The sequence below is a fragment of the Lolium perenne genome, chromosome 2, assembly GCF_019359855.2.
Source record: "Lolium perenne isolate Kyuss_39 chromosome 2, Kyuss_2.0, whole genome shotgun sequence".
Classification (NCBI taxonomy): Eukaryota; Viridiplantae; Streptophyta; class Magnoliopsida; order Poales; family Poaceae; genus Lolium; species Lolium perenne.
In genome coordinates, this window is record NC_067245.2 from 214,817,538 (window position 1) to 214,889,626 (window position 72,089).

At 45.3% G+C, this 72,089-nt stretch overlaps 2 protein-coding genes and 1 long non-coding RNA gene across 3 annotated transcripts; 2 read left to right on the forward strand and 1 right to left on the reverse strand.

The window, feature by feature from the left end:
* Positions 1-227: 227 nt before the first annotated feature.
* LOC139835724 (uncharacterized) lies at positions 228-4,661 on the forward strand. The gene is made up of 5 exons (XM_071825587.1): positions 228-739; positions 818-1,803; positions 2,398-2,810; positions 2,982-3,350; positions 4,023-4,661. The coding sequence occupies exons 1-5, from the start codon at positions 228-230 to the stop codon at positions 4,659-4,661; spliced, it is 2,919 nt and encodes a 972-aa protein (XP_071681688.1).
* Positions 4,662-14,671: 10,010 nt separating this feature from the next.
* LOC127334818 (cysteine synthase-like) lies at positions 14,672-16,521 on the reverse strand. Its single transcript, XM_051361355.2, has 9 exons — positions 16,474-16,521; positions 16,265-16,374; positions 16,110-16,167; positions 15,545-15,946; positions 15,405-15,456; positions 15,258-15,337; positions 15,112-15,171; positions 14,927-15,007; positions 14,672-14,852 (listed from the first exon to the last, which is right to left on the reverse strand). The coding sequence occupies exons 1-9, from the start codon at positions 16,519-16,521 to the stop codon at positions 14,760-14,762; spliced, it is 984 nt and encodes a 327-aa protein (XP_051217315.1). The 3' UTR covers positions 14,672-14,759.
* Positions 16,522-17,973: 1,452 nt separating this feature from the next.
* On the forward strand, positions 17,974-21,755 carry LOC127334819 (uncharacterized). Its single transcript, XR_007872475.1, has 2 exons — positions 17,974-18,442; positions 19,016-21,755. It is a non-coding gene; the product is annotated as an uncharacterized lncRNA (long non-coding RNA).
* Positions 21,756-72,089: the final 50,334 nt, after the last annotated feature.

The window sequence follows — 72,089 nt, forward strand, 5'->3', positions numbered from 1 at the left end:
GTTGTGCCTTCGGCACCCTGCTATGTTATGCTATCGTTTGCCTACTTTACATTTGCGAGTTTCCGTTTTCAAAGTTGCATTTTTAACAAGCCCTCCCCTTTTAAGTGGCTGCCCATCTCCTTGTTTCCCCATTAATATCTGATCCACATCTCTTCAGGATGGTTGAAACCCGTAGTGGAAACGCCAACGGGTCCGACCAAAACCCCCCTCCACCTCCGGACCCAACCATGGCACAACTTCTGCGCCTTATGATGGAAGACCGTGAGGCAGCCCGTGCAGAGCGCCAAGCTAACCTTGCTACCCTTCAACACCTCGCTCAAATTGCTACCGGAAACGCCAACAACAATAATGGCGGGGATGGTAATGCAGACCCCCGCTCCAAGCTGAAGGATTTCCAGAGCACCAATCCACCTGTCTTCTCCAAGTGCACTGAACCCCTCGACGCCGATGACTGGCTTCGCACTATTGAGAACAACCTGGAAGTTGCCGGAGTCGGCGACAATGAGAAGGTTTTGTTCGCCACTCATTATCTTTCTGGACCTGCCCGCGCTTGGTGGGAAAACGTCAAGGCTATTCAAGCTGAGGGACACGTCATCAACTGGGAAGAATTCAAGACCAAGTTCCGCAAGACCCACATTCCATCAGGACTGATTAAGCTCATGAAGGACAAATTAATGAATCTGAAGCAAGGAAGCATGACTATGGTGGAATATATGGACAAGTTCACCACTCTGTCCAGGTATGCTCCAGAAGACACCGACACTGAAGAAAAGAAGAAGGACCGTTTCCTGAATGGTCTGCATGATGAGATGCAGAGTATTTTGGTCGCTGTTCCGTACCCTGACCTTGAGTCCCTTGTTGATGCCTCTATCATGGTGGAGAGCAAGCGCAAGAGTGCGTTTGAGAACCGCAAGCGCAAGGCGATGATGCAGCAAGGCAGCTCCAGCACACAGCGACCCCGCAGTTTCCCTCCACCCAGACCGGCGCCCCAGCAGCAGAGGACACCACCCCCTGCACCTCGCCCCAACAACCCCAACCGCAACTTCAACCCTCAGCGTTCTGGAGGAAACAACTACAATCCCAACTACAACCGCCAGAACAACATTGTCCGCCCCGTCACCAATGGATGCTACACCTGCGGACAGCCGGGTCATTTCTCCAAGGAGTGTCCCAACAAGATGAACACTGCTCAGCGCCCCAATGCGCCCAAGCCAAATCAGGGTCAAGCTCGCACTGCCGCCGGAAGGAACCAGAACCAGAAGAAGCCAGCTGGACCAGCTAGGGGACACCTCAACCACGTCAATGCTGAGGAAGCTCAGGAAGCCCCGGATATCGTTCTGGGTACGTTTCTCGTCAACTCAGTACCCTCCATCGTCTTGTTTGATTCCGGAGCATCGCATTCGTTTGTTACTAAGCCGTTCGCTAGAAAGAGTGGCTTAAGGCCTACCATCATGAGACGGCCTATGCTAGTTCAAATTCCGGGAACTTCCACCAAAACGGACCTATCCTGCAAGGATGTTCCTATAGATATTCAGGGGAAGCGTTTTCACGCCAATCTGGTAGTATTGGGTGAGCAAGGTCTGGAAGTTATTCTTGGCATGGATTGGATGGTCAAGTATAAGGGTCATATCGACTGTGCTCGCCGAGCCATAACCATGACTGCTGAAGACGGCGAGATAATTGAACATATAGCCACCATGCCCTCATCGAAAGCCTTATGCAAGAAGAGTGTCGCCAGTCCAGCCCTGCATGAAGTACCCATAGTTTGTGAGTACCCTGATGTCTTTCCCGATGAGCTACCCGGTATGCCCCCTGATCGGGATATCGAGTTTATCATCGAGCTAGTTCCCGGAACTGCCCCCATCGCTCAGCGACCTTACCGGATGAACCCGCAGGAATTAGTTGAGTTGAAGAAGCAGTTGGCTGACATGTTGAAGAAAGGATTGATTCGCCCGAGCGCATCACCCTGGGGATCTCCCGTTATCTTTGTGGATAAGCGGGACGGTACTATCCGCCTGTGCGTGGATTACCGAAAACTGAATGATGTCACCATCAAAAACAAATACCCCCTCCCGAAGATTGAAGATTTGTTCGACCAGATGAATGGCGCCCGAGTTTTCTCCAAGATTGATCTCCGAACGGGTTATCATCAACTCAAGGTTCGAGAGTCAGACATTCCCAAAACTGCCTTCACCACACGGTATGGACTTTTTGAATATACCGTGATGTCCTTCGGACTGACCAATGCCCCTGCCTATTTCATGAATCTCATGAACAAGGTGTTCATGAAGTACCTCGACAAGTTCGTCATGGTTTTCATCGACGATATTCTGATCTACTCCAAGAATGAAGAAGTGCATGCTGAACATCTGCGGATTGTTTTGGGAACTCTCCGAGACCATCAGCTTTACGCCAAGTTTAGTAAATGTGAATTCTGGCTGAAAGAAGTTGGATTCCTTGGTCATGTCATTTCTGCTGGAGGAGTGTCAGTCGACCCGTCCAAAATTCAGTCCATCATGGAGAAGAAAGCCCCTACCAATCAGACCGAAGTCCGCGCCTTTCTAGGATTGGCGGGTTATTACCGCAAGTTCGTTGAGGGATTCTCCAGCATTGCGAGACCCTTAACGCAGCTGTTGAAGAAGGATAAGAAGTTCGAATGGACCGACAAATGTGAGGCCAGTTTTCAGGAACTCAAGAAGAGATTAGTCACAGCCCCCGTCTTGACCATGCCCGATATCACCAAGGATTTTGATGTCTACTGCGATGCATCAAAACTTGGTTTGGGAAGTGTGTTGATGCAAGAAGGCAAGGTGATAGCCTATTTGTCAAGACAACTTCGACCGCACGAGATGAACTACCCCACGCATGACTTAGAGCTTGCTGCTGTAGTTCACGCCCTGAAGACCTGGCGCCACTATCTAGTGGGAAATCGCTGCGAGATCTATACTGATCACAAAAGTTTGAAGTATATTTTCACTCAGCGGGAGCTGAACATGAGGCAAAGCAGATGGATGGAGCTCATCAAGGATTACGACCTCGGCATTCATTATCACCCCGGTAAAGCCAACATTGTAGCCGATGCCCTTAGTCGAGAGCCGTGTTCGCTGAACGCCCTGATCAAGATTGCTCAACCCAGGCTGTATGAAGAACTTGAGGAGTTCGGCCTCGAGTTGGTTAGCCACGGTTTCCTAGCAAATCTTGAGCTGCAGCCTACTTTGTTTGATCAGATCAAAGAAGCTCAGGTGGGACATGAAAGTATTGAAGGAATCAAACGAAGGATGGATAGGGAAGAAGTTCCTGGCTTCACCATTGATGCCAAAGGAGTTTTGTGGTACAAGGGACGCCTCTGTGTACCTAATATCGAAGACTTGAAGAAACTCATCATGAAGGAAGCTCACGACACCCCCTACTCAATCCACCCCAGAGGAACCAAGATGTATCAAGAACTGAAGAAACAATTTTGGTGGCACGGTATGAAGCGCGAGATAGCGTTTTTCATTGCTCGTTGCGACGTGTGCCAGAAAGTGAAGGCTGAGCATCAACGACCAGCGGGACTACTCCAACCCCTCAAGATCCCCGAATGGAAATGGGAAGAAGTCGGAATGGATTTCATTACAGGATTGCCTAAATCTCAGCGCGGTCACGACTCCATCTGGGTTATTGTCGATCGACTCACCAAGGTCGCCCATTTCATCCCAGTCAAGACCACTTTCCCCGGAACCCGGCTGGCTGACCTTTACATATCCCGTATTGTTAGTCTCCACGGAGTCCCTAAGAGGATAGTGTCAGATCGAGGTACCCAATTCACCTCGAAATTCTGGAAGAGCCTGCATGAAGCCCTCGGAACGAAGCTAACCTTCAGCACCGCTTATCACCCGCAGACCGGTGGCCAAACAGAAAGAGTAAACCAGATTCTTGAAGATATGCTTCGTGCATGTGTCCTCGCCTATGGAGCCAAATGGGAAGATTGCCTACCCTTCGCGGAATTCTCTTACAACAATAGCTACCAAGCTAGTCTGCAGATGGCCCCCTTTGAAGCCCTATATGGTCGCCGTTGCCGAACCCCTCTCAACTGGTCCGAGACTGGAGATAGCCAGGTCTTTGGACCTGACCATCTTCGCGAAGCTGAAGAACAAGTTCAACTGATCCGTGATCGCCTCAAGGCCGCTCAATCCCGCCAGAAGAGTTATGCTGATTCCAAGCGTCGTGAATTGACCTTCAATGTTGGAGATCATGCCTATCTTCGCGTCACCCCACTCAAGGTAATGCAGAGATTTCACGTCAAAGGGAAGCTTGCCCCCAGATATATTGGGCCCTTCAAGGTCCTCGCTCGTCGAGGTGAAGTATCCTATCAACTGGAACTGCCTGCTGAATTAGCAGATTTCCACGATGTGTTCCATATCTCTCTACTTCGACGATGCCTCCAAGTGCCTGACAAGCCTGAGACATTCAAGAACATCGATTATCGCACCCTCGACCTCAACACCGACTTAACTTACCGTGAGGAACCCCTTCGGATTCTGGAAGAAGCTATTCGTCTCACCCGAAGAAGAAAGATTAAATTCTGTAAAGTTCAGTGGACTAACCACTCCGAGGAGGAAGCCACTTGGGAACGAGAAGACCAGCTTCGAAAGGATTTTCCCGCACTCTTCAGTTCTTAGCCACCGAATCTCAAGGACGAGATTCATTTTAAGGGGGGAAGGTTTGTAACAACCCAACTTTTGGTGCATTGATTAAAATTTTGGAATACAAATTTTTGGGCCAATAAAAACTTTTTCTATCTTTAAAAGTGCATGCATATAGTTGCTCTTGCATTGATTGTAGAATGTGTGTGTTCGTTGCTTGTAAAAAAATTACATTTGTGTGTAAACCCCAAAGATCCCTATCTTCATGTGACCCCTTTTTAGTTATAGTTTTAATTAGATTAAGCACGACACAAACCCTTGGAGCATTTCACCCTTCGTTATATTGACTTGTGTGAAATTAAATTCTCTTTACCACTAAAACCCTAGGTTTTGAACTTTCCCTATTCCATAAATGAATTCTCTCTAGATCACAATTTTCTCTTTTTGTTCTATTTCTTTTCCCTCTCTCCACTTAAACAAATATTGTTTGGAAATTCTTTAACCTAGTGATATTGATCTCATGTCACTACTATCCTTGTTTTTCCCAAACAAACCAAAGGAAGCTAGTAGCACCAAATTATTGAAATGGTGTTTAAAATTAGAGATGGTTACATAGACCTTGAATTAATTAATTCCGCCCCTCCCTCTTAGTCTTCCCATTTCTTTTTCAGCCTAACCATCTCACTCTCTCCACTCACTCACTCCACACACGCACACACATGTGCTCTTGCATGCCCATTTCCTCTTTGGGTAAGAGTGAGAGAAGGGAAAAGAAGAATATGGCCGGGGCAGGTTTGGAGGCAATGCTTCACATGAGCTCGATCCAACCAGATGCAGCCAACAAACCTGGAGCACCTACACACCTATCCCTCCCTCCTGTCCCTCCCTAAACAGCCTAGCTCTCTCTCCCGTCACCTCTCCATTTTGGAACAACCGCACGGATGCATCCCGCCTCTCTCTTCCCTCTGCTGCTCAAGGTCACGAGGACAGCAGCCTTCGGCGCCACTGCAACCCTTCCTCTCTCCCTCGACCAACCTCCAGTGCACCATCACCCTTCCTGCAGCGCGCCGACCCCCAACCGTAGATGAACGCGTCACCCCGGACACGGCCACGCTGGCCGCTCCACGCTCCCGTCCTAGTGTCTATGGTTGCCCTGTCGTGGACAAGGAGACCTCCTCCACGACGCCCGCGCACGGACAAGCCCTTGACCGACCCCTACTGTGTGCACGCTACCGAGCCCCGGCGCGGGACTTCCGTCGAACAGCTGGCGGCAGCGACTGGACGCGACCGTGCACGTCTGTCCCTCGCGCCCCCGACGCACTCCTCCTTCCAAAAACCCTACCCGCGCCTCAGACACGTAGCCACGCCGCCCAGCTCGTCCAATCTACGGCTGCCACCCTCCCTCTCGCCCGTGCCCGCGCGCAGTCCACCATGCGCCGGCGTCGCCGTGTATAAAGCGTCGGCCCCCTTCTCTGCGTCCTTTCCTCGCCACCACCTTCCCTCATTCACCACCAGAGCACCTCCCAAGCGGAGAGGAGCTCAGCTCCTCCCTGCTGCCCGTACGTCTGCTCAACGTCAGCGAAACGGTGGAGGTTGCCATCTCGGGAAAACACCGCCGTTCCTTCCCTTCTCTCTGCTCTCTGGATGCTCCCCTCCCTCCACTCTCTAACGCGCCCTCCTGTTTCTCTTAGGATCCTTCGACGCCATCGGGAGCGTGAACAACAGGGAGGCCGCCCGTCGCCGTCAACCGTCGTCGACCACCTCTGTTTCGACTCCGACGACCACCGCTCGGAAGCTCCTGTTCCCCCGCATCCAGCGCACGCCTTCCCGCCGTTTTCTGCGCACCAGGGTGAGCACACGACGCCTCGCCGTTCCGCAGTAGCTAGGTTAGCCGCGGCGCAGACGCTCGCGTCGCGAGCTGGACGAACATGCATGCGCCGTCGGATGAAGATCCGACGCATGCATGCGTCCAGGCAGCTGGCCCGCGCGCCAGCGTGGCCTTCCACCTCGGCCCCGTTTAAATCGGCAGCTCCCGCGCGTCGCGGATGGAGCTGGGCCACCCAGCGCCAAATCTCCTCCGATTTGGGCCGCACCGCCAGTCCCGGCCCATTTTCATTTCCTGTTTAAAACTAGTTCAAATCTGCCAGTACATATGTCTGTAGGTTTTGAAATTCCATAAATTCCTCGAGTGCTCAAATTTGTTGATTCAAATTCCTAGGTGCTCACAAATGAATTATCTACCATATAAAGTAGCATGCATGTGATTTGGTGTTGTTAATATGTGCTGTTAAATGAAAACCTAAAAAGTATCTGATTGTGTATTTTAATTAATGTGTTAAATTTATAAAACATTTCTGCATGAAGTTAATTTGGTAGCAAAGTAGATTTAAGTAGCTTTATTTTGACACTAGCCTCACATGCAGCAGCTTCCTGGATTTAAATTGTTTTAGCAAACAAGATCTGTCCAGAGAGCCAAAAAATGTTTTTTAATTTGGAAAATAATAATGATTTTGAAACAAAACCAAGTGCTACTGGTAGATATATCTATAGGGTAATTTTGTGCCAAAGGAAATATTTTTAAGAGTTATAGTTTAATTCCAAGGATTTAATTACTAAAACAGTATATCTTTTCAGTATTTGATTTTTATAAAATCTTTTATAATCAGAAAAATGTCAAACCAGTGGGGTTAGTTCACATTAGTCTCACCTATCCAGGGGTATGTTTGGTGTTGGTTGATGATGATCTGATACTGGTGTGACTTGCTGTTTGTATGCTCTAGTTTCTGTCCCATTTAAATTGTCTAAATTAATTAAAAGTTTATTTGCATGTGATTCTTGTGCATGTGTACTCTACATGTTATTAGCTTTCAGTAGGTATGCTGCATGCATTTTTATGACATACAGAAAGATTTAGACCATTTAAATGGTTCCTAAGTCAATTCTGGAATTTGCAAAAATCATATCTTTTGTTTTAAAAATCATAAATGGATGAAACCACTTTCAGTAGCTTGCATTAGTAACCCTCTACATACTGTATTTTTCCCAAATTTTTGTGTGAATTATTCTGGTGTGGTTTGTTGATTGGGTATGGCTTGTTGTTTTCTTTTTGCGACGCTAGATTCGAACATCGCCGGAAACGAAGGAGGAGGAGACTTCGGAGGGATTGAAGAGGAAGACCAGGGGCACTTTGCTGATCAAGGCAAGCCACCTCTTGATGCATCTCTGATCCTATATATCTTATTCTTGCATTATTACAGGTTTTATAAAAATGCATGTCTTCTATTTATTTTGTCGGTGGTTAGTGCCACCCGGAGTTTTTATTGATCCACCCTTAGGGTGCAGACCTCTTTGGTACCTACTGATCCCACCTCTATTAGTGATATGGTGATTATCACCTTGTCATCCTTGTCGCCATTTTTCGAAGAAGAATTGGACTATAGGTTGGGAGCCCTTGAAAAATATTGTGAAAAATTGTTTTCAAGCAAAAAGGTTTTTCTGGAAAACCTTGGGATGGGGTTGCCCTGCCCAAGTGTGGCTTTTGTGAAACACAAGAAGGTTTAAGAAAGATATTGCTGGAGGCAAATGGAGATGAAAAGTTGTTTTCGAAAAACCTTTGTGACCATAGTACGAAACCGGACCTAGCCAGTACAACCACATTACCCTTTAGTGGGACGGGGCGTAGTGTAGTAGTTTGTCTCGCCTTAGTTTGGGTCCTGCAACTGTAAGGGGTAGTCCGAGCATGGACACCTATCGACCGGGCCTTCCCGACGTACTGGGGACGCCTTTCCGTCTTTTCAGATGGCAGGGGTACAACCTATGAGCTCCCATTGAATAATGCCCCGCAGTTGGTCGCGGCATTCCGGAGGGTCGAGCTGGTCGGGGAAATTGCTACTCCTGGGTAAACGACCCCTCGGACTCTAGTGTTGGGAGGTACAACTCTAGGCGGCATGTCTTAGGCTAAGGCGAGCAGGCGAAAAACTACGATCGGGTACTTGTCGTGGCATATGTTATTATGCAGGGATGATGCCCACACGATGAGTATTCGGATCTTGTGGGGAAAGTGTACAACCTCTGCAGAGTGTAAATCTATTAGAATAGCCGTGTCCGCGGTTATGGACATGGGAATGGCGGTACGTGGCATTAAAGGAAAGTTTTGTTTTACAAATATGTTTTCCAAAAAGTTTTTGGAAATGAACCTGGGAGGTACGGAAAAATACCAGTGGAACTGGTGGAGATGTACCTGAGAGGTACGGTGGAAAGGTGAAACTGTTTTGGTCATTCCGATGGCCGGAAAAAGAAAATGGATCTCCCTTACCTATTAGTCGGCAAAGTAAAATGGTTTACAAAAAGTTTTTCAACAAAGATATAGAAATGTCAAACTCTTGAGAGGAACCACCTCTTGCTCCTTGTCGCCCTAGTTTAGTGCCTGTTCCTTGCTACTGCCATATTGCATATCCTTTACTTCTCTCTAAGGTGGTTTGCGAGTACATTCACACGTACTCATTGGCATTGTTGTCCTGGCTATTTACTTGGCCAGACTTTGAAGAGGAGTACTACGAAGAAGAGGAGTACGACGCCGAAGACGCGAACTAGGTCGCTCTCCCAGTCAGCCGCCTGTAGGGTAAAGGCCTGACATGGGTTCCACCGCTGTTGAAGTCAAATAAATTCCGCTGCTGTTTCTTGAACTTCGGCCTTGATGGCCTATGATGTAAGACTTCCGTATTAATGTTATTTCGGTACTGTAATGGATGATGTAATCTAGTATCAGTTCGGTTATGTATTCACGATGGAATGATCTTGGGATCGTGAAATTGTATGCATAACAGGTGTTCTGGACTGGTAAGTCCGGGGCCCCACACTGACATCGGGGACCCATGAGCCAGCAGCGTCGTCAACGTTTTAAAGGCGGCAGGGGATGGAAAGAAAAAATAAACCAAAAATATGTTGGTACAAAATCCAAGAAAAGAAACATTTTCGTTCTAAGAGGATGACATGCGGGACCCATGAGGCAGCAGCATCCTCAGCGTTTATTGTTCATAGAGGCTGACATGTGGGTCCCGTGAGCCAGCAGCATCCTCAACGATTCCAAGAAAAAAAACATTTACCATTCTGAGAGGATGACATGCGGGACCCATGAGGCAGCAGCATCCTCAACGATTCCAAGGCGGCAGGGGATCAAAGGAAAAAAAGGAAATATCCCGAAATTAATTAGGGGTTCAAAATAAATCCATCAAAGGAAACTTTTATTGTTCACAGAGGATGACATGTGGGACCGACCTGCCAACAGCGTCCTCATCGTTTCAAAGGGGGCAGGAGATCAAAAGAAAAAGGCAAATAGCCAGAAATTAGGGGTCAAAAATAACTCCAAGAAAGGAAACTTTTATTATTCGTAGAGGATGACATGCGGGACCCATGAGCCAGCAGCTTACTCAACATTTCAAAGGCGGCATGAGATCGAAAGAGAAAGGCAAGTGACAAAATATCAGGAGCCAAAGATAATCCAAGAAAAAAAACTTTATTGTACATAGAGGATGACATGCGGGTCCCAATTAGCAGCAGCGGTCTCAACATTTCAAATGCGGCTTGAGATCAAAAGAAAAACAAAGTTGATTGTACATAGAGGATGACATGCGGGTCCCATGAGTCAGCAGCTTACTCAACGTTTCCAAGGCGGCAGGGGATCAAAAGGAAAAGGAAATAGCCAAAAATCAGAGGGTGAAAAAAAAACCCAAGAAAATAAACTTTTATAGCACATAGAGGATGACTTGCGGGTCCCATGAGCCAGCAGGTTCCTCAACGTTTCAAACGTGACATGAGATCGAAAGAAAAATGCAAGTGACCAAATATCAGGAGCCAAAAATAATTCAAGAAAAGAAACTTGAGTGTACATAGAGGATGACATGCGGGTCCCATTTAGCAGCAGCGGTATCACCGTTTGAGAAGCGGCAGGGGATCGAAAGAAAAAGGCAAGTGACCAAATATGAGGTGCCAAAAAAATCCAAGAAAAGAAAGTTTTATAGTACATAGAGGATGACATGCGGGTCCCATGAGCCTGCAGGGTCCTCAACGTGGCATGAGATCGAAAGAAAATGCAAGTGACCAAATATCAGGAGCCAAAAATAATTCAAGAAAAGAAACTTGATTGTACATAGAGGATGACATGCGGGTCCCATGAGCCAGCAGCTTAGTCAACATTTCAAAGGCGGCATGAGATCGAAAGAAAAAGGCAAGTGACCAAATATGAGGTTCCAAAAAAAATCCAAGAAAAGAAAGTTTTATAGTACATAGAGGATGACATGCGGGTTAGCAGCAGCGGTCTCACCGTTTGAGAGGCGGCAGGGGATCGAAAGAAAAAGTAAGTGACCAAATATGAGGTGCCAAAAAAAATCCAAGAAAAGAAAGTTTTATAGTACATAGAGGATGACATGCGGGTCCCATTTAGCAGCAGCGGTATCACCGTTTGAGAGGCGGCAGGGGATCGAAAGAAAAAGGCAAGTGACCAAATTTGAGGTGCCAAAAAAAACTCCAAGAAAAGAAAGTTGATTGCTCATAGAGGATGACATGCGGGTCCCAATTAGCAGCAGCGGTGTCAACGTTTCCAAGGCGGCAAGGGATCAAAAGAAAAAGGAAGTAGCCAGAAATCAGGGGGTCAAAAAAATCCAAGAATAGAAAGAATTTTGGTTCATAGAGGATGACATGCGGGACCCATGATCCTACATCGTAAACGGCTCGATCGGAGAGCGTTGAACGAGATGGCGCGATCGAGAAAAAAAACAATGCCAGAGAGGCTACCATCTGGGCCCTACATCCCTCGGTGGTGCGGATTAGCGTTGACTCGGCCGGCGAACCCGAGAATTCGAGATGCACCACGTTCCGGGCCACCATACGCAACGTTTTGGCCGGTTTTGTCGGGCTAGGTGGCCTCAAAAACGAGAAAAAAAACGTTTTGACATGCACAACGGACATACCCAAAATCGTCGGCCATGGTACACCAGCAACCACGGCGCGACTTCAACTTCGTCGGCCATGGCAACTTTTCTTGTAGTGTAGGTTTGTTTGCACCTCGGATATCGTTTCGCCCCTTTTATCCCAAACGGTCTGTTTCGCCCAAAAACCTAGGCCATATTTTTTCCGAGATTTATTGAGGCAGAGCGGCGGAGGCGAAAGTCCTCTCCTACTCTGTGAGAGGTCAGATCCTGCTGCACCGGTGCCTCCGGTGAAGGGGAATGCGACGCTATCGACATCCCCACTCCTCCTTGGCTTGGGAGGAGTCATCTCCATCAACATCTCCACCAGCAACATCATCATCACCATCACCATCTACGAGATCAATGTCATCCCCCTCATAGTTTGTGTTGAATTGAACCCTGGATACTCTTATTAGTGATGTTTTATGTTCGTGATTGGTACTTTGTCATTATTTAGTGGGGAGATTATATATTCATATTGTGAACCATTATCCTCTGGTCCATATTATATTTGTCACTTGTGAGTAGTTTCCCACGTTCTTGAGGGCATAGGATGATCTGGTTATGATTCTATATGATGTGCAATGAGTATTTGGTCAAATTTTCTATCTTTTATGATGTTCTATGATGGTTTTATGTGAACGTCGACTGCATATTACTTCACCTATATGGGCTCATAAGGCTGCACTTTGATGTAATGCATTAGTGGTGGAGGGGTCAAAATGACAGAAACCGTCTTCCAACAATATGTGTTGCATTAGAGGGGTTTATGTTGGGGACCCTAAATCTTGTTGCTATAATGGGACATTTATGACTTAATGATTCCTTTATGCACATGAAAATGGCTCTAGGGTCTATCATAAGGGGTGTGTTTGCACATGCTTATGGCTGCACCTAATTAAAACTCCGTCCCTAATGGAATAAAACTTGACAAGATATTTACCATGTTGTTTAGAACTCACATGCTAGTGAATCCATGCCGCTCTCGAGAACATTTGTCTCATATAAGCACACACACTTTAGCTTGTCCTCTTACTTATTTGCTATTTACTTTCGCACTTTATTTTTATTGCAAACTATATACCCAAACCATAAAAACCGTTACTTTACTATTGCTGCTTTCTTGTTATTTTGCTAACCAATACCTTTAGCTCCTCGTGGGTTCGACAACCTTTCTTTATTGAAAATTACTACAATTAATCTCCTGCACTTGGGAGCCATCAATCACCTAACCTTTCATATCGATGGGTGGTAGGTCGTCCTATCATTGGACCAAACCCTTCATAACTGGTCTGAGCATCTTGCAAGGGAAAAGGAGGAAAATGCTAAACACGCTTGTCATGCTCACAACATGGTCCATCTAGCGCGATAGGAATGGAAGAGTATTCAAGAACAACCACAAACCCATTCAGAGGGTCATTGATCAGATCAAGGATGATGATAAGATTTGGGTAGTTTCTACTAAGGGTTAGTTTACCTTGCCGACATGCTAAGGGTGTAAGATTTTTCAGTTATTTCGGTGTAGTTTTTAGCGTCTTGGTAGATGTCGAGCCTCCATCTTGTAATGCATGTATTGTTGCCGACGAGGAGGTGGGAGTGGATGCAATTGTTGGTTGTAGGAATTTTCCTAGAATTCGGCACCGGCACCCGCTAGAAAGGGAGAATGCTAGCTAGCATGCATTCACATGCACGGTCGATGTTTCGACAACACATGGAGTAATTTTGCTGCCGAAAACGGTAGAGGGAAAGAAGAAGATGAGTGACAAGAGAACATAGCCGCTGTCTAATGGAGTGGAGGGAGGAAAGGAGGAACATCGTTGCATCGTCAGGGCACCAGTGCCACCACCTTCATTTCCCCGCCGATGAACCAGTCTCCTCCTCATTTGTGGTTAGAGTTAACGGTGTGGAGCGGAAAGTAACTTAGGGACTAGGACTAATAGAGGTATTTGAACAAGTTATACATTTGCTTGTAAAAACTTAAGTGTTTTTCAGCTTTTTGATATCTAACCCTAAACGCTTTACCATATACCCACCGCTGAAGTGGACTCCTTGTCTAGGGAAAAAAAAGGCATAATGATCCCCCTGGGCTCCTGAACTCGTGTGTTCTCCTCAAACACCAGATAACGAGCTCCACAGTCGAGCGGACAGTGAATAAAGGTGGGTGATGGTGGCTTGGGGGATTGCTCAGGAATATAACATAACCCTAGATCGATTAACCCCTCTCTTTTTCAACTCGTACTGTGGTCTCTACCAAAGGGTTCATTAAGGCCCAATTCGGCCCACTATTGAATAGAAACAATTGCCAGCTCTAATTTTAATGTGATCACCAGGATTATGCCATTTGCATGCGGACGATCGAGACAAAATGGATGTCACCTAGCCAGGGACATCTCACCGTTTTCTTGTCCCCTGCCCTGGCCAGAATCAACAACAGTCACAATTGGGAGGGCACAACCTAAAGCAATTTGGAACCACTCCTATGTATCTCTTTATTTATCAGAATTCACTACAAGATCAATCAGGTCGCTTCCGGCTGCACTAATCTCCTATGGTGATTTGAGCCAGGGTCATCGGCAAACCCACCATGTCAATGAGCCCTCCCTAAACGATGTGGCATCTCCACAAGTTTGGCCTTCCGGTTCTTCTCCATCCTTCCGCCAATGGCATTTTGAGATCGTGAGCACATAGAAGTGCATCACCCATCGTAGTGTGTGGTGGAAGCGAGGTTGGGAAAGGTCTCGAGTTCCCAAAATTGCCATCGAGCCATCCATACTTCTCCTTCTTCGGTTAGGCCTTTTTAACATGGCATGGCACCACGTCGACGTCTTTCCATCATAGATGTTGTAACTTACTTTATTTTTCTTGATACATACCGACTATTTTTTGTTTAAAAAAAGTGATTTTCTGGCTATGTATTGATTGATACACATCAACTATTATTGTTGAATAAACTACACTCCGTTTGTACCTTACAATTAAACGTTCTGACCGTTCAATTTAAGCTGTTAAAATATCTTACTTTTAGAAACTGAGATAGCACAATACAAATCTAGAAAAACAAGACCATTCTCACTGGACTAGGCGAAGTAAAAAAAGGAGATTTGAGCAGCGGGATCCAAAATAAGAGAAGTGCCTAAACTGTTCCATGAACATGAGAAGAGACCACTCATGGCTCAGAGACCATATTTTCCGCCTCCTTTCTGATGGACTCGAAGAGAAACGATGACAGGTAGCGCTCTCCGAAGCTCGCGAACACAACCTTCAACATACCAGAACACAATCAGGGATAACAAATATACTGCAGCAAGTTAACATCTGACAAACGACACTCACGAGGATGAGTTTGCCTCTGTTTTCGGCCCTTCGGGCGACCCTGATAGCAGCAGCCGCGGTAGCGCCGGATGACATCCCGACCTGCAAAACCCACACATCATAACCTTGCCACGATTCATATGATATGAAATTTATGAGAGCAGGGGAGAGATCATCGCTCAGAGTTCCGAGGTTTGTTTGCGCACCAGAAGGCCTTCTTTCAAGGCTATCTGCTTCGCCATGGCCACGGCTTCCTCGTTCGTGATCTGGCAAGAAATTGAAGAATGTCGTGGACAATCATAACAATAAAAATGTTTCAGACGAGGAACATACAGCAGTAGTCGGTTCTTACTTGGAAGACTTCATCGAGGATGCTGACGTCGAGGACGCCAGGAACGAAACCGGCACCGAGACCTTGGATTTTGTGCGGCCCTGAAACCAAAAAGATCAGGAAGATGGAGATAGATCAGGGTCCCTAATTACGGTATGATTATCTCACCAGGCTTCCCTCCGGACAAAACGGCGCACTCTGACGGCTCCACGCCGTAGATCTTCAGTTACAAAATTGTCAATATCATGGATTAAATCACACGATGATGAAGTAACGAGCACAAGCCAGTGCCATGAGCTCAGAGTCACCTTGATTTCGGGGTTCATCTCCTTGAGGTACTTCCCTGCCCCCGTGATCGTGCCGCCGGTTCCTATGCCAGCCACGAGGATGTCCACCGCGCCGGCAGTACCGCTCCATATCTCCGGCCCCGTTGTCTCGTAATGTACCCTGGGATTCGCCGGGTTCTCGAACTGCTGGAGAACGTAGGAGTTGGGCGTCTTGGCGGCGATCTCCTCCGCCCTCCGCACCACGTCGTCCATGGCGAGGAGCGGGTTAGTGAGCACCACCTCCGCACCGAAGGCCTTGAGCACGGTCCTCCTCTCCATGCTCACCGACGCCGGCATGGTGACGATGAGCCTGTAGCCCTTGGCGGCCGCCATGAATGCGAGCCCGATGCCGGTGTTGCCACCAGTAGGCTCGATCAAAACACTCTGAAAACAACATGCTTCCTGCTTATTTTAGACAGAGAGATAATTCCCGAAACTAGTAAAAACCAGAAGGAAACATAGTTCGCGGATATAAAATTGTAAAAGCTTCCGATGAACTATTTTGATGATGATCTTCGTTTGGTGCTTCTCACTATGCGGTGATCACCTTTCCTGGAGTGATCAGACCCTTCTCCTCTGCATCGGCGATCATGCTGTAACCAATCCTGCAAAATCAGCAAAACCATCACAATAACATCACTGATAATTTATTCCCGATAAGTGGAATGATAAAGTACTCACACTTAACATATGGTCTCGTACCTGTCCTTGACACTGGAGCAGGGCCCCATGAGCTCGAGCTTGGCGACGATGCGGGCCTCGCATCCAGTTACCACCTTGTTGAGGTACACGAGAGGGGTTCTGCCAATCAACTGGCATCGACCGAAAAACAGAATCAGCATTGCATGCATAGTTTTGTGCAGGTGAATTGCAAATGTGCATACTATCATTGTGCAGAGTTAGTTACGCACTTCTGTCACATCTTTCGCAATCGTTGGGCCTAGACACCATTTCCCCATTGCTCAGCCTGCGATCTGCAAGAAGGCCAGATCTTGATGAGAGGCATACAAAGCTGATCACTACATATATATAACACTGGAATTAAGGTTAAAGTACTAGGGCAATTTAGCAAGGGTATTTTGGCAGATTATCAAGTAAAATGAAGATTTAAAAATCAGAATCCACTGAATTGTCTAACTAACGAGGCAGATGAGCTGAGCTGCATGGTCCTGTTGATGACTGGCTAGCCTGCCTTATGGCTCCTCTATGCAACTTCTCTGTTCCCTGCCTCGGCCTCCCTCTCTGTAAAACCATCTGAGGTCTGCCCTTTTTTCAATATAGTAAAGGTGCACGTTCCAAGCACGTATTATAATCCATAGTAAAAGATTTTACAAAAAAATATTTATCTTTTTAGCGTTTTTAGCGAGCCACTTAGATGTGTCTTATGTCCAACCATGTGAGGAACCCATGTGTGCGCACATGTCTTCACATAATATTTCTGATCATATAAATGTATGTATTATAATTAGTTACAAAAAACTGAAAATAACTAAGAAACATAGTATTTAATATTTATTCGTTGATGGTAGTTCTTTTTTGAAGGTCCACCTATTTATTTGATCTATAGTGATTCCTTCAGCGGCTAGGATATGGCTCGAAGCTTCATTTTCTTCGTACTTTACAATGGGCACCAAGAAACACTTCCATAGTTGAAAACCGTCCACTTCCACAATTGAAAACCGTTCTACGGATGTATTATACAACATTGTTATTGAAAAATCATGTACAAAGCGTATAAAAATGAACATGGTGTAAATACTAATCCTAGGTAACTGTACTACTCCATCGTCCTATGAATGCATGGAATTAAGAATCAATAACCAAATAGAGCACTACATGTGTATGAAACGTGACATTATGTGTTGAATGAATGACTATAGATTGTAAAGCATTGACAAGGTTCATACCCTTATGAGTTTGTCCGAATAGTGGGAACTTTGCATTCCCGTTTATAGATGTAATCCCTCGATGCATGATTTATAACTTGAAGGGCTCGGTTTAAACTGTCGAGCACTGCTTTAAGTATATTCTTTTCCAAATTAGGTATTGAAAGGGGTCCAAAACAGAGACAACTTTTTTTTATTCAGGACGAACAATAGGAATAGCCCAAGAATATCCCAAGGCAATAAAATCTGCAACGTTATATTTATCAAAACATCAATTATTAAGAATAAATTGTTTTCGTGAATGAATGATTTAAATCTTACCATATCACACTTATTGATATTGGGCTAGCTATCAAACAACTGTGCAAACCTAGCAACATACAGATTTTCACGACAACTTAAATCTCATGTATAGTGGGTCACATACGAAAATAATAATAAAACATTAGTATATGTTTAAGAAAATGTAATATGTTGGATTGGAATATGGTAATAGAAGAAATGGTTGCGAGACAACCCAACTTCTGATGATGTGTTTGAGATGAGCAGCTATAGTGGGTCATCTCAAGCTCACTTCCTGTGACTCCCCACCCCCGGCGACCGGACCCCGCCCATGCCTCTCCGCTGCTGGCCTCGACGGCTGCCTCCTCCTTCAGCTTCGTCCAGGCGAGTGGATACCACGCGGCACTCGCGGAGGGCTAGGTGGCCCAGCGGGATGCGCCAAGGGAGGTGGAGGGGCGGATCTCGTCTCCACTGGATCCGCTGCCGTGGCCGCCACCACCGGCATTCGGTGGCTCTGCGTCGGCCTCCTCTCCGCCACCGACGCCGTCTGCCGCCAGTAAGCTCCCTCCCACATCAGCTGTCTTCAACGTCCCTGACCATGCCGGCATCCCGCTGGCCGGGCTCACTACCGACGGACGGTTATCTCCGGCTTCCTCCCCTGCAAGTGCACCACCCACGGCTTCGTCTACGACTCGCTGCTCGACAAGCGCAGGTCTGTCTCTCTCGGATCTCTCCGTCTATGCGCGACCCCACTTTGGTACAGTACAATCAAAACTTGACTGCTTCGCCTGGAAGAAATACACATCCGTGTGAAGCAAGCTAATTTTCTTGATGGGGCTGTAGAATTTTGCGGGAGAGAATTAGACTGGTATCTCGATTCTGGACAAACCAATTGGATGAAATAATTCCTCTGATTTGGATTTGCAAAGTTGCAATAGGTAAGTGTTATCATCCGAATCATCATGTAGATGAAATAATGCTTGGGTAAAAAATTGCACATGGTGTGCGGTTAGTTATGGAAGATGGTGTTGTGCAAACAGCTGATGAAGAATGTCAAAATCCTACAAAACTTACTTGAATGCATTTTGTAAGAAGTCTACTTCTGTGTAGAACAAGAAAATCTTATGTCCTATAATTTCATTTGTAGGAAAACAAAATGAGTATTGTAAATTTCTCTAGAGCCAGACATCTGGATATCAATACACAGTAACCATATTTAATATATGTGCCTTTTGTATATGCTAACTCCTGGTCTATATGCTGCTTGGAACGTTCTATGTTCCAGGATTATTTTCCAACTGTCTTCGATAATTTCAGTGCTAATGTCATCGCCACTTCAACAGGTCTGCTTTTTTTTTTCAGTTGGCACACACTTGAACATCCTTATTTACCGTGGTGTTGATGCCTTTCTGTTGGCTTTTTTTCGCTTATCACCAAAGCTAGCTATTAGAATGTTTCTTAAAAGGCAAGTGACCAAGTTTTGCTTATTTTTCGTTCTTCCCCTAAGCTACGCCCACTGATGCTCTTCATCTCATACCATTGCATTATATTTTTTATAAACCTCCTCTCCTATTGCACCGTGCTTGTGCAAAATGTCACAATTCTCTGTAATTGACCATGATGTATTATCAGCTTCCACCTTTTGCAATTATTTTAGTGCAGCACTTAATTGAGTTGTGGACTGTTGTTACCGCATGCCATACAGTTGTGTTTCACCATTGGAGTAAATAGCTGCTGACATTAACTTTCTGACTGAAGTATCTGGAGATCTTAAGTACATGTGTCTTTGTTGTCAATAATTTCAGTTGCACTGTTATTCATGGTTGCCATATTCTTATGATATTCCCATACCACCTTTACACTACAATCAAAAGTTGACTGCTTCACATTTCTAGATGAGGCTGTAGAATTTTGATTGTAATCATATTTCTGGCCTGTCTTGATTAGTTTGAAGCAAGTAGCATGGCCTTCTTAAATCTGATGGCTGATACAAAGTTGCATTTAGCCTTTTTTAGTTTACTTGGATGTCTCGGATCTTCTCCCCTGTTATACATGATCTCTGTAGTATGAAAACTATCTTTTTTATTCGGTCCACTTGCTACACTGAGAAGTTCCGTTGATGATATGGTCTCTTCCATTGTGTTAATAAAAAGAGTTATGTTTGCAACTATTATGTTATTATTATGTAGCATAATATGCTTCCTTTGTGTTGTACACTACCTTGTAGATGATTGTTTTTAGTTACTGTTGTGGTTCCGTATATAGCTGCTACTCCTCTCGAGCTAAGGTAAACACACAGTCGACATTGACTATAGTAGTCAAAGTCCAATGTTTGGTTCTCTTATACGATGTTGACATAATATATCAAACTTTCTTTGTAGTCATAGTTGGATTGTCTGAATCTTGTATACCATATGCATATACAAAGCTTTATTTGTAGTTGAAGTTGGGTGTGTACAGTGTAGGGCCGAAAGATACAGGGCTCAACATATTTTGGATGTTTATCTATATAGTGTGGGCTTTAGTTCATCACTGAGAATAACCTGATGTCATGTGTACTGTTAATTTTATTTATTGACTTTTCCCCCATTAACCCCTATATAATTTATTTTATAAGCAAACAAAATTAGTATTGTGAATTTTTCCAGAGGCAACCATATGGATATCAATACGCAGTAACCATGTAGAATACATGTGTCTTTTCTATTTTCTAACTCGTGTGGCCTATATGTTGCTTAGAAAAGTAGTTCTTGGGTTGGTGGTTTTGATGCATTTCAAATACTTGCCCATGCATATGGTTAATTCTTTTATATATGTTTATGCTCCCTAGCAAAAATCTTAGTGAATCATGATTTAGTTTAAAAAATAAAGGTCATTGCTTTCATACACGTTTGAAAACGAAACTGACTTGTGTCCAATTTTTTCATTGCAGCAGGGGCACAGGAAGCAGCCGAACCTGAACCTGAAGAAATTGCAGATGTGTGCATGCGGCAGGACCGCAGAAGCCTGTCTCCACGTTGACAGGCGTTCAGGGCTGGCGCGGGTGCCGGCTGGAGCATGTCCGCGCGTTCAAGGAAGTTCAGTGTAGCCTCCCGTAGAGGCTATGTTGGCGCTCTTGTGGGACGGCAGCGGGCGGCCCGGCCCCGGGAGTGCTACAGAGCGGGCGTGGGTGCCGGCGGGAGCCTGTCCGCGCGTTTAGGGACGTGCAGCGCGGCCTCCCATGGAGGCTATGGCAACGCTCTTGTGGGATGGCAGTGGCAGCGCCGGGAGTGCTGCAGAGCGGGCGTGGGCGGGAGCCTGTCCCCGCGTTCAGGGACATCCAGAGTTGTCTTCCATGGAAGCTATGCTGGAGCTCTCGTGGAACGACAGCGGGCGGCGCCGGGAGTGCTGCAGAGCGAGCGCGGGCGCCGGCGGGAGCCTATCCCTGCGTTCAGGGGCGTCCAGTGCTGTCTTCCATGGAGGCTATGGTGGAGCTCTCGTGGAACGGCAACAGGCGGAGCCGGGAGTGTTGCAGAGTGGGCGTGGGCGCCCACAGGAGCCTGTCCCCGCATTCAAGGGGCATGCCCAGTGGCCTCCCCCTAGAGGCTATGGCGGAGCTCTCGCGGGACGGCTGTGGGCGGGCGGGAGTGCCGCGGCAGCGAGCGGCGGTTCGCTTCTGGATGTTGTCTGCCCCGTTAAACACGGAGAGGCTGTGGAGCGTTGGATTTTCTGGTTGGATGGCCAAGATGGGTTGGATCAGACCCTCTGGGTCTTTTATTAGTAGTGGTGATGGTGATGATATTCAGGTGGGGAGAGAATCCCCCCACCCCCGTGGTGAAAATTTGAAAAAAAAAAACAGATTAATTAGTGAATAAGAAGAGTAAGTTCATTGCGCACTCACCAGGGATCTAGCGAGATGACAAGTGCAGATACCAAAATTAATCTAGGCTGATTTCCGGCGGCTCCAAACCCTTTGGAAGCAAATCATGTACGCATGCAGCGATTTATAGTGCGACTCGAAGCAAATGGTATATGTTGTTGGATTATGCGTGATGCCCTGTCCCATTGTGCCTACCTTGCTTGCCATATGCGCTGTCACTGTTCCTTTGTCTCTGACTTTAGCATATCGATGCAGTTGTGCAAAGCTATGGCCGCCAGTTACAAAATGTGCTGATACTTACAATGTAACTGCATAGAACAAGCTTCTCAGATGCTGCACAAAGGTATATTTTGTGTTAGTTAACCCCTAAATTAATGGAGATCCAGCTTGTTACACTCGCTCAACTACGGGGGTCAGACGACATGGATGACTTCATTACTTACCTAACTTCTGATATGATGATGGTCACATGATTTTCTTGAGAAAGTATATTGAAAACTGAAATTACCATTAAAGATTAAAATCTTTATGTGATTTCTTCATCAAAAGTTGTACTTATAGAAGATTCTGCAGTGCACGTTTTTCCGCCGCTCGTTCTTATTCTCCGGACGCTGTGCTCGTTCCCTCGATGCATGTGCTCCTTGCCAGCGCAGCCGCTCTCCGTTCGCTCAGCCTCGTCATCCATCGGCGTCCTAGACCTGGGCTGAGGTCGTGTGCCGCTTCTCGTCCTGCAACATCGCTGCCAAGGCCATCTCCGAGGTGTTGCCAAGAGTTCAATGTCAACATCAGTTTTGAATCTCGCCTTCAGTGCCTTTTTCGAAGATTGCAAGATTCTTAAACACATTACTTTTTTTGTTATTTCGCCAGTTGTTTTTATGTTTCACCCTATGTGACCTAAACAAATCGGAATATGCCATATGTACTGATCGAGTGTAGATAAAGTAGTTGTCGATCAAGTGGTGATGTTGAGGGAGACGGGGCTCAATCCCGCAAACCACATCGTCGTGGCGAGACGACCGACAGGTGATAGAGGAGGGATGCGTGTATACCAATCATCTTCTCACGCTCTTACCAAATTGTGGAAACCTCCATTCTAAGGTGGTCTAAGGACATCTCTCGTCGCGTCCCCCAAACCATCCACCAAAAGGGTTTTCGGCGTGCCGGACGTTTGACCTTCCCCAGTCGTGCGCCCTAAAGCCTATTTTCGGTGCCCCGAGCACGTCACCGCTACACCGGGGATGTTGTGGGGACGTCGGACAAAACAAAAACGTGCGTCGCGAGTGGCTGGCCAGCATCTTCAGCGACACAGAGTTGCCGCCCACCTGTCGCCTACCTCTGCCAACATAATTTAATTTCCGCGCAGCGACGTTGTAGTTTCCCAGATGCGCATCAAGACATCTTCTCGCGCCTTGTCCTGCGTGCTGGCATTAATGCGAGCCACCGCCCCCTCTTCCGCCTTTGGCGTATAAAACAGGGTGCTCGCTCATCGCCCCTCTAACACAACCCTAGCACCACACATCCACAACCCTAGCCGCCGCCACCCAACTTTCTCCACACACACTCCATGGCGGGTTTGACCAGGGGCGGTCGCGGCTACCGCGGCCGTGGTAGGGGCAGGGGCGGTCGTGATACACGCTCGCCGTCACCCTGAGGAAGAGGCTGCCCCTGCAACAAATACTTCGAGTTCGACGGCTCTATCAACGACAACCCTTTCGACAAGAAGAAGCTCCCGGACACTTTCACCGAATTTCTCGCCGGTCGGGAGCAGGGCGCGGTGACCCTACGGGAAGGAGGCTGCGACTTCTTCCAGTGGACCGTGAAGGTCTTGTTCGACGGGGAAGGAAAGATGTACCTCCACATCGGTTGGAAGAAGTATGCCCGCGACCACAACGTCGATATCGGCTGCTTGGTGAAATTCTTCTATGAAGGCGACGACAAGTTAAGCGTCAAGGTGCATGACAAAGAGTTGCCGTATCCACTAGCACAGCGACGACAACAACGATAGCGACGGCGACATCGGCGTAGAAGACTAGGGCCAACCTCTAGTCTAGGTTTTTATGCTTTATCTTGGTGTTTTCCAATGTTTCTGTATGTTCTTCGTTGCCCGTTTTAATATTTTTTCCATGTAAAAGTGACGAAGCATCTTCAAGATCATAAATAAAACACTAATTTTAAATAAAAATTTGTTTAGGGTCAGGTTTGGGGAACGCAGCTGGAGTGGGACACTCCCAAGCGTGGCACCAAGGTGCGGCGTCCGGCAAAAGACTGATTCGGTGCTTTCACCAGACGCAGTTTGGGGAACTCGGCTGGAGTTGCTCTAACTTACTACTAACTTTTCATGTGGGAATAAATTTGGGCCTCCACGCTTGCCATGCCTTGTGTAAGCTGCCACGAACTTAGTTGCATCTCACATGGGCTATCACGTTGAGCATTACGACTTATAAGAATTTCTGAAATCTAATATGATCCACAGGACTGACTGAGTCTTAGGCCCATATTTCAACAGTCTTACCCCTATTTTGGGGATTTTGTCAAAGCCTCTTACAAAAATGTGGCTGTAGTTTTTCCACAAGTGGCAGATCATACAAAAACCAAATGAACATAATATGAATCACATAAGTAGGATTTCTTTTCAAAGGAAATTCCTAGCAAACTAGGGAATCATCAAGAATTGTAAAAGTCAAGCACAGTGAACATTTGTAACATTTTATATAATATTTTTAATTCACTATAATTTGTTGGTATACAACAATAATTTCACTTCTTGAAATTATGGAACGATCATTTGACTATTGTTTTTTTTTACTTCCCTTTCAATTTGAATTATCAATATGGTTTCAATATTCTATTCTTTACATACTTCCCTAAAACTCTCGTGTAACTTCCCTAATAATATTTAGTATTTTTTTGACAATCAATACCACATATATTTATAATAACAAATAGTACATGGTAGATACACGAGCTGTCCCCAATGATTACAAAATAAAATCTAAAATATAGTACCAAATCTTTAAGGTCTCCAAACTCTTCTTTCTTCTTTCATGATACAATCTTGTAATATTTACCATTTTCTTATTGACTATATCGCATGGCCTTCCACATCTATGAACCTTTTTGCTTGTTTTTTTAACCATATGTTTGTAGTATAGACACCATCAATGACTATTTTAGATGGTCAACATCCTGGTTGTAGCCGGCCCTTTGCCTCTTGTGACACTCGTCTAGATCACCCTAGCAGGCCCATGGTCCGAGGCCAGTACTTTTGTGAAGTTAGTCTCTCATTGCATGGTTTATGTCGAGCCCATGTGTCGTGTCACTTCCCCTAAAAAAATGTGTAGGTGTCACTTTATTTTAGATAATGGAGCAAATAATAGATAGATGGAGCCGCCTTAGAGATGACTATGTGTACTTCCATGTTTGCGCGAGTATTTCAAGTACATGCATATTAGTTTTAACAATACAAAAAAATCGTCAAACCTATCATGAGATTTTGTTTTGAAGATCTAGATGCATGTAACGTAAAGAAAACCGCTTGTAACTAGAAGCTTGGTTCGAAAGACATATCGTTTCAAATTTACATTACTTAAAATAAATGCAAAATTTTGTATTCTTTCATCCTCCGGAATCCCTCTTTCTCAACCTTCCCCCACTTCTTTTCCTTCTTGTAACATGTAATCGAGTTGTGAGATATAGCCCTCACGAGTCACACGGTGCAATGAGAGCGCTCCACACAGAAACCTTTGTGCAGGTCATCATTTTTTCTAGTGAATTCTAATTGTTGGAGATGCTTTTAGAGAAAGACTCAAGTTCCATGGACAAACCGTCCGGCCTGAAGCAGTCTAATCTAACTGTTAGAACATCTTCAGTCGTCTTCCCGGGAAGGCTCCCAGGACCCCTTTTTTCTCATCCGGATGACGAAAACGGCTCAGTCGCGCTCCTAGATCCTTGTTTTCATCTGGATTTAGGCTTTCATCCATCCGGGGAGCCCAGGTCATCCCCGCCTCCCCGGGGAGTGCTCGGGGAGTTCGGAGGAAACGAAAGCGCGAGAAACGTCGAGAAAACTTCCCGCGTGGCTGGTGGCCCCGACTTGTCGGCGACAAAGGCAGATCGCCGTCCTCATCGCATCATCTTCCGCGCGCTGTAAAAGCCTGCTGCCAGTCAGTCTTTGCCGGACACGTAGCTTCCACGCGCCACCCGTGCCACACCCACCGCACCCGTCGCACCCGTGCCGCTGATCAAGCTCGAGGAGAGCAGCGATGATGAGCTGTATCGGCCGACGCCGCCACACGGCGACCCTGGCCAGGGTTCTAGCCGTTGGTACGGAGACGCCGGCCAGATCGAGCAGCCAGCAGGCGCCGCCGCTCGAGGACGACGACAACTCCAGCAACGATTATGACGGCTGCGGCGACTACACGGCGTTCTACCACCATTTCGGCATGTAGATGTTGACCACCAAAACCCACCGGCGAGTAGCGACGGGCAACACGTAGAGCCGGGAGGCTCCCAGGACTGCTGGTGGGCCCTGGTCCCTCGGGCGACGACCCGCAATGCTCCGGCACGCACGTCCGATGCTGGTGCAAGGGCGTGCCACCTGACCTATACCTGGTCAGGAAGGTGATGGATTGCTTCGACTAGTTTCCTGCATGGCATACACGTAAACATTAAATACGAGTCTCGATCGGCTCTCAGGTTGTCCTGTGAATCGGCTCAAGGAGCCGATCCACCCATGATTCGTATGAGATCTACGATAACATGGTGGTCCTGCTTGATCAATATTAAGTTAAAACGATCTACTACGATTTAGGGTTTTCACCACATAACCGGGACGTCCTACACGTGATTGAGCCTGGCAGACACGAAACATGATAACAAACTAACCCTAGACAAGGCCTAAAAACCAATGTGGAGTTGATTCCCGGAACATCCTCTCTAGGATCGGTAAATTACACCTTACGCACTACTGGATCATTCAACCCGTTTGCAAGTCCTAACTATGTAGATATCAAACTAACCCTTGAAGAACAAGGAGCAATCAGAACGGATCGGATCTACTAAACAAAGATCAAGCAAGGTGCTGCCCTTACACCTAAGATAGGTGTAAAAGCAGCTAGATGTCTAGGGATAGCATAGATAAACGCATACATCAAGATAAAACGATGCTAACCCTAACACACCTATGATAACTATGTTGCTCGCCATCAACAAGGCTTCAGCACGAGCAACGCATGAACAAACGAATAAACTCAATACTGCCTAGATCGCAAGATGCGATCTAGGCAGCATGGTGCTTACCCGGAAGAAACCCTCGAAACAAGGGGTGGCGATGCGCCTAGATTGGTTTGTTGTGAACGTGATCATCCTTACTTCTCAATAACCCTAGATACATATTTATAGTCCGTAGACTTTCTAACTTGGGAATAATCCCATCCGTGTACGAGCTAAACTCTATCTCTTATTTCTAACCGACACGTATCCTACTATAATTTACAGATACATGGGCAATTTGGCCCAAACTCTTGTACAAGACCGATTCATGAATATTTTCCTACGCATATTCGCTAAGCCCATCTCAATCACGGCCCACCTCTGATTCGGTTAAAATCTGGTGATAACACATGCCCCCTGGTTTTGGCAATGATAATTCCAAAACCACTCTGTTTTTTCTTCGTCGGGTCATGTCGTGGCAGAGCAGAACCGTCGCAGTATCCTTCATCATGATGCCTTGCCTTCTCAACTTCTCTGCAAGATTTGACAGTTTTTTTGGCACTACTTCCTCGGAAACCGCTGTGGCATTAAATCTCCACTATATCCCCTTTATTTAACCGCGCCGAACAGTTCACTTCTTTATCCCCTTGCTCTGTACTAGCCATCGGCACAAAAAACCCCCTTCCTCTGTAGCAATGTCTTCCTCTTCCTCCTCCTCCGCCTCGTCGGGTCTTTCTTCCCAGTCCTCCTCTTCCTCATCTTCCTCCTCCCGCGAGCCCACGCCGGAGTGGGATTTGATGGCGGCGCACAACCACCGCGCCCCAGAGGAATGGGACCAGGAGGACCACGAATCCTCCGTCTGGTCTGAGGACGACAAGTCCTTGACCAGCGGAAACGATGACCTCCAGTTCCTCGCCGATGGGGAGCTGGAGGCGGAGAGCGAGGATGACTCGTTCTCCTGGGATGACTTCACTTCCTCCGACGAGGAGGAAGAAGAGGAGGACGACGATTCCCTCGAGGACTACCCGCCGGCGAAGCGCTTCCGCGCCGGATCGGATGACGACGACGACGACGACGACGAGGAGGATGAGGCTCCCATTGAGGGCTACGGGAGCAGCGACGAGGAGCCCGCCGGCAGCAGTGCCGACGGCAGCTCCAACGGCGACGACGAGGGCAGCGACGGCCCATAGAGTAGCACCTACTAGTATAGGACTAGTAGTAGTAGCAGATTGGTCAACAGACCTTTCTTTTGTTCTTCCTCCCTCGAGCAATCGGCTCTTTCTCTGTAAGAAATCCCTTCTATTAATGAAGAAAATGTTCCTTTGTCGATTTTGCTTTCACATCAATTTTGCCGATTGTCAAAGTAAGTCAACGCGCAAAGAGCCGATGGCAGCGCATCGGCCTTTACCATAAAACGCGATTAAGGCCAAATCAGTTGCCTATTTACACGGTAATCTGCAACCTTCGTCTGAGAGAATAAAATCAGATCCCCCAAATTGCCGTCCAAACAGGTCCAATTCGCGTCCACGCAAACCTTAGATCTCAAACGCACAGATTCAACTCCTCAGCGAATCCAATGGAAGAATCATTCCAACGCCACGGTCTCTGGCCTGAAAATAATCTGTTAACTGTTCAATTGAGCTTGTTCCTCTAGAGTCGATGGCGGTGCATCGGCTTTTTAGTCTGAAGTCGATGTCTGTGCATCGGCTATACTGGTATCCATATTTCTAAAGTCGATGTCTGTGCATCGGCTGTGACTTGTATATAATTTTTTTTACTGGCCGATTTTATGCATCGGCCCCCATATTTCACTGTCCGTCATCCCACATGCTTGGGAAATATTTCTTGAGATGTTGCCCATTGACAGCTACTGGGAATTTAACACCGTCCAGCTGCTCGAGCATGTATGCATTACCCTTCAAAACCTGGTCAACTCTGTACGGACCGTGCCAATTAGGAGACCATTTACCATATGATTTATCCTTCGTCCCTAATGGCAACACAGCTTCCCATACTAGATCACCAACCTGAAACTCCTTTGGTCTCACCTTCTTATTGTATGCACGGGCTACCTTGGCTTTGTTCTCTTTAATCTTCTCCAACGACCAAAGTCTGAGTTCCGTTGAATCCTCAATAGTATCACTCATCAGGGCTGCATATTCTTCAGCTGTTAGATCATTCTGAAACGTAACACGTCTCGACCCAGCCGTAATTTCCCAAGGCAATACGGCTTCCTGCCCATAGACCAGCTGGTATGGCGAAGTTTTTATAGCTCCATGGCATGACATGCGATAAGCCCACAAAGCTTCCGACAATACCTCATGCCAACGTCTAGGGTACTCGTCAACTTTCCTCTTAATCAGCTTGATAAGGCTCTGGTTGGACGCTTCAGCTTGCCCGTTTGCTTGAGCATAGTACGGAGACGATCGGATCAGCTTAATCCCCATGTCATCGTAGAACTTTCTGAACTCTTTAGACACGAAGACCGAACCTCCATCGGTCGTGATAGTTTGGGGAATCCCGAATCTATGAATGACGTGTTCTCTCACGAAATTGATAACATCTTCCGATTTTACCTTCTTCATAGAGACGGCCTCCACCCATTTAGTGAAGTAATATGTAATGGCCAAAATCCACTCGTGGCCTTTGCTCGATGCAGGATGGATTTTGCCGATCATATCCATGCCCCAACCTCGAAATGGCCAAGGCTTGATGATGGGGTTCATTGCTGATGCGGGCGCCATCTGAATTTTCCCAAACATCTGACACGCTTGACACCCTTTATAGTGCCTAAAGCAGTCCTCAAGCATGGTGGGCCAGTAAAACCCTGATCGCCTGATCAGCCACTTCATTTTATGAGCCGATTGGTGAGTTCCACAGGCGCCTTCGTGCACCTCGTGTAAGAGCCGATTCGACTCGGCTGGTCCCAGGCATTTGAGAAGTAACCCCTCCAACGTCCTGTAGAACATGTCATCTCCTATAAGGACATATTTCATGGCCTTGTACCTTATCCGTTTAGGTGCCCCCCGAGCCGGATCCTTCAAGTAATTGAAGATATCGGCTCTCCAGTCATCCTGTTCCAGGAACTGCACCTGAACTTCTGACCCGTCTGGTATGTCCTTGTAGCCTGACGCCATCTGTGCAAGATCGTTGGCCTCGATATTTTGATATCTTGGGACCCAGTTGAAGTTGATGTACCGAAATTGTGCCATCAGCTCACGGCATTGCATCCATAATGGGAAGAGTGACTCACTCTCGCACTTATATTCCTCCGTGAGCTGGGAAATCACCAATTTAGAGTCTCCAAAGAGTTCCACCGCTTCTGTCCCGGCTTCCAAAAGCAACTCCATTCCCTTGCGTATTGCCTCATACTCAGCGACATTGTTTGTGCACGGGGTAGACAACCTGATGGAGAAGGAGTATGTTGCCCCCCGAGGCGACACGAGTAGAATGCCGATGCCGCAACCATCGTCACAAGCCGATCCATCGAAGAACATGGCCCATGCACGTACAGACAGTGCTGCTATATCAGTATTGATTCGTTCAGCAATGAGATCGGCCAACGCTTGTCCCTTGACTGCTTTCGCAGGCTGATACCGGAGATCAAACTTCGATAACGCAAACATCCATTCACCAAGTCGGCCTTTTAAAACAGGGGCCGACAACATATGTTTGACGACGTCTGATTTGCATATGATGATAATTTCTGCCGTCAGAAAGATGTGACGAAGCTTGGTGCAGGTGAAAAACAGGCAGAGGCACAACTTCTCGATCTCAGGATACCTCGTCTCTGCATCCAACATCCTTCTGCTGAGGTAGAAAGCCACCCTTTCCATCCCATCATAAAGTTGTACCACCACGGAAGCGATGGAAGTGTCAGCTACTGATAAGTAGATATAGAACGGTCTGTCTTGCTGAGGTGAAACCAACACAGACGACGTTGTTAGATACTGTTTAATCTCCTCAAACGCTCGCTGTTGCTCTGCCCCCCCCCAGTGAAACTCGTCGTCAGATTTAATTTTCACCAATGCCATAAACGGCTCAATTCGTCCTGACAGATTAGAGATGAACCGTCGGACGAAGTTGATGTTGCCGATGAGACATTGGAGTTCCTTCTTCGTGGTAGGTGGCTGCATGGTACGTACTGCCTCCTGACTTTTCAGGCCGATCTCAATTCCACGTTCGTGAACCAAGAAACCCAAGAACTGACCGGCCGTTACACCAAAAGCACACTTCTTTGGATTCATTCTTAGCCCAAATTTCCTAGTCCGATCCAGGATGCGTCGCAAATCCTCCAAGTGCCCTTCTACGGAGACAGACTTGACCACCACGTCATCGATGTAAATTTCCACCAATTTGCCGATCAGATCATGAAAGATGTAATTCATGGCTCTTTGGTACGTTGCACCGGCATTCTTCAGTCCAAAAGTCATGACTACATATTCAAACAAGCCCACTGAACCTGGTACTCTGAATGCAGTCTTGTGTATATCTTCTGGAGCCATGAAAATCTGATTGTAGCCGGCGTTGCCATCCATGAAACTTAAGACCTTATGACCAGCAGCTGCATTGACCAATGTCTCTGCTACCGGCATGGGATATTCATCCTTTGGAGTGGCTCTATTGAGATCTCGAAAATCTATGGCAACGCGCCATCGGACATCCTTTTTCTGCACATGCACTATATTGGAAATCCATTCAGCGTACCTGCACGGCCTGATGAACCCGGCGGTCAACATTTTCTCGACCACTTTCTTGACTTCTTCTAGGATATCGGCCTTCATTTGACGTGCACGTTGCTGGAACGGCCGAAATCCTTTCTTGAGAGGGAGCCGATGTTCAATGATGCTCCTGTCTAACCCAGGCATCTCTGTTTAATCCCATGCAAAGCAATCTGGGTATTCTTTTAACAGAGCTATCATCTGGCTCCTGAGATGTGGATCTAGTTTTTTGCTGATAAAAGTTGGTTGTGGCTTATCCCCAGGACCAATGTCAACCTCTTCTAGCTCATCAGCCGATGTAAACCCATACCCTAGCTTTCCGTCGCCTGCTAGATCGATGTTAAACACAGGCAAAACGTATGGCGAGGATAGTATGGGCCGATTGCCGGAATCAGCCCCCATTTTGATTGAATTGCTCCATGAAGGTTTACATCTTGTTCGTGCTTTATTACGACTACGTGACATGCTTGAGACGAGATCATCACTTTTTATTTTTTGGGGCCGATCACAGGGATCGGCCTTGCCACGTATGTCGATTGCATTTTCTCTTGCTATACTGTCAGGCCGGTGGATAAGACCAGCCTCACCCCGTTTGTTGTCACTTCGATGTACTCACAGCCGTCCAAATTAACTCCAGAGAGCGGCTCTTGATCTTCCGCTTCCCAAATGTTCATGCCAGCCGTTGAGATCTCGGCTGAGTCATCTGCATGGACGATCTCCACTTCATCTCCATCCCACTGTATCAAGCATTGGTGCTTCGTGGACGGAATGCAGCAGTTAGCGTGTATCCAATCTCTCCCTAGCAGGACAGCGTAGGTGCTTTTGCTGTCGACGATGAAGAATAATGTAGGGATGGTCTTTCGGCCTACGGTTAAATCCACGTTCAGAACGCCTTGTGCTTCTGATGCTTGGCCGTTGAAGTCGTTCAATGTGACGTTGGTTTTGATCAGATCTGCGCTAGAGCGTCCCAAGCGACGTAGCATGGAGTATGACATTATATTGACTGCCGCTCCCGTGTCAACCAGCATCTTGTTGACAGGCTGCCCGTTGATATAACCTCTTAAGTACAGGGCCTTCAGATGCCTGTAGCTCCTTTCTCGTGGCTTTTCAAAAATGACTGGTAGTGGGCCACAGTCAAGCTGTGCTATAGGTGCCTCTTCTGTTCTTAGAGCACAAAACTCCGGGGGAAGAATGAACACCATGTTTGTGCCAGCCGATGTCTTATCATCGGCTTTCTTTTGTTTGGGGCGCCACTCTTTCTTCTGTGGACGACCCTCCTCGTCCAGAGTTTGCTGAATTTTCGCGGCCAGGTCAGGCCGCGCTTTCCTTAACGCGTGTAGGTATCGTCTCTCGGCTTCCTCCACGCTACGTAGTCGCTGAACCCTACGCTTTTGAGAATGGCTGAGTCCATCAGGGCACCACCTTGGCCGGTGGTATTTATCTTCTTCTTCTTCGTCTTCTAACTCCTCGAGATCTTCCACCCGAGAGGACTCAGCTTGTTTGTTCCGAGATGGGAGAGGCCCTAGACGTTTGAACACTGACACGTCTCCTGTGTCCCCCTTCTTCTGTCTACACTCTGGGCAGTTGCCGATTGTAGGCAATCGGCTCATTCCTGAGTCCCAGCAATGCTTGAAGAAAGGACAATCCCAGTGTCTGTCCACGTCGTCCTGCTCTCTTGACTTTTCCTTAGCACGGCGCTCATATCTTTCGCCATCTCGATCATACCGACGATATTTCCTGTTATCCACACTAGACCGACGATCTTTTTCGTCGTCGTCGTCGTATCGCCGGTGCTGGTCGTACTGACGCTCATATTTGTTGAGGAGATGCTCGGAGAGAGGTCGCTGGTATCGCACATTCCTCACTTGCTCCTCTGTGATGTAGCGCTTGTTATCATGTCGGGGCCGGTCGCGTGGGACGGCCTCCTCTTTTTCCTTGCCACGAGAGCGGCCGCTCTTGTCTTTGTCCTTACCAGGGTGGTACACAGGTCCTACCATGTTGATGCTGAACGAGAAACCTGGCTGGCACCTCCCGGGGTAAGTGCACTCCACCATGTTAACGGCAGGGAAAGGATGCGTGTCCACTTTCATGGCGTAGTGGCTGAAAATTAGACGGCCTTGTTCTATCGCCATTTGGATCTGCTGACGCAACACTTTGCAGTCGCTGGTGGTATGGGTGAACGAGTTATGCCACTTGCAGTATGGCCTTCCGTTCATCTCTTGCGCCGTAGGGATTTTATGGCCTTCGGGTAACTTCAGCTGCTTCTCTTTGAGTAAGAGGTCGAAAATCTGCTCAGCTTTGCTTACGTCGAAGTCAAACCCTTTTGCAGGACCTTGTGGTTTAACCCATTTGCAGGACACGGGGTTTGCCCCCCCGAGTCCATTTAGCCACGGCTACCTCCTGATCCCCTGCAGCGTCTTCATCTTCTTCTGTCTCAACCAGGATTACCGAGCGCTTGAACTTGTCTTGGTACAATTCTGGGTGGCGCTGTTCATATAATGATAGTTTCTGGACCATATGCGCCAGTGAAGTGTACTCTGCCTGGGAAGCCATATCCTTGATCGGCGACGCGAGACCCACCACTGCCAGCTCGACTGCTTCTTTTTCATTCAAACGAGCCGAATAGCATCGGTTCCTGACGGTCCTGAAGCGCTGAATGTATTCCGATACCGTTTCTCCGCGCTTCTGTCGTACTTGTGCCAGATCGGAAATGCCAGCCTCGGAAGCTTCTGAGTGATATTGCATGTGGAACTGCTCTTCCATCTGCTTCCAAGTCCGGATTGAATCTGGTGGCAGCGAGGTGTACCACCCGAAAGCCGATCCTGTGAGAGATTGCGCGAAAAACCTCACACGTAATGGGTCTGATGCTGAGATCATGCCCAGCTGCGCCAAATATCGGCTCACATGCTCAATTGAACTAGAGCCTTCTGTTCCACTAAACTTGGAGAATTCAGGGAGCCGATACTTGGGTGGTAGTGGGATCAAATCATACTCGTTGGGGTATGGCTTGGAATAGCCGATTGCCCTCCTCTTTGGCACCATGCCGAACTGGTCTCTCAAGATTGCACTGATCTGATCCACGGTGTTAGCTGCAGGAGTTGAGCTTTGATGATTCGTGGCAGTGGAATATTTAGCTAGCCACGCCTGCTTCTCGGAATCCGATCCAGAAACCCCTCCTGCTGTTCCAGAAACTCCTGCTGCTGCAACCTGGTTCGTGCGCGCCCAGTTATTGCAGTCTGGCACATATGTGCACATGTATCCGTGCGGGATCTCTTTAGGCGGTTCATACAAGAACTGGTAATCACTAGGATCGCCACCGATCTTGTAGACGACGTATGCCGGTGAACTCGGCAGTTCTGGTGCTGCTAGCGCGAATGGCAGCTGTGGTCTGGTCTGGAATGGTATCTCTCCTTGGTGAGTCCCTAGGGTAGGTCCTGACGGAGAGTACTGATGCTTCATGATTTCCTGGACCACGCGAAGCGCGACGCGCTCGAAAGCGTTCACCAGGCTCTCAGAATGGCGGTGTAGCGAATGAGCTACCATGTGATTAATCTCATGACGTAGAGACCTGGTGCGTTCTTCTGAAGGAGTAGACAGATCTACTCCATCGAGAGCGCCTTCAGCTGAGAACCCTTTCCACCTGATGCCATGTGTGCGGATCCTCTGGAAAGAGCCGATGAGGTCGGCTTCGAAGAGAGCTTTGATCTCGTCATACTTCTTCTTGTACTCCTCAGTCAGATCTTCGTACGTGACTGGATCTTCCGCCATCTCTGATGCGGATGTTGATGCAGTTGATGTAGAAGAAGGTCCCACCGGGCGTGCCAGAATGTGTTGACCACCAAAACCTACCGGCGAGTAGCGACGGGCAACACGTAGAGCCGGGAGGCTCCCAGGACTGCTGGTGGGCCCTGGTCCCTCGGGCGACGGCCCGTAATGCTCCGGCACGCACGTCCGATGCTGGTGCAAGGGCGTGCCACCTGACCTATACCTGGTCAGGAAGGTGATGGATTGCTTCGACTAGTTTCCTGCATGGCATACACGTAAACATTAAATACGAGCCTCGATCGACTCTCAGGTTGTCCTGTGAATCGGCTCAAGGAGCCGATCCACCCATGATTCGTATGAGATCTACGATAACATGGTGGTCCTGCTTGATCAATATTAAGTTAAAACGATCTACTACGATTTAGGGTTTTCACCACATAACAAACTAACCCTAGACAAGGCCTAAAAACCAATGTGGAGTTGATTCCCGGAACATCCTCTCTAGGATCGGTAAATTACACCTTACGCACTACTGGATCATTCAACCCGTTTGCAAGGCCTAACTATGTAGATATCAAACTAATCCTTGAAAAACAAGGAGCAATCATAACGGATCGGATCTACTAAACAAAGATCAAGCAAGGTGCTGCCCTTACACCTAAGATAGGTGTAAAAGCAGCTATATGTCTAGGGATAGCATAGATAAACGCATACATCAAGATAAAACGATGCTAACCCTAACACACCTATGATAACTACGTTGCTCGCCATCAACAAGGCTTCAGCACGAGCAACGCATGAACAAACGAATAAACTCAATACTGCCTAGATCGCGAGATGCGATCTAGGCAGCATGGTGCTTACCCGGAAGAAACCCTCGAAACAAGGGGTGGCGATGCGCCTAGATTGGTTTGTTGTGAACGTGATCGTCCTTACTTCTCAATAACCCTAGATACATATTTATAGTCCGTAGACTTTCTAACTTGGGAATAATCCCATCCGTGTACGAGCTAAACTCTATCTCTTATTTCTAACCGACACGTATCCTACTATAATTTACAGATACACGGGCAATTTGGCCCAAACTCTTGTACAAGGCCGATTCATGAATATTTTCCTACGCATATTCGCTAAGCCCATCTCAATCACGGCCCACCTCTGATTCGGTTAAAATCTGGTGATAACAGTAGATCACCTGTTTAGCTTTAGTTTATGTTTCCCTCTGGCATAATTCAAATATATTACGAATTCGGCCTATATATGTACAAACTCTCTTATATATGTTAAATATATCTAAATTACGACTATGTTTGAACATATTTCGTATGGTTTTATCTGAATTCGCCTATATTTGTTCAAATTTTACATCCATTGTGGGCTCGCTGCTGGGAATATGGATCTCCCCAGACAAAATTTTACATCCATCTGGCGCTAAATAGCGCCGGATTTCGGCCTGGGTAGCCCCAAGGGCTGGAGATGCTCTTATGGCCCAGTCTAGCGGGACTCTCACCACTCCCAAAATACAAAAACAATATTGCTTTCATGTGGGAGGAGCCCAAGCGCTTGTCAACTGTAGTACCCAGAAAAATATTGGAGGGTGGGGAAACTCCAAAATTAAAATCGGAATACCCATGTGCGATAAAAACTGCCAAATGAATAACGTGAATATTATGTCCATTCTCATAACATTGTAGCTCCGTATATATATGTTTCAAATATGCACAATCCCCAAATACAAATAGTTAAAAACATGAAGATATGCTTACATGAACTGCAGATTATAGCATGAATCGAAAATTACATGCTTGACAGTCAAATGTCAAGGAGTCCAAGGAGGTACTGATTGGGACAATGCTTTGTAAATAATTCTTGATTTATGACGCTTTACAAATTCTTTCATGTTTTCTATAATATTCTTAGCGGCTACCATGTTATAGATTCATCACATCACACTTTTCATAATTTGTGAATTTTATTTCTGATTTATTATTGTCCTGGACATTGTACGTCGCATCAATGAGTTATATAGTATAAGTTTTCTACTTTTATTTAAGTTTATACGTGTTAGAAATGGATTATGTCTCCAGCCAGCTGTTTCCGTATTCTCTAGAAATACAAGGGTGCTTATTTTTTAACCGTCATGCGGTAGCTCTCTAGTCTGTCACTTGAAAGTTTATTTTTCTTGTTGTTTGCACTGCATCTTCCATATCGATCCATTTTGCAAACCTGAAGGGAAATAGTGCAGGTGTGCATATATTCGAGCTGATGTATGTACCATCATTTAAGGAGTAAAACAGAAGAGTACAGCTGTGTATGCGTAGCAAGGTTTTGCACTATCCAGGTGTAATTAATGCGCGAGAGATCTAAACAAAATAATTTGAAGCATTAACTCTAAAGATTTGGGTTATCAATCCGGGTGAAATGAAGAACAAGAAACAAATAAATGTGAGCCGCCCAACCACTAATTCATCCAAGGCCCCTTCTCCTATTTAAGTGCAAGCATACCGCAGCCTCCGGTTCACAATAGTGCAACCTCAGTTCCCATAACAATATGATGACTCCCAGCGCCACGGATCCAGCGAGACCCGTCCTCGACATTGCCGGCAAGCGACTGGAGAGCGACCTTGACAAGCTGCACGACTGCGCGTGCAAGAACAGGGCGGCGCGTCGGGCGCAACAGAGCACCGACAACGGCAAGGAAGCCAACACCGAAGACCACGGTAAGGAAACCAACGCTACCAAGAAGCTAAAGCGATACAATGGTTTCGCCATCGACATCAACAAGGAGCCCCACCACGACGACAGCTACATCGAAAGCCCTCCCGCCACCGCCGGTGGTAAGCGCTCGGTGCCACACCGGGCGGTTTCATCGTTGGAGATCCAGAAAAAGGAGCTTGAACTCGACGCCAGGAGGCTGAGGCTGGAGCAGAAGCGCGCGAAGTGGGCCATTGCAAGCTGGAGGAAGGACATGGAGCTGGAGAAGATGCGGCTAGAGAACGAAAGGATGAAACTGGCGAACAAGCAGCTGCAGGTGAAGATCAAGCACAGGGCACTAGAGCTCGGCATGGAACTGGAGATGATTTAGGATGTTTTCTGATGCTGAGATTTCATTAGGATTGGAATTTGGAAACAAATAATGTAAGGGTCGTAAGCATCAGCATGAATAATGGGTTTCAGAAGACCATGTCTTATTTCTGCCACACATGGAGTTCGCTTAATTTTTTTTTGTTTTTTGCATGCCTTCTTGTGTGCAATTATTTCGTTTTCTATCTACAAGAAAGTTGAGCTGTTTCGCGGAGCTCGTTGCGCCATTGTAAGGCATATCATCCTACTTTGGCCACTATTGCAATTACTTTTGCCGGAAAACAGTAACATTATACTGCATGTTTTTATGATTTCAACTTTTCTGAGTTACATGTGTACAAAAGATTTGTACAAATTGCCAAATTCACCCCCTAATACTCTTCTCCCTGTCCATCCCCATTCCCACGCGGTAACTTATTTTAACTTGTTCTGCTGCAAGTTGTTATCCACCGTCCACTAAAAAATCGAACGGCTGGCAAGTCATCCCCTCCAGGACTACAATCCGAACATTCTCTTGTTGTAATTCGTCGTGCTTAATCCCTTCTCCAATTGCTTCATTTCATGCGGTGGTTGTACGCTGAGCCAGCCACCGGTTCGGTCAGCGCTCGCTGAATTGTGACGTTCCTCCCACCTTCATTATTTATTGCAAGAGATTGTGTTGAATGTGTCATTATTCGTTTCCTCCAGAACCATGCAAAGTGGTCAAAGGATAGGAGAAAGGCGAAATAAGATATCGATATTTGTCGCAACGCTATGTGCATGTCACGTCTGACGCATACGAGCACGTCATGTTGGACGCTTGTGTTCACATAAGTAAATTGACCATTTGACCAATACCCCTATTTTTTTACTCCATAATACAAATAAAATTTTACTAGTATGAACTAAGTTAATTATGTGCTATTAATGTAAACATTATCTGTCCTTGACATGGTTTGTCTTCCTCGAAAGTCGATTAGAATGTATTTTTTTTATAAATAAATTATTATCTAGATTTTTTTTGAATTTTATGTCTTGGGTTCTATAATTTTCTTTTAAAATGAAAAATTGCCCAGGTCTCCGCACTCGGGGGTGCACATAGCCAATAATACTAGTTAGTGTATTACTAAAAATATTGTTAGTTGAAAAAATATAAAGACTAATAAAAAATGTGTGATCTCTTTAATCCTATATGTCCCGTCTCTTTTTATCATCCATCCGAGGCTCTTCCCCATCTGAGCTGATATATGATTAGACACCAACGCAAATACACAGCGCTGGTGAAGGAAAAAACAATTCGATCAATGTTTTCTTATCATATGCTCATGATGTGTCATAATATAAGGTATTGTTGCAAATAACATAGATTGTAAATGGTTGTAATTATCAATATACGGGAGGACGATACCCTACCGAGGGTTCATGGTTCATGTTCAGTAACCCTCATAGGCGTGTACAAGAAGGACTTGGAGGAGTCGTACCCATCGGAGTACTACTCCATACATATAAGAATAAAAAGTTGTAATATAGATGCTTAAGAACCCCTTAGATTATACAAAAACTCATGTAAATCTTTAACAGCTAAAGTTTTTGTAAAATCATCTACAACTTATCCTTTGTAGATATGAACCTGATATCCAGTAGTTTGGCAGCAACCCTTTCACCAACAAAATGATAGCTTCTTTTATTATGTTTCGTCCAAGCATGAAAAACATGATTTGTTGATAAGTATGTTGCACCAAGATTATCCCACAAAAGACATGGTCTTTCTTGCAGAATAACACTGAGTTCTTGAATTAAAACCTCGACCCAAATCAACTTAATTGTAGCATTATCTAATGCCTTATATTCCACTTCAGTGCTAGAGCAAGACACGGTATCTTGTTTTCTGGCACTCCATGATATGAAGTTAGAACCAAAGAATATAGAAAAACCTCATGTCGATCGTTTGTAATTAATTAAGGCATCATGTCCAGTTTGCATCTGAAAATGCACTTAGAAGAGTAGAAGAGGATCGCTGAAAGGTAAATCCAACCTTTAGTGTACCGTGAATATATTGCAGAATGTGCTTTAAGATGACTAGATTCCTATATCAACATAGGGTTATTGCAGTACTTATAGTAGAAAATATTATTTAAAAAGTTCGTTCTATGGAAGCTTCACAAATTGAAACTACACAATCCCTCGAGTGCGTTTTCAGTGCAGCCATATTCAGATCCAAACTTTGGTTTGGAATAGCCTATTCTATAAGTTTAGAATAGTGATAATTGAGATGTTTAAAGTAGCTAATAATAAATAACTAAAAAGATTAAATTAAAGAACCACTGAAAGTAAACAAAGGAGATTATAGTTGGTTTCTAGCTTTGGTCTCACTAGTACTAGATGAGCGAATGTATGTGATCTACACGACATTACTTACGAAAATAAAAGATCCCTTTGATGGCCACCGGGTTGTCACACTGCGTGCACTATGCATGAATCTCGCTTGTCACTCGCGTGGCAAAAGTACACTTCTGTACCGAAGGATCTCGTGAACCCATCTTTGCCAACTCATGTATTTTAACATTTACATCACAAAAAACCTAACTTAGCGCGCTAGATCATACCTCAACCTAGAACCAAATCAATCAATCACGCATGGATGAAACAGAAAACATAGATGAATATGTTATTAAGATCACGCCCATGTTCAATCATACAAATACACAACTATGGAGAGAGAGTGTTGGAGATCGTGCTCTAGAGGTAAATAATAAGTAGTATTTATTATTGTATCTCATTGGTTCATAATATTTTCGTGTGAGGCTATAACTTTATTAATAGGAAACATTGATACATATGTGGTATTATAAAAAAACCAGGGTCCCTAGTGGGCATATGCAAACTAGTTCATTGTGGTCAATCCATGGTCAAGGTTTCCCGAGCATGGACACACGTCATTGACAATGGAGTCATATCATTACATGAATAATATGATGGAATTACACGAACATATAAGCATTGTAACATGATCATGTCACTAAGTTCAACATTACGATGTTTATGAAAGTGTAGAGACCTAAATCCTTAGATCATGAGATCATATCTAATCGTTATCACCATAGGCCGTTATGATTACATCAAACGACATTCCGTGATAGGGTGATCATAAAGGTGCTCTTGGGTATCCAAAGGGATACGATGACACGTATGTGTCAAGAGAGGAATTTTTTTATCCGCGTGACGGATAGATACTATAGGCCCACTCGTGAGATCATGATACCGGTGATCACTTCTCAAACGAGTGTCGGTATCAAAGAACAAAGGGAATGGGACTTAATGTCATGGTTCAAACGATGATCACATCTTCGTAGAATACACCGGGGTCATTATTGTTCTTCAGAATACCCTGGTGATCATTTATTTGAGAGGCATCTTGATCATGTTTGTGTTGTACTTGAACCGTTGGGTAACACACTTAAGGATTCAACAGAATATAAGATTGTTTTCGATTAATTGAAAACACTGAAGAATAGATAAGAGAGAGCCATAAAGGGTACCGGGGGAATCAAAAGGATGTTCGGAGTGGTCGGGAGATTTCATGGATCATCGGGAATTAAATAATATGTATTATTTCTTGATTAAGTGAATTAATATTAAATAAATATTTATTTAATTAAAGGTGCAACCCACCTTAAATGGGCCCCTCCGGAGGGGTGCCCATTAAGGGGCTGGCCAACCCCCCACATGGACCATGTGGTGGGGTGGCTAGGGTTTGGAGTAGGGGCGCATGGGCCCTTAGTGGCCCAGCCGACCACCTCCCCTTAGCCCAACCGCCCACTCCCTAGGGTTTTGGCCAGCCACCACCCCTGCCTCTCCCCCTATATAAGGTGGAGGCGTGGGAGGAGGAACATACAACTCCCCTTGGGAAAAATAAGATCCCCACTTTGGGAGCTTTGATGACTACAAGTGTACAATTCAGTTGTAATTAGTTTCAAAATAAGAGTATTGAACCACGATGAGCTACTAGTTAAGGTCTTTATGACCCTTGCTACTATCTATCAAGGGCCACTTCTAAGTCGATCTTTAATCTCAAATAAAGTTGTTATTAAATGTTGTTGTAATTGGTTGCAAGTAAGTAAATAAAGCAATAAAGTAACAAGCATTGTGAGAAATAAAGTGAAACTTAATAAGAAAAAGTGTTCTCAGAGATTATTGGATCCACCCTAGAATTAGGATTCATGTTAATCAAGACAAGCTATGCTTTTAATCATGTAGTGTATGGAGAGAGCTCCATAATAAGACGTGCCTAGAAAATCATCGGTCATTGCATCTCTAAATAACCAATGCAGCTAGTATTTTGCAAACCACATATTGACTATCGCAATTAAGGTTTTCCCCATGGTTATCGATATGAGCTTAGTGAATCTCCCTTTATCCCCTCTTCCATATGATAAAGTGCCGCCATGGTAATGTCACTTCTCGTCGTACACTTTATCATACTTCAAAGGGTAGTCCCCTCTCTAATCCCTAAGGCACATATTACATGGTGTACTTCATATAATATTTAGAGAGCGAACTAACACACATTCATATATTAAAACCATAGATCATCTTTGATTCATCTCATATTCGTGCTAGGTTTTCTCCATCTCCGCAAGAACGAATGGAACTACTCACACATGGAGACAATCAAGAACAACATCATAATCTTATGAATGGAAGGAAGATAATTGTACGAATTCAAATACAAATCCACAATAGCAATCGATATCACAACTATGGTTGAAGAAGAATGGGCTCAGTGATGGCGATGAAGATGGAGATGTAGTGGTTGATGATGAAGGGGATGATTCCTTGTCCTCCAATGATCCATGTAGCATCTCAGATGATGCCATCACCCAAGTTCCTCCTCCGGATCTATACTAGAGGTGGTGTTTCGGTGTTTCTGACGGCTGTGTATCTTACACCTCTCTCCCGTCTGTGTGAGGTGAAAGTATTTGATGAGGCGGAGCTCCTGGTGCTGCGCACGGGCTGACGGTACGGGCGGGGTCCCCCATACCGATGTCCGCTAAACTCTCTGATGTCAGCCCTCGCATTCTCCGTTGGGCCAGGAGCGTGGTTAAGTGCTTCACTAGTAGGAAAACCATTATAGGTAGAAATAGCATCTGTGGCGCACTAAAGTGCGCATGCGCCACAAAATTATTTCTGTGGCGCATGCAAAATAATGCGCCACAAAATTTAATCGAATTCTGTGGCGCACCTGCAGCATATGCACCACAGAAAGTGGACATTCTGTGGCGCACATACGCTTGTGCGCCACAGAAAGTTTGTGGGGGCCCACGAGGGGTTCACCACTGCACATGGGTGAAGGATATTCTGTGGCGCACGTACCAATATGCACCAAAGAAATTTAAACTTTTGTGGCGCATATTGGTACATGCGCCACATAATACCTTGTGGGGGACCACCCCACTTCACGAGGCCAAGATTTTGTGCCGCATATGCTGATATGCACCACAGAAGTTCCACTTTCTGTGGCGCATATCAGCATATGCGCCACATAATATTCACAGTAGATCTAGGCTTTTACAGTAGCTTTCCCCTCTTCTCTTCCACCCACCACCCTTTCCATTCTTGTCTCCTGCAACCAGCTCGTGTTGCTCCTCTCTCCCACTCCATTTTGGTCATACTTTCCTCCATTGTTGATAGCTCTAAGCCTATTTTTGTGGGCCTATTTGTAAGGGGAAGCCACTCCAACTTGTAGAGGGTACTAAAACCCACAATTCTCCTTCCCTCCTCCACATTCCCTCTTGCATGCTCAATTGTTTTCTCTCCACCACCCCATCATCTTGCTCCACCATGATTGGTAGATTTGTGAGAGGTTGAGTACTATTGGATGCATGTTTTGTGTGTATGGATGTTTTGTAGGTGAAGATTACCGCGCTCCCGGATGGTTTGCGGTGGCGAGACGATGATGTTTCTACGTTGAGCTTTGTGTTGTGGTTGAATGTTTGCTTGTGAAGAAGCTTATTTGTGTTGTTGGTGTTGTTGGTTTGTGCCGGCGTGGTGCATGGATGTTTGCCGAAATGTTGATTCATTTCCATTTCGGCAAATTTTTGCACTAGCCATATGTCCTACTTTTAGGATAGGTCATGCCGAAATTTTCCGGCGATCATGCATGCATGCATGTGTGTTTGTGCATGGTGTGTGCGGTTCTAATTAACTCTCTTTTGCTCTATGTATGACGCGCAGTCAACCATGGTCGTCCATATGAGGGAAGGCCAAGTGGTTAGATACATGGTGAACGCGAAGGCCGGCATGGTTAGGAACAACAGGACCCTGATAAGATGTCCGTGTCAAAAATGCGGACTCCAGCAGTGGATCGACCCTGATTCTGGACAACTGGAGGAACACATGCTCAGGCACGGTTTCATGCTCGGCTTCAATGAGGAGCCAGCGGAAAATGTTGGTCATGAAGAAGAGGATGACATCGGGCAAGAAGACGAAGAGTCTCCCGAACATGGTGTTCATCATGAGGAAGGAGAGGCCGATGAAGGAGATGATGATGCCGGGGCAGATGGTGGTGGAGAAGCCGAGAGCACAACGATGCTGCTAACATCGGCCTTGCGGGACCCTCATGTTCAAGAACTGCTCCTGAAGGACACGGGCAACGCCAAACCTGAAGCCAAGCTGTCGTAAATGGAGGTAGACGGGATGACTCCATTGTATCCTGGGTGCCGTCCCGAGGATACATGCTTGAGTGTAACGCTCGAGTGTCTGGAGATGAAGGCGGAACACAAATGGACCGACAACAGCTTCAGCGATAACATGAAATCCTGGCACACTCGTCTTCCCAAGGACAACACATTGCCAACAAGTATCGACGAGGCCAAGAAAATAGTTTGACCACTCAACCTACCGCACGTAAAGTACCACACATACATCAATGATTGTGCACTTTATCGGAATGAGTACAAGGACAGAACCACATGTCCGGTGTGCGGCCAAGGATGGTACAAGAGAGGGAACAAGAAAGTTCCTCAAAAAATTGTCTGGTACTTTCCTATCACTTCCCCGTCTGCAGCGGTATTTCGTAGATCCTAAGGAAGCAAATCTCATGCAATGGCACGTGGAAAGGGAGAAGCCCGCAGATGATCCAGAGAAGGGCAAGATCTTGACACACCCTGCAGACGCTAGCCAGTGGAATGCGTTGGACATTGAGTTCGCAGATGAGTTCGGGAGCGAACCGAGGAACGTTCGTATGGGCATGAGCACCGACGGACTCAATCCCTTTGGAAACCAAAGTAGCACGCATAGCACCTGGCCCGTGTTTGTATGGCCATACAACCTCCCCCTGGATGTGCACAAAGCAGCGGTACGTACACATGAGTATTCTTATTCAGGGGCCGAAACAACCCGGTGTCGACATGCATCTGTATCTCGGTTTGTTGAAAGAGGAGTTAGCCACGCTGTGGGAGACGCCGGCCCATACGTGGGACGCGTACAAAAGAGATTATTTCCCTCTCAGAGCCGCATTGCTCACGACAGTGCAGGACTATTCTGGTTACGCATATGTATCGTTCCAGGTGAACCACGGATTCAAGGCATGTGTCAAGTGCATGGATAAGACCCCGCATCTGCAGCTGCCGAAGGTTCCCGGGTCTTCTAAAACTGTGTTCCAAGGGACTCGGATGTGGCTTCAGTTCGATCACCCGTCGAGAAAACGCAAAGACCTGTTCAATGGCGAAGAGGAGCTCGGTAGAGCCCCACGACCGAGGAGCGGCAAAGAAATATACGAGCTTTTGGAAAATTGGGAAGAGTGCCCTGCACCGGGAAAGAAGCGACCGAGGGAATCGCCGCTGCTGGGCGTATGGAAAGCGAGGTCCGTTTTCTGGGACCTTCGGTACTGGAAGGTCCTCCACACGCCCCATAGCCTCGATGGCATGCACATCACGAAAAACGTTACCGAGAGCCTACTTGACACTTTGATGAACATGCCGGAGAGGACCAAGGATGTCCCGAAAGCAAGAACCGACCTGAAATTACTTGGCCTCAAGAAAGAACTTCAGTACCCCACCGATAGTGATGATGATGGTGAACAGACGGAAACGACTCAGGGTCGCCACAAAAGGGCTAAGAAGAATGAGGTGGTGGTGCTTAAACATGCCTACTTCACTCTGAGCGAGGAGGAGCTCGAGGGGTTTTTCAGGTGCCTCCTAGGAGTCAAAGTTCCTCACGGTTAATCTGGGAAGATAAGCAGATATCTGGTCGTAGCGAAGAAGAGGTTTAGCGGGATGAAGTCTCACGATTGTCACGTGCTGATGATGCAGATACTTCCCGTTGCGATGCGAGGGATAATGGATGACCACGTCCGCGAGACGTGATTGGCCTCTGCAACTTCTTCGGCGTCATATCTATGAAGTCCATCGGTGTTAAGCAGCTCAACAGGCTACAAGAATAGATCGTCGAGATACTATGCGAGCTCGAGATTTACTTCCCGCCCGCGTTCATCGATATCATGGTGCATCTGCTTGTCCATGTAGTGGATGACATCATCCACCTCGGGCCGACATTCCTGCACAACATGATGCCATTCGAAAGGTTGAATGGTGTCATCAAAGGATTCGTTCGCAACAGGGCCCGTCCAGATGGAAGCATAGCCAAGAGCTTTCTCACCTACGAGTGCATCTCCTTCTGCTAGAACTACCTAAGCACCGAGAACGAGGATGTCGGTCTGCCCACCAGGAAGAACATCGGCAGGCTCGCAGGGTTTGGTCACCGTGAGGGCTACCACGCAATGCATGTCGGCATCGCTGGTCGACGCGCCGACTTTGACAGGTCACACCGAGTCGCGCTACAACACATTGAATTGGTCAGCGCTTGGGTGGATAAGCACAAAAGCTTAATCGAGCAGAAGTCCATCGACCTAGGCCGGCCGAGGAAAATGGGGGATATTACCAAGAGCACAACTCCAGCTTCACGGGGTGGTTCAAGAAAAGGCTACTGGAAAGTCCCACGCCGACGCCTTCTACTGAAGAGTAGAAACTCATATTCTCCCTGTCACAAGGACCCGGGCACAACGTAAGGACCTATCAGTTGTACGACATCAACGGCTATAGATTCTACACCGAGGAGAAGGACAAGAATAGCGAATATCAAAACTCGGGAGTAACTATGCTATCCTACACCGATGACAAAACTGATGTGAAGGAAAGATTCTACGGAAGGATCGAGGAGATTTGGGAACTCGACTACGTTGGAGAGACGATGCCCATGTTCCGTGTGAGATGCGCCAAGAGCGTTGAAAAAGATGGACGGTATTTCACCACCATGGTTATACCCGATGCCAAATCGAAGACCCCCTCCGCGAAAAATGAGCCATGGGTGCTCGCTAGCCAAGTTGACCAATGCTTCTTCATTACCGACACGTCAAAGCCCAGCCGTGTGGTCGTGAGGAGGGGCAAGAGAAGCATCATCGGAATGGAAGGAGACGCCGACAAGCAAGACATCGATAAGAATGGCGATCCGAAGATCGAAGAGGAATTCGACAAGTACTTCGACAAGCCTACTACTTATTCGAAAGTAAGAAGGAAGACCACCCTACCGGCTAAAGGTTGCCCGTACACGGGAAGAGATCTCAAGGTGGCCAGGCTATAGTATTCAACAACCGCGATGAAGAAGTGCAAGAACATTGTCGAGAAACGCTAGCTAGGCACCGATCGGAACCGAGAAGTTCATTGTGGCTTTTTTTGTGTACTCTAATGCACACATACGTATATGTACTTTGGCAAAAACACATGTGTGTATATGTGTGCATGACAAGCATCCATGCATGTGTGTGTGATGCAAGATTTTTTTGAATTATCAGTTGTAGATCGTGATACTGTAGCAAACTCCTAACTGGGCATTCTATTTTTTAAATTTTGTTAGCATTTGAGTTTTTGACCTTTTCCTCAAACTCTATCCCCAGATCAATCTTGGTATCTACAATGTTCAACTTGTGACCTTCGGATAGACTCATGTTATTAATGTAGTTTTGCCTTCTACTATTCCAAATATGCAGTGAATACAAATTGAACGGACACAAAACATGATACTATACCACAAGCACAAGCACAAGCCTGCAACATCAGCACATCGAGCGAGCGCTCTTCCCTATATAATTCAGTATGCTTTCTATCTCTTTTTCTCTTACAATGCATAAGAACAAGCTCATAATAGCCTATATAAAAGTTTAAAAGCTGAACACTTTAGCCAACCCCTCCTTGATTTGGTTGCTGTAGATGGCCTATTTTCTCTCACGTTCGTCCAAACAGCTAGCAACACATACCCTCCTCTTCCGTTTCTTACCTGTTCAGTCCATAGATAATTTTCGTTTGCCTTCTTTTATATATACATGGACAACCGGTAACTGGTTCCAAGACCTCCTTCCTTCTGATTTTTGCACGCCTCTCCTGGTTAGGATATGTTCGGTTCCTATGGAAACATCTAGTGCATGGGCCCTACCGTCCACCGTTTGGTTTCATGAAAACAGAACAATTCTAGTTAGGTACATGCTCTTTTATAATGGTGAAAGCTAAACACACAAATGGACACTATAAGGAACTGAGTATCAGAAAACTTACAGTATGTAGTATGAAATGAACTTACTGATATTGTCTCCATGAAGATCTAGGATTCCAGGCTAAACCTAGTAGACCATGCATTAAGCGATCATGTATAAAGTCTCATATACTCTTGCGTTGACATTTTGAAGACCCAAAACTAACATGAACAATCTTTCTTACTGTGATATTGGACTCAGTTTAACATGTGTCAACCTCGTACCATGATGAAAGAAAAAGGTAATCCTGCTAGTTGACTTACAGTGGGAATGAAGCACAGTAGGACGTGATAAAATTGTGCTCTTTGTACATCAGCAACAAAATGAGCAAACAGAAGATTAACATTGAAAATGCATAGCATTGCATAAAGCAGCGGGCTAGATAATTTTCAGAGAGCGTATTTTTTGTGGGATAGTCCTCTGCTGCTTTATATAGCATGACAGTTCACATTTTAACAATGAACAGTTTGACACCAGTGTCTTTAATTGCAGAAGCTTTTCAAATTGATCTACAGAATGCACAACTTATGATCTAATTAGAAATTAAGCGTGGCATGTGGCATATACCTTCAGATCAACTTTTGTCAGGGGTTGTTGCCTTCCTAGAGTTATGGTTCTCTAATTCCTGATAAAACCAACAACAATTTCACTAACAGTTCACGATTTCTTAGTGTTTTCAACAGATATGTCCAAGTTACTCATATTTGAATATTTGGGTTTGGGGTAAATGACGGTAAATGTTAGTACTTGTTTAAAAAAAAAAACATGCATGCAGATAAGAAACTCCACAACAGAGTGGTTTATTGAGCAGAGCAAATGCAGGTTTACTAAAGTTTCTTGTGAGCCAGAATTATGCAATGTAACCACATAACTTTGTCCATCATCTTGTTCCATTTTCCAACGACAGCCAAAGAAAATGTGAACAAAGATCAGACCATGCAGTGAGAAAAATGAAAGAGACTTCATGGCATTCTTGTAGAAACTGACAGTGGCTAAAATGAAATAGGGGGAAGCAATAAAACTTGCATCCACTCAACCCTAATCTAGTATTTCTATAACATATAATTTCTATATATCAGTATGGTAGACAATACTTCTTGGATTATCCTTTCAATTCTCCACAGCTTTATCCTTGAAACAGATACCAATAAAAGTAACCAATTCAGGTAAAACTTCAGCATATAGTGAATATCATTGAGCAAATCTTATGTTGTAGAGAATAGATCCACAAAGAATTGTGCAGTTTGCGGCGTTAGTGAGCCGTCGCATTGATCGATTAACTATTGGTTGCAAGTTCCACAAAATATTTCTCTAAATTTTCTTACATAATATACCATGCATATAGTTTCTTGCTTCGCCAAACATGAAAAGTGGTGTTTCCAAAGTGCCTGGAAATGAATAATTAACATGAAATTTCATAAACCACGGCTCATTCATATTGTGCAGCAAATGCAGAACCTCCAACTGAATCACATATTGTTATAGTGACATCCTATGGTTGGAAAGTTCTTGTAGTAAAAAAAGCACATAAGCAGTGTACATGTTGAGTGTTCAATTACGATTTCAACATGGCCAATGCACATTAACAATAGAAAGCCTGCTCGATATACTTATACATGATAATAAATCCATCTTTTACCTTGCAACTGGATAGCGGAGAAAGGCCGCTCCTAGGCCTGAAGATCTGCATTCGTCACACGTGCTTAACATTCCATATATGATGCAAGATAACAGGAGATACAAAAAAAAAATAGTAACTAAGAAGAACCCAGCCATTTTGCTTTTGCACTGACGGACTATTGTGACTAACAACCGATTTTGTCAGATGCAACTGCAACCATGCTGCCTAGACCCACTTCCTCTCCTACCTCCCCTCGGGTTAGATACACAGCGGGATGAAAATTAAGTGAATCAAATCTTTACCTGTGTCGATCCCTTCCATGTTCCATCTAAATGCGGGCAGGAGAATGGTAGTTGCTGCCCTTCCCTGTCCAGGAGGCGGCATCGATCTCGACATGCAGCGCCGCCTACACCGCAGCTGCGAATGACCTCCATCCGTCATGGCCTCGCCCAGGACCTCCGCCCGCGATCTCGCCTGCCGCGGCGCCTGCTGGTGCTCGTGACCTGGCCGCATGATGCTCCCGCGACCTAACAGTATTTCCCAGACGAAATCTACTGAATTTTGAGGATTTTTTCTGAATTTTTCTAAAAAGTCAACCATTTGTCAAAAACTTCCTAGAAATTCAAATTTTGGACCAAATTTGGTCGAATTCTCTTAGCAGATTCAAATTTTGTTTCTCTATTTTCGTCCGAGATTTGACCGAGAAATACCGAAATGGGCGAATTTCGCCCATCTCGGTCAGGGCCGGTAAATTTCTGAAAACGAAATCCAAATCCTTGATTCCGCGGCCCCCGACCCTCTGCCTCCAAGCCCCCACCCTGACCGTTCTAGTGAGAGAGATAAGAGGAGAGGCTCCTCACCGGCCGCGCAGGGGTGGAGTTGTTACCCGCAAGGTCGCCGGAGGCCTGCGGCGGCAGAGCGGCCCATGGAGGACACTGGGAAGGAGGGCTCCCAATGGAGAGAGCTGCACATGGAGGACGATGGCAGCCGTAACCCACCATGGCCTGTGTCGCCCGCCGGCGCGTGGTGGTGGTCGGATCGCCGGAGTGCAGCGGCAACCGCCCTCGGACACGGGCTCAACGCAGACGGGCGGGATCGACGGAGCCGCGCACGACCGGCGCCTTGCCTCTGTCGTCGAGTCAAACAGTTCCACTAGAAGAAGTTCAGTTAGAGAGTGTGACCCAGATATGGAAGAAACTCTGCTAAGAGATACAGTTCCACTAGTAGAAGTTCAGTTGGAGAGTGATCTTACGTATGAAGAAAAGCCAATCAAAATTATTGAGACGGCAGAAAGAGTTACTCGTACCAAGACGATCAAGTTCTGTAAGGTTCAGTGGAATCACCACACGAAGGAAGAAGCAACTTGGGAACAAGAAGATGATCTTCGGGAAAATCACCCACACCTATTTGCTAGCCGAATCTCGGGGTCGAGATTCATCTTAAGGGGTTAGGTTTGTAACATCCCAAAATTTTAATTATCAAAATGCATGCATTGCATTCATAAGCATCATGGCATCGCTGCATTCCCTAGGAAAAACTTGAATGAAATTTTAACAATGAAATTTTAATTTTTGTTAAAGAAACCTAAAACCCGAAGTAATGCAAATAAAGCCATATAAGCCTATATGCCAAATTCAAAATTTTCAAAATGTTTTAAAAGTGGTTCCAAAACATTCTTCATTGAATAAGGAATCCGCTGATATTTTGTTTGTATTTTTCTGACTTGATTTAAGTCACTTTTGAGGAAATATGATTATCAAATCAATTCCAAATTGTAATTCAGAATATAAAAAAAGAGGTCCGGCCAGACCAACTCATTTGAGTCGGCCCAGCCAGAGCCGCACACGATCAGACCGAGAGGCCAAGGCCAGCTCAAATGATAGACCAAGGATCAAGTGGCTTCAGGAGCTCTAGTGAATTCCCAGCAAGTTTTTTTTTTAGATAAAAAGAACTCAAGTGTCCAACTTTGAATTAACAAAATCACCAACAACGAAAATGATACAAAGTGTTGAACCCAGCTTACAGAACGACACCACACACCCACACGAACTACCGAAGAAGTTACAACCGGAAGCGTGATCAACGATCTCAGCAAAAGCGCCTACGAGACTCGGAGAAGAGCTGGAGTCTACAGTGTCGGGCTGGAGCTCACTCGAGAGCGAGCCATTTTCACGCGCGCCTCAACAGACCTCCTCCGTCGCGGAGACGCCACCGGAAGCCGACCACCACCGGGGGCCAACCCTCGTTGCTCACAAACCGAACAGCGGCGCCAAGGGAGCTCGACAAGGGAAGGGCACGAAGCAAGCTTTGCCGAGGATCGCCAGACGAAGAACCAACACCAAGAGGCACCGCACCTCCGCCGCACAACCAACGAAGAGCCACACGCCATGAACTCCAAGGCGGTATCTTCAAGAAGAGCACGGCGCCAAAGCGTCGCTACCGCCCGATCCAGAGATCTTGGGTTTTCGGAGGTCGTGGATGAACCGAGCGCCGCCACACCGACGCCTTCAACAAGGGAACGACGTCCGCGGACGTCGCCATCGTGGCCCAACGGGCAAGGGTTTCCCCCGGCAATAGCACTCTGCCCATCCACACAGGGAAGTGGCCTCCGCCGTAGCAACATCCGCCCCGCTGTCACAGCATGTGGCTCGCCGGAACCACGCCGTCCACACGGCCGAGGTTCCCACCAGCACCCGAGTCTCTGGCTCGCTCGCCAACCAGCAGAACTCCCACCGTCCGGAGCCGCCGCCCCGGCGTCCCACCTCAGCAAACTGACAACCTAGGGGAGAACAAAGGACAACGCCGAGTGGCCACCGACCGCCAACCAAGGCGCAGGCCGACCACCGCAACCAGCACCAACGAAGCAAGACGCGAGGAGATCCGAACCGAAACTTGCGAAAGCGGCCACCTTCAGCCCCCATGGCTGTAGGCGCCAGCAGATTTGAGACGGAGACGGCTCGAGGGGGACCAGGCCCCTGCCTTGGTCCGCACCCGAGGAGTCCCAAGGAGCCGCCGCTCGAAGGGGACTAGGCCCCTGCCTTGGTCCGCACCCGAGGAGGTCCAGGGAGCCGCCACCACCGCACCAGGCGGCCTCCAAGTCCAGCCCGAGCAGGCGCTGCGCCGCCGCCTACCGCATCATGTCGCGCCGGTCTTCACCCGCGCCACCGTCGCCTCCACCAGACCGACAGGGCAGAGGCCGCGCTGCCCGCCGTCGAGGTTAATCCGGGGAGAGACCAATGATACGTCCAAAACGTATCTACTTTCCCGAACACTTTTGCTATTGTTTTGCCTCTAATTTGTGTATTTTGGATACAACTAACACGGACTAACGCTGTTTTCAGCAGAACTGTTCTGGTGTCTCGTTTTTGTGCAGAAATCCAACTTTCGGGAAAATCCTCAGAATTTATGCAGAAGGCCCTATTTTCCCAGAATACTGACGGAGCCAGAAGGTCAAGTAAGGTGGAGGCCCGAGGGCCACACACCATAAGGCGGCGCGGCCTAGGGGGGCCCGCGCGGCCCTATGGTGTGGCCCCCTCGGCCGGCCTCCGACGCCCTCCTTCGGACTACTTATCGGCCTCGACCTAAAAACGCACGGGGAGAAGTCGAAGTCGCCAGAAAGCCTCCAGAACGCCGCCACATCGCGAAACTCCGTCGCGGGAGCCAGAAGTCTCCGTTCTGGCACTCCGCCGGGAGGGGGAATTGGAGGAGATCATCGCCATCATCACCGCCAACGCCTCTACATCAACCAGCCATGTTTCCCCCATCCATGTGTGAGTAATTCCCCCGCTGTAGGCCGAAGGGGATGGTAGGGATTGGATGAGATTGGTCATGTAATAGCATAAGATTGTTAGGGCATAGTGCCTAGTGTCCGTAATTGGTACTTTGATGATATTGTTGCAACTTGTTATGCTTAATGCTTGTCACTAGGGCCCGAGTGCCATGATCTCAGATCTGAACATGTTATTGTTTCATCATGATATTCATTGTTTATTGATCTTACCTGCAAGTTGTATACACATGTCGCTGTCCGGAACCGATGGCCCCGAAGTGACAGAAATCGGGACAACCGGAGGGAATGGTAGCGATGTGAGGATCACATGTGTTCACGGAGTGTTAATGCTTTGCTCCGGTACTCTATTAAAAGGAGTACCTTAATATCCAAGAGAGTTTCCCTTGAGGCCCGGCTGCCACCGGCTGGTAGGACAAAAGATGTTGTGCAAGTTTCTCATTGCGAGCACGTACGACTATAATTGGAACACATGCCTATTGATTGCTTTGTACTTGGACACCGTTTTATTATTATCTGCAAATGCCCTGCTATGATTGTTACATGAGTTTCTCTCATCCATGCAACGCCCGTCATCCGTCCCCGTGCCTACAGTATTTTAATCCTGCTGTTTACCAAAATCACTACTGCTGTCTTTGTTACTCTCTTCTTTGTTACTTCACTATCGCTACTGCTATAAAACTGTTACTACCGATAAACTCTTGCGAGCTAGTCTGCTTCTGTGTGCAGCTGAATTGACAACTCCGCTGTTAAGGCTTTCAAGTATTCTTTGTCTCCCCTTGTGTCGAATCAATAAATTGGGTTTTACTTCTCTCGAAGACTGTTGCGATCCCCTATACTTGTGGGTCATCAAGACTATTTTCTGGCGCCGTTGCCGGGGACCATAGCTTTATTTGGAAGTTCACTCGGATTGATATTGTTCGCTGCAAATTCTCCATCATGGGTAAACCTCGCGATACTAAGGTCGCCATATTACCATCCACTACAAGAAAAGGTACAACTCTGAGTACCTCTGCTGCTCTTGATTCACCATCTGTGATTGATAAACTTGTTTCACCGCCACATGCTTCACATGCGGGTACTTCTGCTGAATCTGAAAACTCTCATAATATTGATAATATTTCTGCTGTGCTTGATGATAGTGGTTCATTGGGATCCTTTCTAGATGCTACGATTGCTAGGTCTAGACAAATTGAAAATACTGAAACTCCTAATGCTACTACACCTGTTAATTCACCTGAACTTGATTATTCTTGTGATGATCCTGATGAAGATTATGTGGAGCTTAATGATGATTTTATTGAAAAATGCAATGCTACTACTGATGCAAGAAAAATTAAAAAATTGCTTGCAGAACATGCTGTTAGATATAAACTGTCTCCTGATCCTAAATTTGCCACATCTCCTATAAACATTAAGGATAAAGATTATGATTTTTCTCTTGATCTATCTCATATAGCTATTGTTGCGAAAACACCCTTTTGTGGTACTGAAAAAGAAAGTGCAGTTGAACACATGATTGAGTTATCTACTCTAAGTAGCTTGTTTTCTGATGATGTTAAGAAGCGTACTTACTTTGTTGCTAAAATTTTTCCATTCTCATTAAAGGATGACGCTAAAACTTGGTATAATAGTTTGCCACCTGATTCTATTAAAAGTCCAAAAGAATTGCTTGATGTTTTCTTCCGTAAATACTTTCCTGCTAGTGCTCAACATATTGCTTTGCAGAGAATTTATAATTTTGACCAGGAAGATGGAGAGAAATTGCCTGAGGCTTGGGCGAGATTTTGCTCTCTTATTAGAGCTCGGCCTGACCATGATTTGGAAAAGCATGATTTACTTGATATATTTTATAGTGGACTAACCATTGAGTCTAGGGCATACCTGGATAGTTGTGCTGGTTGTGTTTTCAGGAAAAGAACTCAGGGCACGCTGAAGAATTATTGGCTAAAATAGGCCGGAATCATGATGATTGGACTACGCCTGAACCAACTCCAACGCCAATATTAAAGAAGAGGGGTTTAATTAAATTGAATGATGAAGATATGAGGGAAGCCAAGAAGTCTCTCAAGGAGAAAGGTATTAAATCTGAAGATGTGAAGAATCTTCCTCCATAGAAGATATATGTGAGATAATTCCCCCTTCATCCATGATTGAGGTAAACTCCCTTCAACGCTTTACTAGGGAAGATATTCCGTATTCGAAACCTCCTGCATAATGCTTAGATGAGTTTGATAATTATATTGTTAAGCAAGAAAATTTTAATATGAGAGTAGAGAATCATTTAATGGAAAATTCTCGAGCTATTAGTGAATTGCATGATATTGTAGAGAGAACCTCCAATGATGTTAAGATGCTTGTTAAACATTTTCATATGGTTCAAACTCAAATTGATCAACTCACTAAAGTGCAAAATGACTTGTTGGGGAATAATTCTAAAGAAAAACATGCTTATGAAGTAACAACTAGAGGCGGTGTTTCTACTCAGGATCCTTTATATCCTGAGGGACATCCCAAAAGAGTTGAACAAGATTCTCAACAAACTAAAACTAGTGCTCCATCTAAAAAAAAGAAAAAGAAACATAAGAATGTTGTAGAATCCTCTGAACCTGTTAATGATCCTAATAGCATTTCTATTTCTGATGCTGAAACTAAAAGTGGTAATGAACATGATAAGAATGATGCTTCTGATAAAGAAGATGTTGAAGAAGAACCTGAAAAGCATGCTAAAAATAAAAAGTACACTAAAGAAGATTTTATTGCTGAGAAACATGGTAATGAAAGAGAACCTTGGGTTCAAAAGCAAATGCCTTTTCCTGCTAAGAAACTAAAATCAAAGGAAGAAGAACACTATAATAAATTTTGTGATTGAATGAAACCTTTATTCTTGCAAATCCCTTTGACTGATGCTATTAAATTGCCTCCTTATTCAAAGTATATGAAAGATATTGTTACTAACAAAAGGAAAATCCCCAATGAGGAAATTTCCACTATGCTTGCTAATTACTCTTTCAATGGCAAAGTTCCAAAGAAGTTGGGCGATCCAGGTATACCTACTATTCCTTGTTCTATTAAGAATAATTATGTTGAAACGGCTCTATGTGACTTGGGAGCCGGTGTTAGTGTTATGCCTTTTTCTCTTTATAAGAGACTTTACTTAGATAAGTTGATACCTACTGATATATCTTTGCAAATGGCTGATAAATCTACTGCTATTCCTGTTGGTATATATGAGGATGTTCCTGTTCAAGTTACTAATAACTGCTTGATATTAACTGATTTTGTTGTGTTGGAAATGCCTGAAGATGATAATATGTCTATTATTCTTGGGAGACCTTTTCTTCACACCGCAGGGGCTGTTATTGATTGCAATAAAGGAAAGGTTACTTTCAATGTTGATGATAGGGAGCATACCGTTTATTTTCCCAAGAGGATTGAGAAAGCGTGTGGAGTTAATACTATTTCTAATGTGAGAACTATCAAAGTGGGAACTATTGATTGTCCTATATATGAGCCTAAAGAAGAATATCAAACTCTCGTGATTGGATCCATATCAATACAATTCAAGGTAACATGATTGATTTGAGGTTTATTTCTTCTTATGCTATGTAAAATTTATTTGGTGGCAAGATTTGATCAACCTTGTTAACAAATACTTTTTATATGCATAGAGGAGGTAAACAACATCTCTTTCTTCCTCCACTTGCTCTAGTTGTTGTAGCATTTTTAATTTGCAAAGTTCCTTAGTTAATTGGAGATTTCAAAATTTTTCCTGGCCAGTAATAATAAACTTAATACCCAGAAATGTGCATTTTTCAAAGTTTTCAAAAATTCACAAAAATTATACCGTTGGTCCTATTTTTCGACGAGGCACCTGGGAGCACCAGAGGATGACCTGTGGGGCACCACAGGGTGCCACACCACCAGCCGGCGCGGCCAAGGAGGTGGGCGCGCCACCCTGTGGTGTGGGCCCCTCCTTGCCCCACTACTTCATCTCTTTCTCCCAGCATCTTCTCTCTCCCGAAAAAACTCGAACCAGCTTTCTCTCACTCGCGTTTTTGCTCAAAAGCTCAGGATTTTTCGATCTCTTTGCTCAGCCCAGATTTCTGTCTGAGATTTGGCACATTTGCTCTTCGGTATGTGACTCCTCCGATTATCCAAGTAGAATTTTGTTTGGTTGAGTATATCTTGAATATTTTGCTGCTGTAGGTAACATGTTTAGTGAGCTTGCATGCTTGTTCTAAGTTGTATAAACTAGTTTTGATGCATGATTAGTACTCTAGCAAGTTCCTATAGTAGTTCCCCTTGATTATATGTCACCAAATCAAGTTTTATATCACTTGTTGAAAAATTTCAGAAAAGAAAGATGAAGAAGTTCAACTTTGGAGAATTGTTCAAGAGAGGAACAACCAGCACCGGGAAGCCTTCTAGGGCCGCCACCCGGCTTAGGCGATCGTACAATGAAGATATCATCGCGCCTAGCTTCGCGCCCGAAGAGGACAACGGGGCTCCTAATGCTTCATCTTTTCCATGCTATGATTTTCTGAGAAATGCAGGGATATTGGATGATTTCTTCACCCTTGTCAATAGGGCGGGCTTAACCACCTACGTGGAAGACGAAAGGGAGCAATACTATATGCTCACCAAAATTTTCGTCGAGAGCTTCAGGTTCAACAACACGCAATACGAGCCGACAGTTGCATTCAAGATCTATGGTAATCCTGTTACTATGGAATTGGAAGATTTTTGTCGTGCATTGGATATTGCCCCTGTAGGTACAGCAAGGAGGATTGATGACAACCCCCGGGACTTGTTGGAGCTCTATCGAGGGATCACCGATGATGATTGTCGCACCATTCAGCGTGGCAAGATAAGGAACATTCAACTCCCCGCCATTAAATATTTTGCATATTACATTGCTACTAGCATTCTTGGTAGGGAGAACACTAGCAATATTTCTAGTTACCATCTTGCTTTCTTGAATATTGCACTTACTGGTCGGACATCTTATCACCTTGGTTCTCTTATTGCTCGCCGCCTGTCTAATATGGGGCCTATTTTTGGAGGAACTATTGCATTGCGCGTTTTAACATATTTAAGACTTCCTCTTGATCCTAATGATGTGCCATTGACCCCTAGGAGACTCAATATTGCTGCTATGAAGAGTCATCATTTTGTTACCGCTGATTCTACTTTAGATAATATGGTCTATAGAATGTTGTTTGCTGACGGGGATGAGAAGGAAATCCCTCTTCCCCAACCAGGTTTGTTCAGTATTGACAGGCAATCATGGTCGTGCACTAAGGAGGAGGTGGATGAACATATGAAGATACAAGACTTCCACCAGCAGTATGACTCCGAGGACGCCGAGGCCTCCCACGACTACACCGTCACGTATCCGGGTGCTTCTTCTAGCACATGCCCGGAATATGATCCATCTTCGTCGTACTACGGAGATACTACCTCATGGTCTCGATGGGATTGAACTCCACTTAGGCCAAAAGCCTAAGCTTGGGGGGAGGTATACCGGCATCACTCATTCTTTGCATATTATGATTTCTGGATACTTGTACATACTTGTTTTGTTTGTTTGAGTGGTTTTCTAATGAGAGGGAGATGATATTTGGGGAAGTGCTGCCTGAAAACAGATTCTGGACTGTTACTAGAAAAATTCGTGCGCACAGCCAGAACGTTATTTTGAGCTGCCAATTTTTGTGCAGGTTCCCCAGGTTGTTATCTAACTTTCATTAGTTGAACACTTTTCGAGCTGAGCAACGTAAGATTTTTGTAAAAATCGATTTCTGTACTGCTGTCAGGTTTTGGCAGATTTCTGCCATCTCGCTTTTCTGTGTTTCTTTTAGTTTTCATTTTCTTGTTCTTGCTTTGTTTCCTTTCCAAAACACAAAAAGACCAAAAATATTTCTGTTGTTTCTCTTCATAATTTGTTTGCTTTGGTTTCTTGCATTTGTTTCGCTTTATTTGCTATTGCTAGTTTGCTATAATAAAACCCAAAAAGATTTTGCTTTGTTTGCTTGTTTCCTTTTGTTCTTGTTTCTAATTCGAAAACACCAAAAATATTTGCTGTTCTTCTTTGGTTTGTAAAGTTCATTATGGGTTCAATGGTCTTCGGTGGCTGGAGCGTGGTTTTCATTTCATATTATCCAAGGTACACAAGTGAAAAGCAATAATGACGATCTACGACAATTGGATTGTGGTGAGAGGCTGGTATGAACTCTATTTGTTTTCATTTTTGTACATATACTCATCCATGTGAGCATGCTTAGTTGGTTCATGTGAGGTATATGTTATTTCAGAAAGTCTAGTAGTTCATGATCTCTCATGTTTAACTCCAATTTATTAATATGAGTAGCATGTCATGGATGTTTGCTTGCATTAGGTATGGCATTGTGGTATCCTCCTCTGAATAATTCATTTATATCGACTTGGCACATGCTCACGCATGCATATGACTGAACCAAAGTCAATTAAGCCTCGATGATTTATATTGCTTCAGAGTTCTTGTATCACTTTTATGCCTCCGTTAATTTATTTTGCCGCAAGCATGATTATGACAGTTACTGCTCTCTTGATTTGTCGCTCCCTAGTCTTTTGCTAGCCTTCACTTGTACTGAGCGGGAACGCTGCTCGTGCTTCCAAACACATGAAAACCAAATTATTCCAGAGTGTCCACCATAAATACCTATGCATGGCATTTCAAACCATTCCAAGTAAATTCTCATGCGCTACCTTTAAAACCTTCAAAATGCTTCTCAATTTGTGTTTATGTTTCATAGCTCATGAGTAAGTATGTGGTGTTTAGCTTTCAACCTTGTCATTTACTTTTGACGGACTCTCACATGGACTAGTGGCACATCCGCTTATCCAATAATTTTGCAAAAAGAGCTGGCAATGGGATTCCCAGTCCCAAATTAATTAACTTAAATAGACACTCCTCCATGGTTTGTGATTGATGGACGGCACCCGAAGGATTCGGTTAGCCATGGCTTGTGTAAGCAAAGGTTGGGGGGAGTGTCATCATCATAATAAAACTAAAATAAAAAGGCACTCCTTCATGGTATGAGATTGTTGGCAGGCACCCGAGGATTCGAATAGCCATGGTTTGTGTAAGAAAGGTTGGAAGGAGTGCCACATAAACATGCAAATAATTCATGGGAGCCGCTCTTGGAAGTCCGGTTGGCGAGGTAGTTAGTGTACCCATTACCATTCGTTGACAACGACAAACACCTCTCAAAATGATTTTACTCCTGATTTCAAAAATGAAAGGCTCTAGCGCATGTTAATCCCTGCTTCCCTCTGCGAAGGGTCAATCTTTTACTTTTGTGTTGTGTCTCCATTCTTTCTTTGAGCACTATCTTAAGAGCACAACTGTCATTCTTAGTATAATATGCTTGTCTCAAAATATGATTGATTGTGGTATAACTTTGATGCTTTTATCTTTGACAATCACTACTTCTAGTCTTTCTATGAACTCCAGAGGTGCCTGGGCATTTATGTTTTGCCAATCAAATACGGGCAAGCGAGATACTACTTTATCATACTCTCTTATGAACATTGCAATCCTGCTTACATACATGATTCATGATGCTTATTATTAATTGTTGGTACCTCTTCATGATTGACATAGCTGTTAGATGATCTTATTTGCATGTATCTCACTATGAACTACTTAAGTATTAGCCATAGCATGAGAATATATACATCATATGAGCAAATGTGTTCGTGAAAGTTCTTTTATCGCTCAGTTGTTAACTGAATTGCTTGAGAACAAGCAATAAGCTAAGCTTGGGGGGAGTTGATACGTCCAAAACGTATCTACTTTCCCGAACACTTTTGCTATTGTTTTGCCTCTAATTTGTCTATTTTGGATACAACTAACACAGACTAACGCTATTTTCAGCAGAACTGTTCTGGTGTCTCGTTTTTGTGCAGAAATCCAACTTTCGGGAAAATCCTCGGAATTTATGCAGAAGGCCCTATTTTCCCAGAATACTGACGGAGCCAGAAGGTCAAGTAAGGTGGAGGCCCGAGGGCCCCACACCATAAGACGGCGCGGCCTAGGGGGGGCCCGCGCGGCCCTATGGTGTGGCCCCCTCGGCCGACCTCCGACGCCCTCCTTCGGACTACTTATCGGCCTCGACCTAAAAACGCACGGGGAGAAGTCGAAGTCGCCAGAAAGCCTCCAGAACGCCGCCACATCGCGAAACTCCGTCGCGGGAGCCAGAAGTCTCCGTTCTGGCACTCCGCCGGGACGGGGAATTGGAGGAGATCATCGCCATCATCACCGCCAACGCCTCTACATCAACCAGCCATGTTTCCCCCATCCATGTGTGAGTAATTCCCCCGCTGTAGGCCGAAGGGGATGGTAGGGATTAGATGAGATTGGTCATGTAATAGCATAAGATTGTTAGGGCATAGTGCCTAGTGTCCGTAATTGGTACTTTGATGATATTGTTGCAACTTGTTATGCTTAATGCTTGTCACTAGGGCCCGAGTGCCATGATCTCAGATCTGAACATGTTATTGTTTCATCATGATATTCATTGTTTATTGATCTTACCTGCAAGTTGTATACACATGTCGCTGTCCGGAACCGATGGCCCCGAAGTGACAGAAATCGGGACAACCGGAGGGAATGGTAGCGATGTGAGGATCACATGTGTTCACGGAGTGTTAATGCTTTGCTCCGGTACTCTATTAAAAGGAGTACCTTAATATCTAGTAGTTTCCCTTGAGACCCGGTTGCCACCGGCTGGTAGGACAAAAGATGTTGTGCAAGTTTCTCATTGCGAGCACGTACGACTATAATTGGAACACATGCCTATTGATTGCTTTGTACTTGGACACCGTTTTATTATTATCTGCAAATGCCCTGCTATGATTGTTACATTAGTTTCTCTCATCCATGCAATGCCCGTCATCCGTCCCCGTGCCTACAGTATTTTAATCATGCTGTTTACCAAAATCACTACTACTGTCTTTGTTACTCTGCTGCTGTTACTTCACTACTGCTACTGCTATAAAACTGTTACTACTGATAAACTCTTGCGAGCTAGTCTGTTTCCAGGTGCAGCTGAATTGACAACTCCGCTGTTAAGGCTTTCAAGTATTCTTTGTCTCCCCTTGTGTCGAATCAATAAATTGGGTTTTACTTCCCTCGAAGACTGTTGCGATCCCCTATACTTGTGGGTCATCAACCAACGCCACGAGCACGCCAAGGAGAGCGCTGTCTCCACGCCGACGCTGGAGCCCCGCGCCGCCATCACCGCGCGAGGGAGAGGGAGGCCCCGCCGCCGTCGGCACCGCGCGGGCTTTGCCCGGCGACACCCTCTGGCGGCGGCGAGACGGAGGGGGAGGGGAGGGGGGTCAGGGAGGGGCGCCGCCACGGTCTCCCGGCCGCTCGCGGGAGCGGCGCGAGATCGCTAGGGTTTTCGTCTAGGAGATCCGCGTTAGATCGATCGTTCCCAGCAAGTTAAGACCGCACATGCGAGCAAGCTTGCTGCAAAGCTCCACGTTCTCCTTTCTCCATTGTTTTTGCTGACACGCGGGACCCACTGCCATATCATCATCGTCTCCAAAGCTAGACAGGAACGGACGACGACTGCTGCGTTTTTCAGTTTCTATGTGTTTACTCTCCAATTGATTCTGGGCATTTTAAGCCACTATTTGATGCACCGTTTTTTGCTACTCCACTCTCTCCTCTTCATTTCCCCCCAAACGGCACATCCTGAGAGCCCCAGGCTACTTCAATTCGAGCTCGGTGCTCCGCAGCACTGCCGCACTAGTTCATCGAATTTGGTGAGCACGGTTTCTTCCAAACACCCTATTTCTTCATTGCGCACATCTCAGTCTTTATTTCGTGAATTTTGGTGCACCAGAACGTCGCCTCCATCTTCGACCAAAACATCTGTCCGCGCGAGGATATTGGGCGAGTTACTCCGAGAGCAATACAACACCTTGGCGTCCGCGTCTTCGCCAACAAAATCGCCCCAACCTCCTGATTCTACAGGTACACCTCTCTGCCCCTAGTTCGTACTAAACAACTGGGAAAGCGACCTGCCGCTGCCATGGATGCATCTGTTCCAGCCAATATAGTCTACTAGCAAATATGCCCACGCGTTGCCGCGGTTATAAAACATATGTCCTCTTTATATTTTATCTTTACTCCATGCATGATCTCATAGCTGGTTGTAAAAAAATAAAACTTGCATTTTAGATACATCGTTTAAATTGAAATTTGATGCAACACAAATGTCTTGCGCAATCTAAGATAGGAAAATGTACCAAAGGCCTTAATATTTAAGTAATTAAATTTGCAGTATACATCAGATGCATCTAGGTGAAATTTTGCAGCAAATTGAGGCAACGTTGGAAGCTTCATGATTATTAGCATGTTTAGATTGGCTGTGCAAAAGCGTTGTTAATTTGTTGTTTCCAATAAGAAAAATACACCCGGACATGATCGGAATGCCTCTAGGTGAAATTTTGCAGAAAATTGCCCCACCCAAAATTTGCAGTAATTAAAGGCATCTGAATTATTTGAGGCTCTATATTTTTTCTCCGTTTTTCTAGGTGTTCGACACAAAGTCCGTCGCAGCATGTACATTAGAGATATACGTAGGCGGAGAACATGTGCACTGTGCTTAGTCGGTCGGGGCCGACTTCCACCTCCGTGGCGCTGCCCCACCCAACGCCGCCAAGCTTAACCAGCCCGCGGCTGTTCGTTCTGCCACAAACATCAGCATATTGAGTACATTAAGTAGCATAGCCGTTGTTTCCCTACAGCATGAACATAGTTAGACATTCAGAACTGCAAATAACACTATATCGGAGCGTGTTGGGGGCATCGATTGAAGAGCTCAGCAGATTGCATCGGGTATGAATGCCACGGAGTATGTGATGCGGATCAACTAATCCTCTTGTTGATTAAAAATCGCTTGCTCAACGCGAAATGCTTGTGCAATATCACGAGAACAATATCCAATTGTTTTCATGTTCCCTCCATCTTGAAAATACCCATCGAACACTCCATCCATTACTTGCTGATGCTTTAGCTCTGCAGGAACTCGCGTCCCTCTAAGACTAACCGTAGCTGCCTACACATGCCGGTGGAGCTTGGACGCGGACAGTAGCCGATGGGGATTGGACACGTGCGTACTCGAGGATTCAGTTCATGAGCATCATGTCGGCGATCTGGCCAGACCCCGAGCCGCCGTCGTTGATGGCCTTTCTTTTCGAATTGGTAGTGCCCGTAATGATAGTGGCCTTACCTCCTGCAACGCGAGCAATGGCAGCCGACTACACTGACTACATTGTTCTTGATGTGCCTCTGGTCTCCAGCCGGCGGCGACCCGCGATGGCAATTGATCTAGGTTTCGGTCGCGAGGGCCCGAAGTCCTTTTATTGCCGCACCCCATCAACGCGTGTTCTGACTGGAGTCAGTATTAGGCAGAACTCCGATCGAATACGATGTCACGTGGTTTCCGGCGACTACGCGCACGCAATAAAAAAAAGTAATTAGAAGTAGTAGAACTCTGCATATAGGCCATCCGGGCCAAAGCCCAATAGCTACGACCAATCATGTTCTTATTCCTACGGCAGGTTCAGCCTAAAGAAAATGAACGAAGAGACGTTTTAACTTAGTAACTGTCGTGCGTATCCGTCCGGTTCTTTTCTTACAGGATTCTGCATGATAGCCAAACCGCGTACATCACGTATAAAATTTCTGGGAGAAGCATAGGATAGGATCGATGGTGGAAGCCATAACGGTCTGGTCCGGATTGGATTGGACTTCCCTCAAGCGAGTCGCCCGATCAACCGACTCATACGGCAGACCCGAAGTAACTTGACGTAGGAAACCAAAAGAGGCAGATGAAAACGGACACCTTTTATGTAGGTAAGGATATTGGGCCTAGGATTTCCATGAGATATAGGGCCTAGAGGAAAAAACTTTGGCCCGTTTGTGACACCAGCCAGTCACCTATTGCAATTTAATAGTAAAGATTTATTTTTCCTGTACGTGAGCTGCTGCACTTTTTCCTTTTTTTTCTTTTTGTTTCCTTCTTCGTTTCCTTGAAACCACAGGATCTAGATCCTAAGGCTGATGCTAGATGTCTTAAACGAAGGGTATCAACCAATGAGAAAGCGCCACATGTCCAGTACCACCCTAGATCTCGTTTAATTTGTTTTTCTCTGGAGTCCGCGCTTTGTAAAAATCACAACCAGAGATTGGTAGGTCCAAAAATTACAAATAATATACCGTGAATCCTAAAAATATAAGGAACATTATGGAACAATAAAATGTGGACTTCCATAAGTTTTAAATCATTCAAATTTAAATGCCTTGTTCGAGTACCCGGAAAAATCCGTAATCTCAATTTGAGTAATTCCTTTTGCATTAGTTTTATAAAATCAATTAGCTTGCGGAGATGTCTCTGTAAAAATATTTTATAGTTATAAAATATTATTTTGCCTATTCATTAAATGCCTCTATTTTTATCATATAGAATACTATGCATACTTGTTTAAATCTCATAGACATCAAATATTTTATAATTTGGAATCTCAACCAGAGAAGACAACTTGACTTTATAATAAAAACATAATGTAAAACTTCTTGCATCCAAAGCATCATGTCTGTAGAAGAACAACTAGAGAACAATTAAGTGGTGTGATTATGATTAAGATAGTTACTGCATGCATGTTTTTCTGTTTGTGCATGTCCATGTATGACACAATGCTTATGGTGCATTGTTATATGATTGTAGATTGTGATTGTGCCGACTGCAATGTGTGTGCTTGTGAAGATTGTACCAACTCTCCACCTTATCCAGGCAAATGACACACCAATACAAATGTCCCAATTTTATATATGTTGTAGTAATTTTTTTGTAGTACGCATGTATAGGATTATATGCTTTACTATTCACACCTAGTAGAATAGGTACTTGTTCTTGAATTGTGTATTTTGTCGCCATTAAACTTAGTAGGATGCTTAGCTATGCTATGAAAATGTTTTGCTAGTGGTTAAGGAAAAACAACTAAGTTTAATGAAATACCTGGGTGAATGGTGGAGTTTTGGAGCGGGTGGCTGCATCAGGGAGCCCTGTCAACGGCGATACCCTGGTGTGAGTGCACATTTGCGGAAAGTCATCCAGGATTAAAGAGATTGTAGACAACCTTGCTCATTAGCTTACCGTACAGCCACATGCTATATGGGCTCTGGCTTGACGGAGTATGTTCTGAGAACCCGGGCCCTACGTGACAGATGATGTTGGGGAATGTAGGTCGGTACGGGTCCGTAGAGGATGGTCTGGGGGATCGCTTCAGAAAAATCTCGTCCTAGTCATCATCTGTCCATTTGAGCAAAATGTGCATCATGGAAGAAGAACATACCAGGTCATGTGGGTAAATTGTACAACCTCTGCAGAGTGTTAAATCTAAGTACTTAGCCGTGTCCCCGGTTATCGACAATTTGAGCGAACTGACAAGGATCCTGTTCGAAAGTCTCCTCATCCCAACTTAAATTAAAATTTTGATGGGTGAACAAGGGTAGGAAGACTCGCCGGTTTCTATCGGTGATGTCTAGGCCCATTGGTTTCTATCAATGGTACCGCTTAATAGAAGAGAAAATGTTTTGAGAAACGATAGGTGAAAACTTGCTTTACGCAAAATTGCCTGAGCTCTACCAGCCAAATGTACACTTAAGTGTTAGGTCGCCATTTGAGTCCACTATAGTGTCATCTTGCCAATACAATTTCAAATGTATTGACCATTCGTGGCTACAACCTTTTATGTTGCAGGTTACAAACGTTGGATTAGGGTTACGAGTCTTTGCTCAACATGTCTGCCTGTGGCATCATAAAGAAAGATGGCTCCATGCTTTATGTTTTACTTTCCGCTGTGAACTCTGAATAAGTGCTAGCTGAGAGCTATGCAAGTTGTAATGAACTATTTTATTTTCTGGATTATGCGATGTAATATTGACCTTTGCTATTTGATATTACATATGAAACTGTGTGTGGTAACGGTTCGATCTGGGACTATCACTATTGCACAGGGATCGGCACCCTATCGGGTGAGGTCACTACAAGTTCAGTGCCTTCTTAGAAGATTGCAAGATTCTTAAACACATTACATTTTTGTTATTTCGCCGGTTGTTTTTTTTATGTTTCACCCTATGTGACCTAAACAAATCGGAATATGTCATATGTATTGATCGATTGTAGATAAAGTAGTTGTCGATGTAGTGGTGATGTTGAGGGAGATGGGGCTCAATCCCACAAACCACATCGTCGTGGCGAGACGACCGACATGTGACATAGGAGGGGTGCGCGTGTACCAATCATCTTCTCACGCTCTTACCAAATGGTGGAAACCTGCATTATAAGGTGGTCTAAGAGCATCTCCCGCCGCCAGTCATCTTCTCACGCTCTCACGTTTGACCTCCCCCAGTCGTGCGCCCCAAAGCCTATTTTCATTTCGTGCGGCCCAATACGGTGTCCAGTGCCCCGAGCACGTCACCACTACACCGAGGATGTTGTGGGGACGCCGGACAAAACAAAAATGTGTGTCACGAGTGGCTGGCCAGCATCTTCAGCGACAAAGAGTTGCCGCCCACCCGTCGCCTACCTCTGCCAACACAATTTAATTTCCGCGTAGTGACATTGTAGTTTCCCATATGCGCATCGAGACATCTCGTCGCGCCTTGTCCTGCGTGCCGGCATTAATGCGCGCCACCGCCCCCTCGACCTGCCTCTGGCGTATAAAACGCGGTGCTCGCTCATCGCCCGTCCAACACAACCCTAGCACCACACATACACAATCCTAGCCACCGCCACCCAAGTTTCTCCACACACGCTCCATGGCGGGTTCGACCAGGGGCGGTCGTGTTGCACGCTCACCGTCACCTGAGGAAGAGGCAACCCCTGCAACAAGTACTTCGAGTTCGCCGTCTCCATCAATGACAACCCTTTCGACAAGAAGAAGCTCTCGGACACGTTCACCGAATTTCTCGCTGGCCGGGAGCCGGGCGCGGTGACCTTGCGGGAAGCAGACTGCGACTTCTGCGAGTGGACCGTGAAGGTCTTGTTCGACGGGGATGGCAAGATGTACCTCCACATCGGCTGGAAAAAGCTTGCCCGCGACCACTACGTCTATATAGGCTGCTTGGTGAGCTTCTTCTACGAAGGCAATGGCGATGTAAGCGTCAAGTATGATAAAGAGTTGTTGTATCCACTACCACAGCGACGACAACGACGATAGAGACGACAACATGGGCGTAGAAGACTAGGGCCAACCTCTAGTCTAGGTTTTTATGTTTATCTTGGTGTTTTCCAAGGTTTATGTATGTTCTTCGTCGCCCGTTTTAATATTTTTTCCATGTAAAAGTGACAAAGCATCTCCAAGATTTTAAATAAAGCACTAATTTTAAATAGAAAATTGTTTGGTGTCAGGTTTGGGGAACGCAGCTGGAGTGGAACACCCCCAAGCGCGGCACCAAGGTGCGGCGTCCCCCAAACGGGACTGATTTTGTGCTTTCACTAGACGCGGTTTGGGGGACGCGGCTGAAGTTGCTCTAACTTACTACGAACTTTTCATGTGGGAATAAATTTGGGCCTCCACCTCTTGCCATGCCTTGTGTAAGCTGCCACGGACTTAGCTGCATCTCACATGGCCTTTCACGTTGAGCATTACGACTTATAAGAATTTCTGAAATCTAATATGGTCCACAGGACTTAGTGTTAGGCCCATATTTGAACAATCTTACCCCTATTTTGGGGATTTTGTCAAAACCTCTTACAAAAATGTGGCTGTAGTATTTCCACAAGTGGCAGATCATACAAAAACCAAATGAACATAATATGAAACACATAATTAGGATTTATTTTCAAAGGAAATTTCTAGCAAACTAGGGATCATCAAGAATTGTAAAAGACAAGCACGGTGACCATTTGCAGCATTTTATATAATATTTTTAATTCACTAGAATTTGTTGGTATACAACAATAATTTCACTTCTTGAAATTATATGGAATGACCATTGACTATTGTTTTTTTACTTCCCTTTCAATTTGAATTATCAATATGGTTTCAATATTCTATTCTTTACATACTTCCCTAAAACTCTCGTGTAACTTCCCTAATAATATTTAGTATTGTTTTTACAATCAATACCACATATATTTATAATAACAAATAGTACATCGTAGATACACGAGCCGTCCCCAATGATTACAAAATAAAAACTAAAATATAGTAGCAAACCTTTAAGGTCTCCAAACTCTTTCTTCTTTCATGATACAATCTTGTAATATTTACCATTTTCTTATTGACTATATTGCATGGCCTTCCACATCTATGAACCATTTTGCTTGTTTTTTAACCATATGTTTGTAGTATAGACACCATGAATGACTATCTTAGAAAGTCAACATCCTGGTTGTAGCCGGCCCTTTGCCCCTTGGTGACACTCGTCTAGATCATCACCCTAGCAGGCCCATGGTCCGGGGGCCAATACTTTTGTGAAGTTAGTCTCGCATCGCATGGTTCATGTTGAGCCCATGTGTATGTGTCACTTCCCCTAAAAAAAATATATGTAGGTGTCACTTTATTTTAGATAATGGAGCAAATAATAGATAGATGGATCCGCCTTTACATATGACTATGTGTACTTCCATGTTTGCGCGAGTATTTCAAGTACACGCATATTAGCTTTAACAATACAAAAAAAATCGTCAAACCTATCATGAGATTTTGTTTTGAAGATATAGATGCATGTAACGTAAAGAAAACCGCTTGTAACTAGAAGCTTGGTTCGAAAGACATATGATTTCAAATTTACATTACCTAAAATAAATGCAAAATTTTGTATTCTTCCATCCTCCCGAATCCCTCTTTCTCCACCTTCCCCCACTTCTTTTCCTTCTTGTAACATGTATCGAGTTGTGAGATATACCCCTCACGAGTCACACGGTGCAATGAGAGCGCTCCACACAGAAACCTTTGTGCAGGCCATCATTTTTCTAGTGAATTCTTATTGTTGGAGATGCTCTTAGAGAAAGACTCAAGTTCCATGGACAAACCGTCCGGGCTGAAGCAGTCTAATCTAACTATTATGGCCCAGTCTAGCAGGACTTTCACCACTCCCAAAATACAAAAAACAATATTGCTTTCATGTGGGAGGAGCCCAAGCGGTTGTCAACCGTAGCACCCAGGAAAATATTGGAGGGTGGGGAAACTCCAAAATTAAAATCAGAATACCTATGTGCGATAAAAACTGCCAAATGAATAACGTGAATATTCTGTCCATTCTCATAACATTGTAGCTTGGTATATATATGTTTCAAATATGCACAATCCCCAAATACAAATAGTTATAAACATGGAGGTAGGCTTACATGAACAGATAATAGCATGAATAGAAATTACATGCTTGACAGTCAAATGTCAAGGAGTCCAAGGAGGTACTTTCATGTTTTCTATAATATGCTTGATTTATGACGCTTTACAAATTCTTTCATGTTTTCTATAATATTCTTAGCGGCTACCATGTTATAGATTCATCACATCACACTTTTCATAATTTATGAATTTTTATTATTGATATATTATTGTCCTGTACATTGTACGTTGCATCAATGAGTTATATAGTATAAGTTTACACGTGTTAGAAATGGATTATATCTCCATCTAGCTGTTTCCGTATTCTCTGAAAATACAAGGGTGCTTAT

Bases quoted from the DNA above. Each gene is read 5' to 3' on its own strand.
- LOC139835724 (XM_071825587.1), top strand. From the start codon at position 228: ATGGCACAACTTCTGCGCCTTATGATGGAAGACCGTGAGGCAGCCCGT. The intron at 1,804-2,397 runs GTATGCCCCCTG...GAACTCTCCGAG, and splicing joins CTTTCCCGATGAGCTACCCG to ACCATCAGCTTTACGCCAAG. The intron at 2,811-2,981 runs GTGATAGCCTAT...ATTTTCACTCAG, and splicing joins TGTTGATGCAAGAAGGCAAG to CGGGAGCTGAACATGAGGCA.
- LOC127334818 (XM_051361355.2), bottom strand. From the start codon at position 16,521: ATGGGGAAATGGTGTCTAGGCCCAACGATTGCGAAAGATGTGACAGAA. The intron at 15,172-15,257 runs GTAAGAACCGAC...ATTTCTTGCCAG, and splicing joins TCCTCGATGAAGTCTTCCAA to ATCACGAACGAGGAAGCCGT. The intron at 14,853-14,926 runs GTGAGTGTCGTT...GGTATGTTGAAG, and splicing joins ACAGAGGCAAACTCATCCTC to GTTGTGTTCGCGAGCTTCGG.